Below are 69,924 nucleotides of genomic sequence, written 5' to 3' on the forward strand. Positions count from 1 at the left end.
AGGTTCAAAGATTGGAAGAAAGTACATGAAAGAATACCAAATCATGAAAATTCAGTCTCCTATAAGAAGTTTGTTGTGCAATGGAATGACTACTAAACTCCCTCAATTTAAACAAATGAATGGAATACATTCGAACAGAAAAAGAGAAGTGGAAGGAGGTTTTATCGATAATTATTGATGTGGTATTGTTTTCATCAATACGTTGCTTATCCTTCCGTCGTAGTAAGGAAGAGAACACAGAACTATATTGCTCTGACCGGTTCCATCTAGAGAATGGGAACTTTCTTAACCTCATTCTTCTTCGCTCAAAGCACAATCCTACCTTACGAGAAAAGGTAAAATCTGTTGTAAAAAGTCTAGGTGTCGTACATTTCATATCACATTCAAAATGAATTCATCGGCTTAATGCTTGTAGCTAATAGAATAAGACAAGAAATTCTTAATGAAATGCCGAAGTCTAAATACTACTCCATAATGTTTGACTTACTCCAGATGTTTCTCACACTGATCAAAAGAGTCAGGTTCTATGCTATGTCACATTTCAAGAAAGTAGAGGGAAATGTTAAAGCTTCATTGATTTTATTAAACTGCTTGGAAAAACTGGCGAAAATTTTGTGGAAAATATTGTACAAACGATAAAGAAAAATGGTCTCGATTTAGCAGAATGTAGAGTACAGTCTTACGACACTGGTGCAAATGTGGCTGGAAAATATCGTGGAGTTCAGGCAAGGATCGAATCGTTAAACAAAACTGCTCTGTTTGTGCCATACAAAGCACAGTCCTTGAATCTTGTAGGAGTATATGCATCGGAATCAGAACCAGAAGCTGAAAACTTGTTTACCATTGTTCACAAAGTGTATATTTCTTTCTTTCACCGACAATAAGGCACGATATCTTTAAGAAAAAGTGAAAATAACTCTCAAAGGTACTTTGAACACGAAGTGGAGTGCAAACTCAGTACTGAAAGCTGTGAAATCTGAACTGAAAAATGATCTCGCTACATTTCATAAAATTATAACTACCTCCTCTAATTCATAAGTCAAATCAGTTGCCAAAAACTTAATGAAATCGATCAAAGATCTGAAATTTGTAATTAATTTAGTATTTCGGGACTCAGTTTTGCATGAAATAAATCGAGGGAACAAAGAAATACAGAATAAGGATTTGATTTTGCAAAAGGTCTCTTGATTTGTTAAGACCTTGAACACAATCTCTAGGTTCAGGAACCAAGAATTCGATAGATGGTTTTCGGAAGCCATGGTTATTGTTAATTTGATAGATGTGGAAGACCAGTTCAGAGAAAAGCTTATCTCAAAGAATACGAGAATGTCAGGAGAGAAAAGAGAGGATGAAACAAGAAGATTTACTGAAGACAATTGCCTTAGACAATATTTCTTCAAAATTGTTGACCTTTTACGGAAAGAACTCTTTAGTACTGTAGAACAGGCCCAAAGAAGTAAGCAAGGGCTTCAGCTTTCTCAGAGGAAGCTCAATGTGTGAAATGTCTTCGAAGGACTTGAAAAATCGTGCGTGGATCTCACTTTGAAATACCAAGAAGACGATTTGAATGCTGTAAAATTATGTGTAGAAGTTTAGTCCTAAAGACCAGGTTGTTATATTCTTGCCTGAGCTCAAGAAGTCCAACTCGACATGGTTACCTAAAATGACATTCAAAGTGCCTATCCAAACGCCTCGGTGGTTCTTAGAGTTTTTCTTACCCTTCCGTGCAGTGTGGCATCTTGTGAAAAAAGTTTCAGCAAACTAAAACGCATTAAAACATACTTACTTTCAACTATGGGACAGTAAAGGCTCTCAGATTTGGCAACGTTAATTATAAAGAACAAGATCACTCAATCAATCTCTTCTGAAAATATTGAGGACTTTGCAGAAAAGAAAGCCAGAAAAATATTTTTGTGAGCGCACGTTACAAAACGAGAAAGGAGTTATGTAGAATATCGTTATTAATATGTACTACCTAGGTATAAATAAAAATATTTGCACTCTATATTTCTTGCTACATGAATTTATGTAAAATGTGTGTAACTATCTACCTTAAACTTAAGCATATATTACTAGAAGAATTATCTACATACAAGTGGAAGGCCGACACACAGAGTGAAGCCAATATACACATACAAGGAAAAGCCAATATATACATGAGAAAAGTCAATATCGCTCGAGAAAAGCTAGTATCACAATGAAAAATGTCAATATACACAACTATCTACATACAGGTAGAAGACCCACACATATAGTGAAGCCAAGCATACAACTGAAAAGCCAATATACACACACAGGAGGAGTCATAAAATAAGACAACGAGGAAGAATTTTCTGAGCCGACAGAAGAAGAAGAAGCTATAGATTGTCAAGTTAAGGGTTCATATTTATAGAAAAATGTTTCTAAATAGCTTGTTGTTTATTTTTTTCTTCTACAACTCTAATATTACCTTCCGTAAAAATCTGTAGGACATTTCACAGTAGGTCCCAATAGATGTATATAAAAAACTTTAATCTTCTACAGCTATGGATTTCTTACGAGGAAAATCTTAAGAATTTTGTTTTCATCATAACAGAGTATTTTATTTTCGAAATAAATGAGCTTCAACAAAAGAACGGGTTTCAGAATGTAAGCTTTAATAAATATCACAAAACGTAAACATTGCATAATGTATCAGTTGGTTTCGATTAAACGAGAAAATATTTTTTCCAGTGTATTTTTAATACTTCTCGCTTTGTAACTGTTGGATACGCTTCGTAATTGGTTTCAAGCTCATATGTGGACACAAATTTTTAGTAAATGTTATAAAAGGAGAAAGATGACAAATGATTTAAACTTTTTAAAACATATATTTTAACCTAAGGTATTGTTCCAATACCTAACATACGGTATTTAAACTTGGAAAGAAGGGGGCGCCAGAAAAACGTCTTTGCCCCGGGCGCAATATTTCGTAGATCCGGCCCTGAATACATGCTGGGCACGTTAACATTCAGCGGTCAGGTTGGTTGGAGGAATTGAACGTTTATTGTCTTCTCTTGATCTACTCACCGATTGAATGGGCTGCAAAAGCACGTAATGATTGATCTGGAAAGTGAAAGTGACACTGGATGGAGTTCAAAAGCAGAAGCTTTGAAGGCACTTTCCAATCAATTCAATGAAGTAATTGACGTGTTGGAGGAACTGCGTGACATTTCGACTGAAACGCTTGATACTAGAGGAGATGCTGGTCTTGTTCTAGCAAGCATCCAGTCATTTAACTTCATCGCTTTACTGTATTTCTAGTCTGGAGTTCTCTCATATATTAATCGGGTACAAAAATGTATTCAATCTCAGGATATGAGTTTCAATCAAACTCTTATTCAGTTACGGAGCCTGGCTGACACCATTGATACCTGGAGACTTGAGCTGGCCAAGGAAATCATATCCGCAGCTGAAGGAAGTTGCAGAGCATGGGATATAAGACTGTGCGTACACACAGTAGGAGAAGGAGATGCATGTCTGAAGAACCAAAGAATGAACCTCTGACTGCACAGGCCGAAGTGAAGCGCTCTATCAGTGAATTTCTAGATGAGATGAGACAACAAATGTATGACCATTTTACTCAGATGCATAGCCTGAACGACAGATTTGGATTCCTGTGTTCTATCGCCAACTTTGTGCAGCAGCTAGATGATGAGAGCGAGGAAAAGCTAAAAACATGTTGCTCTGATTTGCTTTTGTTCTACCCAAATGACCTGGATTGCGTAGAATTATTTCAGGATTGGAAGGAAATAATTCGTTCACTAAGATGTGCTCAGAAAGCTAAAGAACAACTTCACATTTTCCATATCTTCAATGGGGCTTGAAGTTTACTAAAGTTTGGCAATAGCTGCTCAGATTTTGATAGCACTGTCCGTATCTGTCGCATCATGTGAAAGGTCACTCAGCAAAATGAAATTAATAAAATCAAGCTTGCGCTCCATAATGAGTCAAGAAAGACTCACGAATCTGGCCATTCTTTCTATCGAAAATGAAATAGCATCTACTTTGGATTTTTATAATATAATTGAAACTTTCGTAGCTACCAAAGCATGGAAGGTTGCATTCTGAATGCGGTGGAAGACAGACTTATATAGTAGTGGAACTATTGTCGAAAGTAGTTTCATGTTTCAATTAAGATAACAAAAATACAAAAGTATCAAAAGAGTAATAGAAAAACATCAAGATCTGTCAGTTAACTGGTGATAAGTGGTAATAAAAAGTAGGACGGTATAACCCGTAGTACAATTCTGTGTTCACATATTTACTCTAAAATATACCTCCAATTATTCAATATATTCAGGATTTTTGTTATAATATATTCTAATACTAAGTATGTTAGTAAATGGTAATGGAGATTGTCATAAGTGACAGAATATAAACATGACTGAATTATTAAATACAAAATAATATAATAACAAAACAAGTGTGAAATCAGGAAACAATACTAAAAACGACAAGCAGGAAAGAAATATTCTAGTGCTTAACTATTCATTGATACTTCGACAAAAGAAGTGGGACTAAATAGATGGTGTATTATCACCAACATAGTAAAAAAATAAGTGAAGACACTCAGGAGAGAAATCTATTCTTGTCATTATTCACTGATAGTTGGGTAAAAAAAAGAGACAAAGTATCGTTTATGATCACGGGATAGAAATCGAATGTTAAAGTGAATAGAGTTGATTGTAGGAGAAAAATCTAATCAAATAAAACCAATGTAGCGTCAACTCAGACAGGTAACAAAACCAAGAATAAACTTAACCATGTGGGAAATTGCACAGGTGAAACACCAAAGTCGAAAACCGACCAAGAAAATTCTAGAAAACGTAGTAGAGCTTTAGAAATAGCATCGGTTATATTATTATTGCAAATTTTCCAGTATCAGCTCATTGTTACATTTTGTACGTCCTAGTAACATAGTAAAATTGGCCCTTGATGCAAATTGGGTCGCTATTGACCCAGAAGGTTACCTTGACCTGAAACTACCTAAAAAAATTGAGCCCCTCCCCTTAGCGAATTATCGTTACATACATGCTCAAAATTGAATATTTTTAAATTTTGGTGGGGATGATCGAAATATTTTGAAAGTTTCACAAATAGTATATACTATCTAGATGTAAACGTGCATTTTTTCAAAACCATAGATGCGTATTTTCTTTACTTTTTTGCGTATTGAAAATTTTAATGGAGGGGGAGGGGGCACGTCGCTGATTTTTTCTTTAAAAAATATTTATACCCTTAAGTACAACATATATTTTTTCCTGACCTGAAAGTGATGGCATCATTGTCAAAAAGAAACAAAACTGAAAACAAACGTGTTTTTCGCACATTTTTCCCACCGTTTTAGGGGCCTCAAAATGAGTGCTCCTTCAAACAATCCATTACCAAAGTTCACAATTTTCATTTCTCTTGCGTCCCTTCTGCTTCTGCCGTTCTTCGAATGCTTCGATTGTGTCCAATTCGGAACAGAAACACCAAATATATCCCCATAGCAGTGCTTCCACTTCAACCGACTCTGACATTACAAAGTTACACACAGCTCGCGGTAGAGAGCGCCACTGTGTGCGGCCAGTTAAGCAAGCACTGATAGATACGAGGAGCTGACGCGAGGTGTGTGTAACTTTGTTCTGCAAGAGTTGGTTGAAGTAGAAACACTATTATGGAGATATATTTGGTGTTTCTATTCCGAATTGGGCACAACCGAAGCAGCCGAAGAGCAACAGAAGCGGAAGGGACACAAGACAAAGGAAAACTGTGAACTCTGGCAAACGATTGATGAAAGGGGCCCTCACCTTGAGGGCCGTAAAATGGTGGGAAAACTGTGCGAAAAACACGTTTGTTTTCAGTTTTATTTCTTTTTGACAATGTTGTCATCACTTTCATGCTCCGAAAAAAATATATGTTGTAACTAAGGGTATAACAATTTTTTAACCAAAAATCAGGGACGTTTCCCCCTCCCAAATTTTTTTCTACATATTTTTTAAAATTTTCAACAACAACAAAAAAAAAAAATAAAGAAAATACGCATCGACGGTTTTCAAAAAAAGTTGCAAATTTACATCTAGATAGTATCTACAATTTGTGAAACTCACAATGTTTCGACCTCCCCACTAAAATTTTAAAAAAATCAATTTTGAGCATGTTTGATACAATAATTCGGTAAGGGGAGGTAGTAGGGGGTCAATTTTTTTAGGTAGTTTTAGGTCAAGGATAAACTTTTTGGTCAACAGGGACCCAGTTTGGATCAAGGACCGATTTCACTATCTTACTAGGAAAGACCCTTTGTCTCTAAATATATTATTAGGAACATTACTTCCACTATTCCGTCTAATTACATTACGCGTTGATACTAGGATAGTATACATGTAGGATTAATTCTGAATTCTTTGTTGTTACGTTTTGTTGGTACTTAAGATTATGTTATTTTTGTCGTGGGTTGTAGTTTCCATTACACTTGTATCCTTAATCCTTTTTCTATAGTGTCCTTTGTTTAACAAAGAATAAAAAATATACAATGATAGTTCTGGTTCAGTTTTAGTTTTAGATACCAACCTGAAGGCGGTTGTAAGTATTAAAAAAGTAGAAAGGGATGCTGAATATCACCTCCATTTATTTAATATATCCCAGATTGAGATAGTCTAAACACACACACTAACGAGAAAAGAGGAGGAGCAAACAAAAAAGAATGATTATGCAAATGAATGTGTCAAAAATAGAAGTATATAAATTACGATTGTTCGAAAAGGGACTCCGATCCACTTCACTGGCCCCGGGTACCAGTTTGCCTTAAGCCACCACGGTATAAATAAATCAAACGTTGTGGGTCTCTGAGACTCCCTCCTTTGTACTATTAAGGAATTTTCACCCGATACTCTGACATTCGAGTCTTCTGGCTATTTATTTCATCTTTCTTTGAAACGATTTTGGTATTACATCATGCGGGAGCAGTCTGCCTTCAAACTATTTTGATGCAGTGTTGCCAACTACACATTATAAATATTTAATATTTATACTTTTCTGATTATTTTCTTGGTATCTAAGTATTTTATTTTCTGTTAGTTTATTCTTTCAACACACCTCTTAACACCTGAATATGTCATTTTATATTATAATCACACTCACACAGATACATGTAAGCTATGTCTCGTACGTAGCTTTTTCTCTTCGTTTGAATTATACCGGATCGGAAGAATACGAAGTTATTATACGTTATCGGTTTGGTGTTGTCTAGAAACATCAGATTTCCTACCAAGTTTTCGTCTTTTAACTGCACTAATTGGGAACGGTAGAATCGAGTAGAGGTGATTGAGGACAGACGATTCCAATGGCAGAATAGAGCAGTTTGGAGATTGGTAAGTACAAACCTAGTTGTAGTTTCTAGAACCTAAACCCCTGGTAACCTTGCTTTGGTAAATTAACTAACAGTTTGACTAATACGTTTTACCTGCTAATGCAAGTAGAAGTAGTCATTAGATTATTAATTACTAGATTTAAGACTTGGTATGAAATTTGTTCGTACTTTAAATTCGAAAGAAAAGTTGCATTTAGCGTCCCATTATAGTCTTTTTGAGATTTCTATTGAGAGATTGAATTTTGACGTTGAATTAAATTTTCTTGTTTCTTGCCTTGCAAGTTTAATAGTTTTGCGTTATATTGTATTTGAATTTGTTTGGTCTAGTCGTGGTCGCTTTTCACTAAGTTTCGAAACTTTCTATTCCGGTTAAATTTTGTATTAACCAATGAAATTGTTAATAGCTTTTGAATTGTTCTTGTTTGAAGTTATTTATCTAATCAAAGTATATTTGACGACTATTTTTCAAGTAACTTTCACCTATTATTAAATTGAATTTAATCGCGTTTTCACTTTTTCATAGTAAGAAGCTCATTTACAGAATTTAAATTGTTGTTGTTAGTTTGTATTTTTTCTTAATATTTAATCGATTGTAATAAAAAGCACATTGAATATTTTCTTTTATTTAAAATAATATCCAGTTGCTAAAATATTGTAATGGTACTGTCATCACACCGTATGTAGCTCCTGTCTTTCGAAATATCTAGTATTGCGCAACGGAAAACTTCTATTTGACAGGGATCGTAAGAACACGCATCTGTAGATTATTTCATTCCGGATTCGTTGATATCGAGTGTGACACCTCGGATTGGGACTTAAAGACGACATACTGGAGCCATCATCCAGAGGACAGCATGATACGTTATTGACAAATTATTAACAAAGATCTTAATAGACAATAACCAAAATTTAGAATAGAATTGATATTATATTATCACCAAACTAATGTTAATACAAGTAACAGATACAAAAGAAAACAAATGAAATAATAAAAAATTTCAGATGTAATTGTTGGCTATGCGATAGGTATCTTCTATGATGAATCTCAATTTGTATAAAATTTCCTTAATTGTTATTTAATTTATGAATACTAGTAGGAAAAAATAAAAAAAATAGATTATGTGAGGTTAACATGATACATAACAACATCAGCAGTAGTTGAAGTAGGACGGTAGATATTAGTAACAGAGGCGCGATGAGTGATTATAAGTTTATCATTGTTTATCCAAGTGGGCTGTTAAAGTCGATAGCGAACAAAAGTACGATGGTAGAACAATAATATACACATCGTTAGTAAATCAGTTCCTATTCTCCCTAAGTTAATAAGCATGATCTCCACGAAAACACAAAATACAGTAAATATCTACTATTCATACATGATGCGATATGCCTTTACGGTCATATCCAAATAATTCATTCGTATTTCATATTTACTATGTAATGTTAAACTTCACTTTTAATGTTCATTTTAATATATTTTAAAATTCGAAGAATACGTATTTATGTTCTATTTAGACAGCCTTAAAAAATCTGGACAATAGTTACGAAAATCCTCGATATACTGTATATATATTCGCATCGATACCCATGAATCACCGCAGCACATCCAATATTTCTTGACCTGATATACATTTCAAAAGATCCAGGTAAAAGAAAGACGTATCCAGTGATAATCAGAAAACTTACCATCATTTCAAAATACATACTGCAATACTTATAGAAATACAGAAATTTTATCAACTATTACTGCATATTTAGTACTGATAATTTTGAGAAAATTATCCACATGAAGATTATATCATTTCTGAAGGCTTCGGTGGTGTTGAGGGAATAGGACCCTCAAGCCTAAAAGATTTAAGCTATCATTTTGTTTGTCATATCTTTCTATTACAAAAATAATCAATTCTTATTCAAGCAATGTTATCTAGTTCACTTCACACTGAAGATAGAATTTATTCAATAATTTGTTTCGTTGCGATTCTTTCTCTGCACAAATTTTATAAATTTCGTTGAAGTTTTATAATTCCAAACTACAATACGTATTTAATTCAATAACAGAATAATATTTTCTTTTTTTTTCACTTCCGAGAACAAGTTTCTTCAAGAGTGTTCATGGTCTATTTATAAAGATGTTTTCAAATGAACTTAAGTACAGATATATAATATGGGTACTACTGATAAAATTAATTACACAATATAAATTTCTCAACTGTTTTACAACAAACTTTCATAACATTAAAATGAACTGCGAATTGCACATCAAGCCATAGAATTAACTGTTGTAACCCACGTAGTGGAGCACTACAATATTGATAACCTTGTATTTTCGTTTCGGAGATTTGAAGCCTGCATTATTTGGGGGATTCCTTTTTTTTTATTTATGCCAGATATCTGAACCGTGTCAAAAGATAGTTTGGCTAAACTTAATCATTGTTTATTTGTCTTGAATTGAATTAAGGTAGGAGTCAGACAATCCTCGGCACAAGGTTCGTTACAGTTGCCACGATATTTTTGTGAGTACCTATCCAGTTGTGTCATATTTTTATATATATAATTCGTGTGTGTTAGTGTATTTTAATATGTTAATTAATAATAAGTAATCTTAAATTCAGAACTTTCATTCATTAAGAAAATAAGCAATTTCTATAATATCAAACATATGTAGTAACCAAACTTATTTTGGATTTTAAATACAAGCATTAAACATATTCTTCGCCTCCATCGATCAATATTGAGAAATTCGCAAAGAAGGATCGTTCTGAATTTCCGCTACATTTCACAAAATATTTTTTTTTACTGTAAAGGAATCGAAATTAAAATGCTATTTATGTGGTCACATACAGAATAAAATTACAAAGGTTTACAGTTATAACTGGAAATTAATGCTGTCACGCAGTTCGAACATTTTAGAAGCACATGCCTTGTAATGTATTGAAATTTCATTTCTTATCGATAGTATGAAATGTTGTAAATAGCTGTAAATTTCCATAACTATTCTCCAAGTGGATTTGTATACAACAAAAGGTAGTTTTGAAAAATTTCACAAAAAGTCCAAATAAGCTTCTTGAAAACAGCTGTTATTTGTAAAAGAATACATAATGATCGCTTTTGATTGTTGCAATCGTTTGTCTAAGCAGTTTGATAAAAATTCAGCGAATCGTAATAACAAAAGCTGCTTCTCTTAGAGGTTAAGAAGAAAGCTTGGTAAGATGAGTGTATGGAGCGCCGAATTCTACTTCGCCCCGGGCGTCGAAATGTCTGGCTACGGCTCTGGAGGCGTGCAAAATTGAAACAAAGACAGACAAAAGAGGCGTTTCGGTGGCAAACGCATTGGACACAGAGCGTTTGATAGAAGAGCGTATACAAGGCAACAGGCAGATTGTGGAGATTAATAAGAATTGATATTAATAAAACAGGAACAAGCCAATGACTGGTTAGTAAAAACTTTTTACTATGTATAGTATGTAAATTTGACAAATTTAAGAGTTTTTTCTATAAAGGTAACCAAGGTCGCTTTTTCATTTACCACCTTATCGATATGTCACTTAAGACGTACCTGGAAAATCAAAAACAGACCCCAGCAGCATCGACGACCTTCTTCCAACGTTCTGGAAGGCTATGGATTCCATCGCGGAAGAACTTTGTGAGCCGTGAAGCGAAGAATGTATCAAGTGCATTTTGCATCTCTACTAGGAATTTGAACCTGCGTCCTCTAAGGTGATTGTACAAGGAATGGAACAGGTGATAATTGGAGGGAGTATGGCGAATGCAATAGTGTTTCCCCATCCAAGGCGTAGAACGGTGTCCTCGATAATTTTAGCCTCGTGGGGCTTAGCGTTGTCCTGTGACAGGAGGCCGCCTTTGAGATTCAGAAATGCTGGCTCCAGAGTTATCAGTTTTCCTTTAACACAGTTCAGCTGCTAACAGTACACAGTTGCATTGATGCTCTGACCAACTGGTAGCAGTTCCTAATGCACGATGTCGCGAGCAGCCCACCAAACTCACAGGACCACCTTCTTCTGGTGCAGTACTAGTTTCGACTGTTTTGGAACCGGTTCATTGGATTCTAACCAATGATGACGGCGCTGTGGAGCTTCGTACAGAACTCACTTTTCATCACATGTCAACGGTGTTTGCTCGCGTTTCCTTCTGGTTCGGAGTCAAATCATGTGGTACCCATTGACCTAACTTATAGTGCTTCCGAATTTGATGGAGGTGCTGCGGAGTAGTTTCACCACTCACACTGAATTGTAGTCCCACTTTCTCACATGTCTAGCCACTGTTCGTCTCAATTGCTGCCTGAAGATCTTCATTTTGTACATGTGTTTTTCTTCCGGCACGTAGTGCATCTTGGAGTGTTTCGTCACCGTTCTTAAACTTGTTAAACCACCACTACATTGTCCACGTAGGCACAACACCCTCTCCAAAGGCGTGGGCACATATTCCACCCCCCTATAGAGGTGTTTGACCCCAGTTTGAACTCGTACAGCATACACTCCCTTATGACGGTTTGTGGAGGTCCCATGTTCACTCAGTCCTTACGCAAGTTCACAATGTAACTGAACTGTCACAACCAGGAAGTATGTTGGGTATATCCACAGCAACGACTGACGTTCACTTTACCATCATTCGAATTCAACTCTGGGTGTTAGGACTAAGTGAACACAGACCTCCACAAAAAGCGACAGAACTTTTTTGGTTGCCATTATAATAGTAAAATATCAAAGTGAAGTAGAATTTGTTACAAGAGTGAATATATTTTGTATCCGTATCTGCTTTGTTTGTGACTAGACCTTTCGCTTTGAAAAAAAAAAACATATTAATACAAAGGACAACAATACCTTATTTCAGTTCTGTTTTGCAGTAAGACTTTCAATTTACAGGGCTTTTCGAGTAGAGAGAACTGAAGAAATGTGTGTCTTGGGATTGGAATCAGAGTAGGCTTCTGGGGGTGTTGTTCAATAGGAGGAAAGCTACAAGGGATTAGTCTAGTCATTTCATTTCGAGGGGGCCGCGCTGGCTCCTTGGAAGAGCGTTCACTTCTGGTGCTTGGGGTCCCTGGATCGATTCAAGTTGACGTCAAGCGAATTTTGTGGTGAACAAACACCGCGTGTGTGGGTTTTCTTGGGGTTCTCCCGTTTCCTCCCACTTTCTTCATTCCACCGTTTCACTTATTATTTCATCATCACCGTCTCTTTTAGCCTAACCGGCATAATCGTGGGACGTAAAACTGAAAATTTTCAGTTTCATTTCAAGTCGCTTCCACTGTGGACTCAAGTGAAAGATTCCAAAAGTCACATTTCTGGGTTTCATACAATACTTCTACTGGGTGAAAGCATAGACCAATGTGTGTTTCACTTAATCTTCATACAAATGTGTTGCCTTTCCTATCTTATTTTTAGTCCCGTAGTTGCTTTGTCGGAAAGTTAAACTAAAATTGCAATCTTCCTTTCTTTATAATATTTGTAAGTCAAAACATTACGTAAGCATTGGATGTTACTTATGTAGCTCACAGGGCCGCAACTATGGGGAAGTAAGCGAAGCACGTGCCCCCCCCCCATAGTGTTTTTATTTAGAAGACGGGAAGTCTGAAGAGTGAAAAAAAAATCGATATTGAAAGTTCACGTATTTGGGCATCCATAAGTAGTAAACTATACAAAATTAGGTATCACAAGTATAGTGCTGGCCACTTCGCAATTTTTCTTAAGACTTGGCAATTCGTTTTATGAAGATTTGGCAATTTCAAGTTTCATTCCCCCGCAATCTTGTAATGCTCGCTACGCCGCTATGTACCGTACCATCACCGAAATGCAATTAGAAGCCGTCTTTGCTCACATGCTATACTGTGCTAAGTTGTGATTGATCTCTATGATAGTTCTTGTATTGAAACAAATAAAATAAATAGGTGATAGTTACTGACAAATAAAAAGATGGTAACTTAAACAATTACACACATATAGGTGGCAACACTTTACCTAGAAACCTAGTAATGATAGACAATAAAAATATATGGGGCCTTATGCATAGTCGTTCTGATGTGTGATTAGTGCCATACTAAAAAGTGCAACTAACATATATTTCATGCCGTAGTAAGGCTTTTAATTATACGTCAAAACCACTCTGCATAGTGTGAATTATGTCTTACACATGTCAAGTTTATAACGGACAATATAAATGTTTTCACTTTATCTAATGATTTTTAAATTATTAGAATCCCCGTTAGTGTTCCAAATGTTAAAATTACGTTTCTTAAAAGTTAAAAGGTGAAGAAAGGGCATAAATCACCCACAGTTTGCTTCTAAAAAAATTGCAGTTTGTTGAACTGACGACGAAAGAAACATTAATTTTTTTTTTGCTAGCCGAAGGCTAGCACCCTTGCGAGGGTTACGCCCTCTATCCGGGGTGAGTGGTGAAAGTATTGGGGTAGTAAGGAGATTGGAGCTGGTCTATGGGATGTAGGAGAACTGGAACATCATTTATTAAGTAGCACTTTATTATATTTCAACTTTATTTCATTTTATTATAGTATCCATTGGACATTATGATCTTGTGATCATAATCATTGGGTCATGAAGAGATGATGATGAGGTGCACTTGACAGGACAAACACAAACAAGTTGTTAAAAAGACGAATGCTGGTTATCTTCTTGTCCAGGGGCTACTCTGGACAGTGATGAAGACGAGTGAAGCCCTGTTAGTATGATGAGTTTACAGTGCAACATGTGTGGGCGAAACGTGATGGGGAAGATTGTCGGAAGAGTAGGCAGAAGCGACAAAATGATCGGGGTGGTCAGGTGGAATTGTTTTTAGATAAAGGGAGAAGAGCAAAGATAGAGGGCAAGTTACGAAATGATATCCCAGATCATAGTTGCGGTCGAGGTCCATGGTGTCCAGAAGTAAAGGATGTCTTTCCTGAAATCGGGTAGTAATGAATTTGAGCCTTAACTTTTCTATATGATGAAGTATGGTAGGAAAAGTTATGCGGTCATACAACTCCTGCGTTGGACTCGGGAGCTTGATTCGATAAGCTAAGCGGAAAGTAAGGCTTTGAAACGTACGTCAAAACCACTCTGCATAGTGTGAATTATGTCTTACACATGTCAAGTTTATAACGGACAATATAAATGTTTTCACTTTATCTAATGATTTTTAAATTATTAGAATCCCCGTTAGTGTTCCAAATGTTAAAATTACGTTTCTTAAAAGTTAAAAGGTGAAGCAAGGGCATAAATCACCCACAGTTTGCTTCTAAAAAAATTGCAGTTTGTTGAACTGACGACGAAAGAAACATTAAACGTCCTTAATCTCACCCCAATCCACCTATGAGACTTATTTACTGATGGTTATTTGGAATTTCACATTTAGCAAACCCAAATAGTTTCAAGTATGTGTAGTTTGAGTAAATTTTTTTAATACATATGTTATAGAAAATTAGACTCTTTAAAATATTCTTTAAAGTCTGTGTGCTGCTAATTTGGTTTCTACAAACAGATATTTGTAGAATGTGCTGCCATCTCTAGACTTCTTTCAAATTATACAGTTTTTTCTTTTAAAAAAATCCGATGACGCACAATCTTCTCGTAGTAAATCATTTTAAATTCTATCTGGATTTTTCTTCTTCTATTAAACTACATGCATATACAAGAAAGTGGGACTGTACGTGGAGCCGTAGAAGGTTTCCATTTTTAATGTTATGAACCAGCGCCGTAACTTATGATTATTATTATTATTATTATTATTATTTCTGGAGGGATGAGCATTAATATGCGTATTCAGTCCCCTAATTTTCAAGTTCCTATATCCTCAATGAATAATCCTTAAAAGACTGCACTTCGTGAGTCCTCGCTAAATGATGAGGCACTGTCGTATACTATATCCAAAGTTGTTTCTAATTCTTCGGCCCCCTCTTTCCGTCTTTTCCTTACTCTTTATGGGTCCCGATGAATGTGGACTCTCCCGCACGCATATTTTCGAAATACACTGAACTCTAGCCAGAAGGCATTGTGAACGGGGTTACGCTTGGCAACAATGTAGGAAAAATGAATGACGTTTATATCGCGATCACGAGTCATGACCTACATATACCACAAAGTAAACGCCAGCTGGTGTCGGTCCTGGTAGCCAAGTAGGTTAGCGCAACATACTAGTAAGGAAAATCGTTGTTGGCGTGGGTTCAAGTCCTGCTTTCGGAAAGCTTTTTTTCCTACTTTAAAATTTTTTTTATAATACTTCTTACGTTAAAATAAGATTAAAATAATATTGAAAAAGTGATTTAACGGTTATTTTTTAAAATTTTCATTAAACTTCTTTCCTTAAAATAAGTTTACCCTTGTACTTATACAGATCCATACTAAAAGTAGTAGTAGTAGTAGTAGTAGTAGTAGTAGTAGTAGTAGTAGTAGCAGTAGCAGTAGTAGTAGTAGTAGTAGTAGTAGTAATAATAATACTAATAATAATAATAATAGTAGGAACTGGTTAGAATGCAATTGAGCATTCGTTTCCGTGCGATGTTGCCAAACCTAATGCCTTCTGGCTAGGGCTGAGTGTATTTCGAAAATATGCCTCCCGCACGGGAAGATTTGCGGGGCCGTTAATTACGCCCCTGGGTCCATTCCATACATGACTTATTAATAAAGGGGACAATATTGATAAATTTCAAAGCCATTCAAATAAATGTTATTTCTAAGGACCCTAATAATTAACTAAATGCGAAAACGACTTATTTCTGTTTCATTTACGTTTTTTGGGTCGTTTTGTTTATGTAATGTTGTGAACCTGTTTGACGCTTCATTTATAATTTCATATTCGTATCGTATATGGAGTACGAAAATTCTGCCTTAAAATGGGTGGTTAGCTTCCCTGGGGGCAGTTGCCCCTTGCCACCCACAAGTTACGTCCCTCTTATGAACCCATAGCATCGTTTTTACTTATTGTACGAAATTGTCAGGAGTTCCCACAGGCAATTTTGGTAAGCTGATAATTCTATGAAAATATTTGGAACAATATAATGTCCAACGATCAACGGCGAAGTGTGTCGTGAACAATGGGATACACACTACACTACATACTCACGTTTATGTATATAGCAAATAAGATTGAAAATTCAAAACATAAAGGTATGAATGGTCAGAGATCATCAACGACGGCATTTACATAGGGTGATGTGAACAACTGCTTGGAGTACCGCACTTCAATACACTGTTCCTAAATCTTTAAAACATATATTGTCAAGTGTGTCATAAAAAAAATAAATAAATAAATAAAAAATACGAAGTTTACGAAATCTTAATCGCCCCGATCACCGTTGTATAAGTAGCCCATCTGCAGGACTTCAGACATACAGCAATATGGATAAAAATATTCCCATTATTCCCTCCATCAGAGTGTAATTTCCGATTAGACAAACTGTTTAGGGCCACTGAACTCAGAAGGATCGCAAAAAAAAATAAATAAATAAATAAATAAATAAATAAATAAATAATAATAATAATAATCAACATTTGGAACAATTTCACTAGTGGATAGTATATCAGGAGGTGGTGCAGTGACGGGCGAAGGGGCGTTCGATCATAAGTTGCCTAGGTCGCAAAATAGCATCTACGTACATATTCAGTGTATTAATGAGTCCTGTTATCCTTCAAATTATCCTGTACATCCTTGTAGGTAGATTGATATGGCTGTAAAATTGAAATTGTATTTTCTGAGCAGCCTTTCGCAACAGATAGCTTTGGGAGACGGCAAAACGACGCAAAACTAAAGCAAGAAGATTACTTTCCAATAATAGTACATCTTGCTTTGGTGTGGAGACAATTAAGAGGAATTTAATCTCGTTCCCAATCATCAAACTTCCCTGAAAAGTATTTGATCATAAGCTATTAAAATCCATTCATGGACTTGCACACAATAGCGAGAATAATTTCTTTAAATGAGGTGTTAACCAACATTTTTTCGAAACAGTTCTTCCCGCTTCCATAATAGTTAGTGCGTGGACCATTGATACGCGTAGTTCCGGGTTCGATTCCCATTCAGAGAACTTTGAAAATTGCAACGCATTACGGTGGTTCCAATTTCGTTTCAATCTCTAGCTCCACGTCTTGTTGTTACAAAGTGATACTAAATTTCACACAAGTTTTCAGAGCATTGTACGTTAGATATTTCATAACAGAGTGTAGTGTAAATAGTCATTCAGAGAGAGAGACGCCGTAATAATTCCACTTTTATTTGTCACTCTCAACAAATACACAATAGCGATAGAGTTGCGAGCTATAGAGTTGCGACCTCTGGTGCTTGGGGTCCCGGGTTCGATCCCAGCCTCCGCCAAGTGAACTTTGTGGTGGACAAACACCGTGTGCGTGGGTTATCTCGGGCTTCTCCCGTTTCCTCCCACTTTCTTCATTCCACCATTTTCATTCATTTCTCATCTTCACCGTCTCCTTTAGCCTAACCGGCATAACCGTGGGACGTAAAACTTAAAGATTGCATTTCATTTCAGAGTTGCGAATGCAACATCTGAACTCGCCCCTAGTTTTCTTTCTCAGGATATTGCACACAGAAAACAACAAAACGAGTAAAAAGAAATAGTTTTTTAACGTCACGTTACAACAATTTAATATTTTATAGAGGAAACTCGAAACACGGGCGTCGTTAAAGGGGGGAGGGTCGGGAGGACGCCTCCCCAAGATTTTAGTAAAATATATTTAAAGAAACTGTACTACTTTGTATATATAACTTTTGTCGGAAAGAGGATTTTAATTTTGAGTCATCTGACCCCACCAGATTTAAAAACTAATGACACCATTGCTCGAAAGGTGATTTAAAATAAACAAGAGGAAAGTGGAATGTTTCTGCCAGGGTTGTCAACAAAAAATTACCGTTTACTACTATAGATTGGAGGTTTGAAAATCATTAAAAATCATATATATATATATATATATATATATATATATATATATATATATATATATATAGGGGAAGTCAGTTGAATATGAGCATAGTTAATGAAAATGCTAATATATCTCAAAAATTATGTATTACAGAAAGTAGAAATTCTTACCAAAAGAAAGCCTGATCATTCGTCTACAAACGCTAAAAACTACAAGGTTATACATATTTTTGTTCGTGAGTATTAAATAGGTTAATAAGGTAGGTGCGCAGTGCTCATATTTTCCGTAGTACAAGGGTAATATGAGCACTTCGTAGGGCGAGTAGCATTTATTTTCTAATATTTTCACATGAAATACAAAGCAGATACAAAAAATGTACAAAAGAAGAAATAAAACGTAAATGATTACAATAACGAGCAAAAGATAGTTGCACGTACACGTAAAACATACTTCATTTCAAGAGTCCTGTCTATTGCTGTGACGCAAATAACTGGGCATTAAATCTGATACAATAATCACAAACAAAGAACTCAGGGCACTGAACATTCACACAAAGGATATGATACCAGTTATTGCACATATCACATTTGATCCATTTTTCCCCTTTGGAGTCTTTACTAAACTTTCCTTCATAAATATGGCAAATACTTTCATTCTCCTCACACTGTGTGGATGAGACTGTCCTCTTACTTGGTGTAACATTTCTGGTGTTTTTTTCAATAAAGTTATTATCCACTTGAGCTTTAGATTTACCTAGGTATTTATGGATGGCTGCGAGCTTTAGATTGATTTATGGATGTTTGCTTGTTCACCTTCTCCGCACACATAAACTGTACAACACAAATCCCACACAAGGCTGGAGTGATAGACTGGAAATACGCGAAATGTATCCAAGCTCATTATAAACTTGAAGATTGTAGAATTTATATCATCCATGTTATTAATAATTATGTTATTACGGAATTATCATTAACAGTCTACTTTAGTTAACATCTTCAAAAGCTCCTCATGTCCATTTTTCTCATTACTTTCAAAAAAATATGTGTGCCCATATTAAACTGAATTCAAAAGCTCATATTTCACTGACTGTTAATGATATTTTGACGTATTGTGGTTGACAACTCTTTTTATAGAAATGAAGTGAACAAAAGACTGGCGTTGTGTTCCTAGACAGATCTGACTATAAATCCAATGACAAATTGTATATAACGCATAGATACCTAGTTTCAGCTTATTATTCATTACCCTGATTTAACTATAGCTCCAAAAAGCTACACATTTTTTTATTATACGTACCTGTAAATTTGGATATTATTTCACAACAACTGCAGCGAACGAACTTGGGCTACTCTCTGCAATTTTATGAAACTCCAAACAATGCTACGAACTTCGTTGGTTTCCTCTCGCACAAGATATACGTGCGCTGTGTGAGTTTGAGCTTCGTGCTGCTCATATTTTCGGACTGCTCATATTAAACTGACTTCCCCTATATATTAGTGATGAGCGCAAGAGTCTTGGTCGTGCTGTTTTTGCAAGAGTCTTGCATGCAAGACCAAGACCAAGACCAGGAATCCCGATGCAAGACCAAGACCAAGACTCTTGCGCAAGAGTCTTGCACAAGTACAGGTCAGTGGTAGAGCGTTCACCTTTGGTGCTGTAGCCACTGGTTCGATCCCAGTTAGCACCATGTGAACTTTTTTGATGGATAGTGACCATGTGTGTAGGTTTTCTCTGGAGTTTCCCCTTTCCTCCTACTTTCTTCATTCCACCATTTCATTCATTTCTCATCATCACAATCTCCCTTAACCTCGGTGTATAATCGTGGCACGTAAAACTAGATATTATATCATTTCAAAACATATTAGTTGTGTTCTTCTTCCAAAACTAAAAAGAAATGTAGTATTGAACATCGGTAATTCCGCACACCGTAAGTGCCGACTACATGGGTATGGCCTTGGCTCCAAGGATTAAGCATCCGTTAGAAATTTTTAATGTGTGCTCAAAAACTTAATATCGAAATAATATTTTCATGCCATTGACAAAAACTTAGTGTATGTGTCCGCAAGTTTGATTTTCATGGTCGAGTGCTTATACGTTGAATAATTGTTTATCAATATAACTTTTAGCCTTCTCAGGTATATGGGACTGAGGGATATGCCATTATACAACAATTAATAAGCCATATTCACATGTGAGAGTGATTTTGTACCGTTATTTCAAATAACTTGGAGTTTGATGCTGGGTTTTTGTATTTCTAATATAGATCAAAAATATTTCTATAAATTAAGTTTGCACAAAAGACATGAACAGTTGAGTCGTTTTCAGTTTTCACTCAAATTATTCTAAAATATTAAGAGGTTGGATTATAATCATTATTTTATTTTTTCTCTCTCTTTTTGGCCAATATTGCTAACATATCATCATAATAGCTATTCTGTCATTATTGGCAGGTCATTTTAAACTCAGAAGCTTCGATGTACGGTGATCCTCTCAAGTGTCTTTGTCTTGACGTAGCAATTTTCTGTTTTAATACTTGCCTTCAACTACAGTCTCCTTTGCCCCCTCCCTCTCTTTCTCTCCACCATACCCTCTAGCATGTCCCTCATAATAAAGTTCCTCCTCAGCCAATGTCCCAACAGTTCCTTTTCCTCCTCTTAATTACATTTAAAATTCTTCTCTTCTCCCCTACTGCTACTATTTCTAACACCTTCTCATTCGTTTTCCGTTCAACCCAGCTAATTCTCTTCTTTTTTCGAAAGCCTCCAATACATTTTTCGTCACTTTTGCGTAATGTCCAGGTTTCTGTTCCATAGAGTGCATATTGGAATCAGTAAAACTAAATCTCAATATTTAATTGGAACTTTGTTCAATACAAAGATTAGCTAATCTTGGTTGAAAATAAAAATTATCTGACGCCTTTAGAGTGTAAAAATAATTTATCAATTCATGCTATTTCAGTAAACTGTGCTGTCTTGATTTTCTTTCATGCGTCTTAGGGATGGTCTCCCCAATTTTGGAAACCAGTGGAATATTGAATATGTTAAAAATATAAAAAAGATTACCAAACGTTGTAATTTATCTTATAAATATGAAGCGTGGGGACCCATTGGAAACAAATAAAGAGTGTCACCTATGCTGTACACTATCATCGTACTTACACGAAGGTAAAGTATATTAAATTTAGAAACACATTGTATTTCCGTTACTAGTGGCATATTGTAGAATTTATCCAGAGTAAAATTTACCTATGAAAAGCCTAAAATTTTTTAAAAGCAAGACTTGCAAGACCCTTGCAGCAAGACCAAGACCAAGACCAAGACCAAGACCAGCCAGGTCTTGGTCTTGGTCTTGCATTTGCTCATCATTAATATATATATATATATATATATATATATATATATATATATATATATATATATATATATATATATATATATTGTTAAATGTTTATTTACTAGTTAAAACATTCCCTTACCTACTTGGTAACTAACCTAAATCAACAGGCTTCCGCTTTTAGCTATTAGTTTACTTCACAAGCCATAATACATTTCTCCTTAGTAACAAACTTTCTTTCGAAAGATCATCGCCATTTACATCTCTTTTTTCCACTCTTTCTTTTCTTTTTTAGATGAGTGCATGTGCAATAAACCATAACTCTTTCTGCCCTCAACATCCTCCTCCTCTTCAAAAGGACGACTATTGTCCATATCCCCATCTATCAGGCGGTCTTCTTATTCTTTGTGATTTTCTGCCATATCTTTGACCAATTGCCTCTCTTTGTTGCCCTATATGTTCATTTTTTTTTTTTTTTTACTTTCATGAACAAACATAGGCTTTTGTCTCTCTGCTTCATTCTGATATTTTGTCTCCAACCTTCGATCTACTCCTCTACGAACTTTATTCTTGTACTCGTTACATATTGATTCCACCCCGAACTTATTGCCTGAGTTTTTTATTACTTCATTTTCTGCACTTGATTTCCCATCTGCAACCCTTATCTGATGTCTGTGAACCCTTCTGATAGAACCATCTACTTGAACCTCCAAAACATTATTTCCCCTGTAACGTACAAAATAAGCCTTAATAAAGTTTGGAAAGACAGACCTGTAATTTCTCACCCATATAGGTGTTCCTTTTTTCAAGCCTAGTTCTCTGCGCTCTATACAGTCTTGCTTTTTAGCATTATGGACATTTACTGCTGGAGAAACATTGTACCAAGTACGAGGCTTAAAAGAATACAAAAGGGAAACAGGCGAACACTTGATGACTTTAGTAGGAGTATGTATAGAAGAACATAATTAACCTGACCTAACCAGTTGACCACTCTTTGGCTGGAGACTATTTTTTTCAGTTCTCCGTCACATCACAGAATCGTCACTACTTGGAGTACAGAGGTAAGTATATAGCATTAGTTAGATCTGAACTTTGTTTTAATGGATATTGAAACAATAAAACGTTAATGCCAAACAATTGCTGAGTAATTACGACTTTGTTGCACTACATGGGCTTGGGGTTAGTTGGCGTATAGCATTTGGAGTTGGTTTGATAGTGCACCAAAGAACCTCGTGTGAAATTTTATTTCATTTTACTTTTATTGTTACATTGTTTGTTTTATTGTTATGTAGTTTACAGTTCTACTAATATTTTACTTTAATGTTATAGAATAGCATGCACGTATTGGATTACTGTCAAAATTTAGAAATGGAGATAAGACTGTATGCCGGACTCTGAATTTTCTTAATAGGCCTAATTCTCAGGATCAAGAATATTTTGTATGTGTTCTTTTGTTACAAAAATAGAGGCCTAGCTATTGCTTTTTCTTTCTTTGTGGAAAGTAGGAAATAAACTGCATATCTCGATAATTCAGATAAAACATATCTTAGTTTCTTTTAGCTACTTTGTGAACAGCGGGAAGTAAACTACCTTTTTTGATAGTTCAGTAATTTTAATTACATTTTCAAATAATATGAAGAATTAACCTACACCAAATCATATTTAAACAAATGTGGTTTGATAATCTTGTAGCTTTCAATGTCATGACATCCAACCTAGAATGAAAGAAAGAAGTTTTCATATTTCATAATGTTGATTCTTTTAAATGTTGTGAATAAAAGTCATTTCAAACAGCCTACTTCATTGCAATATATATATATATATATATATATATATATATATATATATATATATATATATATATATATATATATATATATATAATAGAATTTAGAAAAATAACGTTTATTTCTAATAAATCCATTTGTGTGTGTGTGTGTGTTTTGCTATATTTAAAAAGTATGATCGGTTGGCGTACTCCGTTTTAAAAGAAAGCAAAATTTATTTCTCGAAAACTGTAACACTGTTCAACAACGAAAATGTAAATTGAACAAAATCATCTAATTCTTATTGATTTTGTGGTGCTAATCACGATTTTGAAAGTTATTTTCGAATATTAGCTCTACTTTTCGTTTTACAGGCATGTCTAATAATAACGCTTTAAAAATAAATATATTCGCTTCGTTTGGGGTAAAATGTTATACTGATCTGGCAACACTGGAGAAACTATATGAACCCTTGGTTTCATTGTGTTCCTTATCTCAGTAGTGTTCTGCTATTGTTAGAAAAGACAGGTTTAGTGCAGTTATCAGCGTTTTGGGTGTGACGTTTGTGTAGTGCAGGACATAAAAATACAACTACAAGTACGCAAAAATACTGGTATTTAGAATGTATATTTTTAAATAGTTGTCGGAACTATTGCAAGTTACATTTTGAGGATTTTAATAAGCAAAAATGCCGCGAAATTGTGTAAACAGTGCGGATAGCTTCTGCTACGTGTGTGGGGAAGTGACATTTTCCTCACAAAAGCAAACTGTAACACCACTAATAAGGAAAGGCTATCAATATTACTTTGGTTGTAAAATTGGAGACCAAGATAAATCTTGGGCACCCCACATTGTATGTAACACTTGTGCCAGCAATCTAAGAAATTGGATTAATGGGAAGGGGCGCTCAATGCGTTTTGCAGTGCCCATGATTTGGAAGGAGCCAAGCGACCACATCAGAGACTGTTATTTTTGTATGGTTCCTTCCGTCAAGAAGGGAATTTTCACGAAGAAGAAGCGGGCCTTGATCTATCCTAACATTCCTTCTGCAATGCGCCCTGTTCCACATGGAGAAGGACTACCTGTTCCTGACCCACCTAAAGTATACGATCTTTTTTCTGGTGATGATCAAGAAGTTGAAGCTTCTGAATCAAGTACTTCGAAGGACCCTACGTTTGTTGTAGAAGAACCTCCATGTGAACCACATAGACTTACTCAAGAGGAACTAAGTGATCTAATCAGAGACTTGGACCTCTCGAAAAGCAAAGCCGAAATTTTACCGTCACGCTTAAAGCAATGGAATGTATTGCAGGAAAAAGTAAATATTTTAGTGTATCGGAATAGGGAGATGATGTTCACTTCATTTTTTACTATGGAAGACACACTTGTGGCATGTACAGATGTAAATGGTCTCATGAGGGCACTGAAAATTAATTACGAACCTACGGAGTGGAGGCTCTTTATAGATTCGTCCAAGGTGAGTTTAAAGGCAGTGCTTTTACATATTGGAAATGAACTTCCTTCAATTCCTGTAGGTTACGCAGTTCATATGAAGGAATCTTATGAAAACCTGAAACGTTTACTTCAAGCCATTAAATATTACGATTTTCAGTGGCTCATTTGTGGTGACCTTAAAGTAATAGCACTGTTGCTACGTATGCAGTTAGGGTATACAAAGTATTGTTGCTTTATATGTGAATGGGACAGTAGAGATCGTGGATCTCATTACCGCAAAAGTGATTGGAGTACCAGAGAAACTCTTCAGCTGGGAGTGAAAAATGTGCAGCATGAACCACTGGTAGATCGTAACCGAATTTTGCTTCCCCCTCTACATATTAAATTAGGTCTTATGAAAAGTTTTGTTAAGAGCATGAACCAAGAGGATGAGGCCTGTAAGTACCTAAGAGGACAATTCCCTCGATTAAGTGATGCCAAAGTTAAAGAGGGTGTTTTCATAGGGCCACAGATTAGGCAACTTTTCAAAGATCACAAGTTCGACGAAATTGTCCAAGGTTAGGAGAAAGCTGCGTGGGAAAACTTGAAGAGTGTCTGTTCACAGTTCTTGGGAAGACACCGAGCAACAAATTACAAACAACTGGTAGCAAAGTTGTTATTGTGCTACGAAAATCTTGGTTGCAATATGTCCCTGAAACTCCACTTTCTTCATTCACATCTAGACTTCTTTCCCGAAGATTGTGGAGCAGTAAATGACGAACATGGTGAGCGTTTCCATCAAGATATTGCAGCCATGGAGAAGAGATATGAGGGAAAGTGGAGTTCTAACATATTGGCCGACTACTGTTGAACTATTGCAAGGGATGCTCCAGATGTAACCTACAAAAGGCAAGCCAAGCGAAGACGCTCAAAATAAAATAAACATAATCCTGTACAAGGGATCACTTGAAACTTTTGTCTACATTGCAGTGTAGTTCTTGCACAAAAAGGTATTCGTACATATTTTTCATGTTTTGATGTTAATGCTGATTTTTATTACGGAATTGTTAATGTTTAACTTGACCACGGTTACTTTATTTCCTGTATCGCTGTGAAACTGGTATTTGCGCAATTTTGAAAAAGGAAGTACAAGGGTATAGAAAGCAATAGGTTAGGGTACTTCTTAACTCCCCAGTTTATCACATCGCAGTGAAATAGATAAAAAAAAGTAGTAAAATGTAGGTTTTTACATGGATTTTGCTTAAATGTTCTATAAATATTAATACATTTGTATATATACAGCTATTGTTGTACAAGGGCGTTTTTTTCACAACCTGAGCTAAGAAATTTTTTTTATTATCATTTCCTTTCATATTATGCTTAAATGAATGTAAAAATCGCAATTTCAAACAATTTACATACTTTCGATCAAAATTTGTTGAACATAGCAACGAAACAAAAACAAAAATTGAATTTATTAGAGGAAACATTGGTCTATCCGTACACATCCATTACATTGCAATACAGTGCACAATCTGCTCATAAAAAATAAAGAATGAAAAGTTCGCCAACCAGCCCCTGTCTCCCCTATATGTTTAAAAGGTTGGTTATTTTGTGAAGACAGGAGAGACATGTGATGTAAAAGTTCAATAAATCGTACCTGCTCTAACACAATGAGAGATAATTTGCTTGTAATTATGTGTTAATTTTGATGAATTTATAACTGTTAAAAGTAATTGTTCTTGTTATTTTCTGAAGTGATTGACCCCTTTCTGCACTGAGGTTATATTTTGGGGGTGCCCGATCTCTTGGACATTACCATATATACATGTTACAGTTGGCAATAATTTTTAAAATGACGCAGTTGCAAGAAATTTATAAAGCGATCATTGCTTGTTTTCGCACCTTTGACACTTGACCAACAGTTTTTGGTAGTTGTGATTACCACATATTCTCCTAATTTCACGACTTTTAGCAGTATTGCCAACTTTAACATTCATTATCATATCTCCTAAACGGTGTAAAATATCAAATTGCTGTAAACGGCATTATGATCATTACATCTTTTTTGAAAATAATCCACGTAATTAGATGTGATACTTATCTAAGCTCTTTTTCGAAATAAAGCCCTTTGTAAGAAGTCAAGTTTTGAATTCCTTGTAACTTTTTGTTCTGTTTGATAGAAATACACCATATGCTGACCATAGTATTCGACAATACGGTGCTTTCGATGTGCGATGCACCATCCATCTCACTTGCGTCATTACTGTTGTAGAGACCTCCAAAATTGGGAAGTTTCTGGATTTTTGTGATATTTTAGCATAATTAGTTTGCATCACTGAACAATAAAAGTGGTATGGTTTGTTTTCGATTTGTATGTAGACTTAAAATTTGTAATAACTTAACGTAGTGCTATTCAAGAAATACAACTTTGTGTTGAGTTGGCAACACTTTTCATCCGGTGATATTAACCAATACGTGGATAGGTGTCAGCCTTCCTACAGTTGCTTCATGCAAGGTTTCGCTTCCCTTTCTCTTTTAGTTTTTATCACGGTTGGACATTATAAGTGACACACCCTGTATATATATGTATATATACATATATATCTGCGAAATGGTGTCTAGTAGTAAACCAGAAGAAGACCCGCACGCTGAGAATTAGTCGATGGCGTATGGAACCGGCCGGGCTAGCCATTTATGTCCTACCCGTACATCCTAGTGGTGCAGACTGGTAACTTCCTGTCCACGGTGAAACTTACAGGTTTCCCTAACGGTAGGAAGGCGAACAGGGAGGGCTATCACCAACATGCCTGGCCGACACGGTAATTTTTGCCAAATACCTCCAACTTATTTAAACAATCATGATAGGACACAATAAGCCAAGATCCTCATTCTCCGGAAGCCGAACTGTGTTTGGGCAAGGCAACGTTCAGAATCACCTGCAGGCAGAGGGTGCTAAGAATTCCCGGAATTACGGACTAGGTTGCCATTTAAAACTGACCATGGTTACATACAATGCAAGATCCCTGGCTTCAGAAGCAAAATTCCAGGAGCTGGAAGAAGAGCTACAGAAAGTCAACTGGAACATCGTCGGATTGAGCGAAGTAAGAAGGAAAGGAGAAGAATTAATCGAACTGAAGAACAGACACTTATTCTACTACAGAGGATCAGAATGTAGCAAGACCGGCGGAGTGGGATTTCTTATCAACGAAAAATTGAAAAAAAAGGTCCTTTAGGTAGATAGTATATCTAGTCGAGTAGCAAGGCTTGTAGTCAAACTCTCCCAGAGATATACACTACAAGTGATTCAAGTGTATGCACCTACCACAAGCCATTCAGAAGAGGAAGTGGAAATGGAAGATAGGCTGTTGTGGAAAAGAGTTGGAAAGACTTTCATCCAGCAGTGTATTGACAATGGTTGACTATGATTATATATATATATATATATATATATCCAGTGAAACTTGTAGAAACCGGAACTTGAATAAACCGGAAATCTGTCTATAACGGAAACTCCTCACAGTCCTTATCGCTGTTATTCCTTCGAGTAAAATTCGGACCCATCACCTTCCGTTTTATACAAGTTTCACTATACATGTAAAATGCTAGTTCTTCCCACAGTATGACGAAATTTGTGAAAAATATTTGAATCATTCAACTCCCCATATAATGCTCATTTCAACGATTGATAACCCGGTTTATCTCGACTGAATCTATTCTTTGTTCATGTCATACTCACTGTGACTTTAACTCACCCTCACTTCCCATACCAGCGGGGGCTATATTTTACGGTAATGGCATTGGGAGTCACCATTCATCTCCGTGAGCCCGAAAACTAAGAATTCGACACTAATACCAGTCATTTTCGATTATTAGCATACGTCATCCCCCTGTGACCCTATTGGGGATGATAGATGTACAGATGGTGATCAGAAAAATGGAAACACCTGAAGAAAATTGCTACTTACCAGATTAATATGGTGTCGGGCAACCTTTCGCCTTCAGAGCAGCCTTGGTGCGACGTGGGATGGAGTCATAGAGGTCGTGAATGGTAGCAAGTGGAATTTTACACCATTCCTCGTGCAGAGCATCGGCCAGTTCTATGAGAGAGGATAGAGGTGGAAATCGTCGCCGGAGTCGTGTTTCCAAGACGGACCGCAGATGATCAATTATGTTGAGATCTGGGGATTGGGCGGGCCAGGGGAGGTGTTGAACTTCATCCCGATGTTCCTCAAACCACGCTGCAACGCCAGCTGTGTGAATGGGTGCATTATCATCCTGGAAGATGGCGTCATTGTCCGGGAACAACACCCGGACCATAAGATGCAAGTGGTCTCAGAAAATTGCGACATAATCGTTGGCAGTGATTCGTCCGCTAAATGTGACCACAGGACCCAATGGAAAACATGATATTACGGCCCACAGCATCACCGAGTTGCCGCTATGTTTCACAATTGGGCGGTGACACTGCAGATCATAAGCTTCTTTGGGCGTTCTCCACACATAAACACGGCGCGTGGTCGGGAATAGGGTGAAGAATGACTCATCCGACCATATCACACGTTTCCAGTCCTCAACGGTCCAAGTTGCATGGTCGCGGCACGATTTGCGGCGTGCGAAAGCGTTATGGTCCCTGATGAGCGGTTTGATCCGTGCAACACGACCCCGTAAGTTCATGCCATGGGGAAGGAGAAACAGGGTGGGGGAGGAGCTGATTGAGTTCCTCCTTCACTTGCTCCGCAGTGGCACGATGGTTCTGCGTGACAATGCGCTTTAATACCCGGCGTGACCTGTCACTCATGATTTTCTTCCGCCCACTGTTCCGCTTCCCCGATGTGGTTTTCCCGTATGTTGTATAGGTCGTCATCACCTTTGACACTGTCCCACACGACACACCTAACACAGTAGCCACTGCCGTCACACTCACTCCTCATAACCGCGCACCAACAATTTGCCCTCTTTGAAAATCTCAGAGGTCTCCCATTTTACACTACCTCCGTCTGCTGCAGCCACTGGACACTGCTGTTCCACTGCGCCTGACGTAGTATCAAGACCAACCTAACACAGCACCACCAGCGGTCCGGCGCTGCAGGCGCCACGATACCACTGCCAACCGATACATCTGACGTGTTGCCAACTACAGGTGTTTCCATTTTTCTGATCACCATCTGTATCTCACCCCTACATTTTTTCCTGGTTATAAGTAATATGTGCACCAAGTTTCGTTAAAATTGCTCCGCATGTTCCAGAGTTTGCGTGGGTCAATGAAAACTTGACCGAAAACCCACTGACCCACCACCACCTTGACCCACGACCCACCATGACCCACTGACCCACCACTCACCATGACCCCTGTGACCCACCACCCACCGCGAACCACTCTGACCCAACACCCACCATGAACCACTCTCATCCACTGTGACCTACTCTGACTCCCCAAAATCCATCGTCATCAACTCTGAACACGATCCAGGGCCCCTTCTGGACTGACTAAAGGGTTTGCACTTGTAAGAAAACAAGACTGTGAAATTGCCACTAATCGGAGTTTTAATTTCTAGTCAATCGCTCAAGCATCACTCTGTTACAATAAGGTGGATCTCACGTTTACAACATCAAATGGTAAAATATTTGTCAGTGAGGAAATTGAAGCACTTCGAGGCTGGGGGGAATTAGTGCGTGCCTAAAATATACTTGTACTAAGAGAGTATTCTTGCAAGTGCTAATTTCTGAACGCATTCCAACAGAAACTTCTATTCACAAGAAAATTCCCCTGTACTATATGGAAAGGTTATGGTTTCTCAGTTCGCAGTATTTTTCTTACAAAAGACTTGAAAAATCAGTTCTTCATAGTGTATAAAGGTGCTCGGTTACCCACTGTGAGAGCATCTCCATAAAGTATGCTCATAATTGTAATTTGTGTAATCACTAAAACACTACGTTAAATTTAAGTCACAAATATGCATAATTGCAATTATTAGTCTATGAATATATATTCAAAGTAGTTTACCTAAAGCAAAGAAGAGACTTACTAAAAATTAGGTACAAAGTTGAATAACACAAATAAGCCATTAGTAATACAAGTATACATTTTCCATAACTCGTAATTTTCCACCTTAAAACAAACCTGAAATCGGGTTTATTTCCTGTTGGTAACTTTTTCATGGTAAATCATCCGCAGTGGAATGATGTCTATCCTTCAGCCAAGAAATAACTAGCACGTCTACTTTGAGTTTGTGTAGCGGTGGGCCATTAACATTGATGAACAACAAGTTAGATTATCTTTGAGCACTTAGTCTATTTCTAGTATCAGTCATCTGTAAATTCATAAGAGGAAATCCCCGTTCCCACTCTGTCGTGGAAATTGATAATACTTCTACCCGATTTCTGCAGCTCCTCATCGACATTCTGCTTGTTAGACTTAAGTCTGATAACGATTTTTCTTGGTCAGTTTTGAAATACTCAGCAAGAAGTATCATCTTTCTATCACCATACAACATCTTTTCCATATCGACCATGTCAGCTGGCAATGTCGAATCATGGTGAACAGAAACTTCATCTACCACGCCTTCGATAGGGAATCTTGTGCATAAATTATCAATTAAAGCCAGATAAACTGATGATTTCTTATTTGTTTATAAATTTAATTTTTGTAATTACACATGAAGGTTTGATGCCATTACCAAGTTCCCTCCCCCGTCTATACAGCGAAACGGAACGAGGTTGCTGGAAAGTGTTCAGAGGTGAATGAGAATTTCCCTCCTTCTTCAACTTCAATTACCACATTGCTGTTTGCCATGTGCCAAATTACGATGAATTATCCATACTTTTCAGTGGAAAAAAGGATGAAATTTGAAACTTCCATATCAAGGTAAGTAAACCAACGTAAAAGAAAAAAGTGTAAAATTTTCCATATAATTATGTGTACAATCCAAACTTAAAATTTCCGGGTAATTAAGCTTACAATAAAAATTGTATGCCTATTTTTCTCACAACTTTATGGATTGATTTCCCTGTGCTGTAAGCGCTAAAGTGATTAAAGCGCTCCTAGTGATTAAAGGAGTATCTTTCGCCCATAATGTTTGTTTCCTCACTGTAAGGAATACGTGTGCCAAGTTTGGTTGTAGAACATTACGAGAAAACTGGAGATAAAAATGAAGGGAAAACCGACTATTTGCTAGTCGTGACCCGAACAAGCCTGCGTAACTACCGTCGTGGATCTCTTACGTTAGCCTTTGCTTTATGCAACTGGGTAGTATTGCTACGAGACGAAACGGGATATGGGGCTGTCGCATCTCGTCTCCTTACAACACTGTCGCGTGTCTCGTCTTGCAAATAATAGACAGGTCTCGTCTCGAAGTGTTTGCTCGTTATCGAGACGAGCGTGGCAACACTAACTATATATAGGTAACCCTATGGGCTATGATTTTGGAATGTTTCTTTGATGCATGGGTGCCTGCATCACACTGATGTGTTCCAATAGACCGCGATCATAGACCTGATAGTGTATCCTTACGCTCTGCGCAGGTGCAGACAATTCGTTTTAATTTCGTTTCAAAGCTATCATGTATCTACTATGGCTTGCAAAGTTTGCTTGTTCTCGGTGGAGCCGTTCCCGAGATATCATGACAAATGTCATTTTTAATGAATCGACTGGTTCTGAAGCGAATCTCAGAAACTACAGCTTTTTCGACAAATTCCTGCTAGTTACATCAGTTTTGCAAAGTGTCCTATTAATCTACCAAGTTTAATCACAATCGAGGGTTGTGGCCTAGACACCTTATTGATGTATCACAGGCCCTTTAAAAGTAGTGAAAGAAGTAATAAATAAGGACTTAAACCATATAAATATTGTTACTTTACTATTTCAACAAAAACGAAGTTACAACTGTGCTGACGACCTTTACGGGGATGGAGATTTCACAAGTTTGGTTGGACCTCGCGTAGAATTTGTGTGAAAGACCATGACATCTCCGAGCAGTCCTGTCTATGACTGACCTAATTCATTAAGCGAATGTCAGCTTCCTTTTTATATTTTCGAAATAAACCAATATATGTGTTCCTTATTATAAGTAGAAGAATGCAGTTGGTAATAATTTAATAATAAAAAGTCTTCAATAAGAAGCTATAATCTTTAACAGAAAATGGATAAGGAAAGTAAGAAGAAACGCAATTATTATAGCAATAATAACATCGTTAACAAGTAAGCAGTAGTTAGTACAATCATGACTTGTTTACAAACACGTATCTTGAGATCTTTTTTGAGTACTCTATTTAGAAAGTTTAGAATATTTAGTTTTTTTTTTCATATAGTTCACTGAGAGTCAGCTTTGTTGGGTTCTTAGATTGTAGGAACTTTGCCCATATTACAAGTAACTTTTGTCCTCTTGACCTGATTTACAGTCGTGAAATTTAGAACCGAAAGTTATAACAGAAGAAATTGTTTTACAACTATAAATTTTGGTATTTATTTTTTGTACGATCTTTACTGAGTGAGAAATTCTAATTTGTAATTGTGAAAGTTGTAATATTTGAAAGAATGTGAAGAAATATTTTTTCAAAGCCTTGTAAATAATAAATTAATTAATATTTTAAGTAAATTTGTAATTTTCTTTAAAAAGATTCTAAAGTGACGGCTTATAATTTGATGTCCCTATTCAAACTCGCCCCGAAAACAGGTTCGAATTCATTTTAACCAATTTGAAAATACTTATTGCCAAGACCTTTTAATTAACTTGATTGTTATTACCTACGATTACAACTAGCATGTTCGAAAAAGCGTATGTGTGTCACCTTACGAAAAGACAAGCAAGCTGCTAGTTCGCTACTGCCAGGACAATGAATGAAAGCTGTCACTGATTATTGGCAACGAAAGATTCAGTTGTTAGTGCAGCATACCTTTTTATAAACATGTAAACTTGTAGTCGAGCATCTCATTTTATTTGGTTCGATGTGATTTATCGATTTATACATATATAATGTGTTTGACAATGTTATTTTTAAAGGAAGAAAATCAACATTCTGCACTATATCTCATTAGCTGAGTAATGTAGTCTTAGAATTGGTGTAATAATGATCTTAATGACAGCGACGACGACTTCTGTATAACTTTGGGGAGGCATTGAAATATGTGTAGTTTCTTGTCACAAATTCGAATAAAGATATGTACATCCAGGGAGGCCAATCCCCAAGATCAGCGCGCATGGTTAATGACGATATAATTCAGTTTCACTTTTATATCAGTAAGTAGCTGTAACAAAGCATCAATTTTTATATCTACGAATAGGATATTTTACTAAATGTTCTAAAAAAGTTTACACGGGTTTTTACACGCACGTATGACATTATGTTTACCTCAATATTATCAATGGAATGATATATGTCTCGTCATTGGAAGACTGTTAGGACTACGCGTGTCATTCTGGGAAATATATGTGTCAGTGTTAAGAGAAATCAAGCAACAAAAGGTACAATCCGATTGTTAACAGTTAATATTTTTCACTTTAGGAATCTGTTATCAGGATCACAAAATTATTTTATGCACTAAGCATATAAGTTACAAAACACTAGTTACTAATGTGTATTTACTAATAGATGAAAAGTGTACTCAATTATACTAATTTTCCTTTTATATCAACTAATCTTGGATCATATTTAATCCACATTAAACGTATTAACTACATAAAGAGAAACTTGCTCTGAAACCACTGGTCAACAGTAAAAATGCTTCGGAGATAAAACTAACCAATTCTTACTAATTTTAGGGTGCTGATAACGAATATGAAATTAGTTTTTGAAGATTGGTTCTGGTTTCAAAGAAATACGTTATCACCCGATGTGCTCTGCTGGGCAAATTAAGGGTTCGTGGCAACAGGAGCTGTCTACTTATTTCAATAAACTTCCATTGTTTGACGGTTAGTTTCATTGCTATCCTCAGGGACATAAGCAGGAGGGAGTCCTGAAGGTTTTGACACCCCGACTTGTTTGTAAATTTAGTCTAATTTCAGGTGAAATTTTACAAATTTTAATATAATTTAGCTTCAAATTGTATTTGGACCCCCGAAAAGCTTAGGGCCCCTCCCGAAATAAATTCCTGCGTAGTGTCTGGCTATCCATATTACTCGCACTTCATCGCTAACAAAGAAATATCAACCACTTCACGGTTTAGCTTGTATTGAAGAGTTTGCCAGAGAAAACATGTGTAACGTTCTTTTGTAGTTACAATTTGCCATCTCGGACGTATTGGTGAGATATTGGGTGGGTGTTATTATTATTATTATTATTATTATTATTATTATTATTATTATTATTATTATTAATAATAATATTATTATTATTATTATTAATCTTTCTATGACTATATTAAGCAGAAACATGTCGCGTAAATATGTTTGCAGTGCGGAACAAATTGTTGCTTCTAACGAAGTGAAGCGAAAAGTGGAATTTCGCTTCTATCATAAAGAAAGCCTATCACTTGTACTTTGGCTGTAAAGAGGGAGATGTGGACAAGAAGTGAGCACCACGACAAATTGCTACGAGACGAAACGGGATATGGGGCTGTCGCATGTTGTAATACTTGTTCTACAAATTTGTGGGACTGGCTACACGGAAAAAAGCCATGCGTGCCATTTGCAGTTCCAATGATCTGGAGAGAACCGACAGATCACACTTCAAACGGCTATTTTTGCATAGTTCTTCCAATTAAAGGTCTATCCAGAAAAGAAAAAAGTGGACTGCTACTTATTCAAATATTCCTTGAAATATTCGTCACTGTGCCACACTCGGAAGAACTAAAGGTTCCACAACTTCCTGTAACTTACTCCGGTGTTTCACCCGATGAAGAGCAAAAGGCGAACAATGTCGACCCAGATTGTCAAATTCTGCTGCAGATTCATCGTCTTCCACCGATCCTGACCTCACAAAACCAAAATATCATTATCTATTCACCATATGATACTCAACCTGAATTAAATTACCTGGGGTTGTCAAAAAGTGGCGCAGAACTGCTGGCATCCAAACTCAAGAAATGGGGAGCTTATTCTGAAGATCTAAAATTGTTCGTGTTTTGAACACGGCAGAATCCCTAAACAGTATTTTCAGTGGAAAGTGACATATTACGTTGTAACAATGTAGGCCTAACTGGTCTTATGAGTAAACTTAACATAGACGGTGAATGGCGGCTATTCATAGAAGCATCAAAACATTCTTCAAATATATTCTGCGTAAACTTCCACAAATTGCTGAAAGTAAAATCAGGTAAGAATTCTTAATGGCACTCAAATTCGCTAACTCCTCAATGATCCTGAATTTGATGCAGTGTTAGAAAATGAGGAGAGAATTGAATGAGATTCTTTCCGAAAAGTGGTGACGAATGTTTTGGAAAACGAGCGGTCTCAGAACTATAAGGAAGTAGAGGTGCACCTAATACCTAATTCTACCAAGCAATAGGGTGTAATGTATCACTAAAAATACATATATTGCAATCCCACATATATTTCTTCCCAGAAAATTGCGGAACAGTCCTTGATGAACATGGGAAACATTTCTACCAAGTTATATCTATGATGGAGAAACTATATCAGGGCTACTGGAGCAACTCTGCTCTTGGATTGTTATTGGACGGAAAATTCCCAATTTTACCCCAATTTCCCCTTTTCTCTTACAACACACACACACACACATATTATCATGATACCATTTGAAAGCCTGTTTTATTCTGAAGAGAATGACGTATAACTCATGAACTCAAATAAATAACAGGGGCCGCTGTGGCTCAGTGGTAGAGCGTTCACCTCTGGTGCTTGGGGTCCCGGGTTTGATCCCAAACCCGCCAAGTGTACTTTGTAGTCGACAAGCACCGTGTGCGTGGGTTTCCTCGGGGTTCTCCCGTTTCCTCTCACTTTCTTCATTCCACCATTTCATTCATTACTCATCATCACCGTCTCCTTTAGCCTTACCGGCATAATCGCGGGACGTAAAACTCAAAGATTTCATTTCATTTCAAATAAATAATACTGTTCGGATTCATTTGATTTTATAGTTATCTCACTTTCTTCCTATATGAAATTTGGTATTGTCTAGCAGAACTGAGTAATATTTTTTTCGTCACAACTATTGTATTACTTATAAACTACAATAGTTTTTAAAGGTATACTATATTTGGGTGCCTTTAGTCGGGGCCGTACCAGGGGGTGCTACATTTGAAAAAAGATACTTTTGGACGGTAAATTCCCAACTTTACCTTGAATTTCCTTCTTCTTATACATCATGTACACATACACATAGAACCATTTGCAAGCTTGGTTTATTCTGAAGTGAATGGCATATGAACCAAGATAATCGGATGAACAGAATTGAAGCAATAGGTACTTAAGTGAAAGACCAAATAGAAAATTCAAGAATCTAAGTGTCAACACTACATAACACACATTTCTATCGATTACACTTAAACTCGAACCAGTTTATAATTTTAATTTTTATTTTCGTACTCAGCATCCTCATTTGCATAAGAAAATGTACTTTTCTTTTCCGAAGCATTAAAAAAGTTAAAATTTGTTGTCCAGTGAAATTATTTGTTGGCTCTCCAATAATTACAACAAACATTAGTCTTTTGGGTTTCGATTCCCAGTGAGAGGGCATTAAAATTCAAACGCGTTACGTCACGTCTCATATAACCTAAGTACAGAAATGGCATACTAAACTCCAACAACCAACATCAGTAAACATTCATTTTGAAACATAATTGCGAATTTTGAAAAGTAACACACATTAAACTTAAAATACCCTTTTCCGCTTTCTTTCATAAATAATTATTATTATGCTTTTTTGTAATACTGTGGGATGATGATTGAAGAATACATCTAAAATAAAAAGATAGTTCGGTGACTTATCCATTGGCAGATTTCTCCATTGGCAGATTTGGTAATTGGCGGATTTGTCAATTGGCTGATTTGTCCATGTTCGCAATCGGCGCATTTGGTCATTTTCGCGTTTGGCACATTTGGTAATTGGCAGATATGGTAATTGGCAGATTTGTTAATTGGCTGATTTGTCCATTTTCGCAATTGGTCATTTTCGCGTTTGGTGCATTTGGCAATTGGCAGATTTGTCCATTTTCACAATTGGCGCATTTGGTCATTTTCGCGTTTGGCGCATTTGGTAATTGGCAGATTTGTCCATTTTCACGATTGGCGCATTTGGTAATTGGCAGATTTGTCCTAGACCCGTTCATCTCCGGTGCTTGGAGTGTCTGGTTTGATCCCATCTCGCGCCGTGTGGACTTTGTGATAGACAAATACAGCGCTAGTGGGTTTTCTCGGGGTTCTCCCGTTTCCTCCCACTGCCTTTATTCCACTCATCTCTCATCGTCACCGGCATACCCAAAAGGCAACTGAGTACAGGGATTCTGATGAACACATGACTCCTTAAAGGAATTGAATACCAGAAAGGAATCAGAATTCCCATTACTAGCAAGGAGCAAGCTTATGAGTTCTTGTAATCAAAATAACGGAAGTAGTGATTACATTGTACGATTCCTTGAACTCAACGAATTCATAAGAATCAAATAACAGAAAGGAATCAGAATCCCCATCACTATTAAGAATTGAAGAAGCAAGGGCTTAAAATACCCATAGCTTGCTCCTTTCAAAAATTTTATATTTAGTGAAGTAAACAATTAAGTAAGACATTTTTTTTTTTTTTTTTTTTTTTTTTTTAGTGCTAGCCGAAGGCTAGCTCCCTTGCGAGGGTTACGCCCTCTATCCGGGGTGAGGAGTGTAGAGACTGGGGAAGGAAGGATATTGGAGGTGGTCTATGGGAAGTAAGAATAAGCGGAAGGAATCATTTATTTTATTTAGATCATAATTTCAGTTTATTGCTTTTATTGCATTTTATTCAATTTCATTGGACATTATGAACTTTGTTCATAATCATGAGGACTGGGAAAAAAAAATGACAATGAAGTGCATATGACAGGACAACACAAGGATATGTTAGTGAGACGAATGCAGATTATCTTCTTGTCCAGGGGCTGCTCTGGACAGTAATGTAGACAAGTGGAGCCCTGTTAGCACAATAGGTTACGGTGCAGCATATGTAGGTGATATATGAAATGGAAGGTGATCAGAAGAATAAGCTGAAGCGACAAAATGATCTGGATGGTCTGGTGGAATGGTTTTGAGATATAAAGCGAAGAGTAGGGATAGAGGGCAAGTAGAAAATTGATATCCTAAATCATAGTGGCGGTCGGCATCCATAGTATCTAGAAGTAATGGATGACGTTGCTGAAACCGGTTTGTGATGAACTTTAGTCGCAACTGTTCAAGATGACGGAGAATGGTAGGAAAAGAGATACGGTCGTAAAGCTCCTGTGTCGGACTGGGAAGCTTGATCCTATAAGCCAGACGAAATGCGTGCCTTTCAAGAACTTGTAATTTCTGATAGAAAAAAGGTAGTGCAGCAACCCAAGCGGGATGACCATAAGTTAGAACTGGACGTAAGAATACCTTATACGTATTAAGGATTGTAGTGGGTTGCAATCCCCATGTGGTACCAACTAGACGTTTTAGTAAATTGAGCCGAGCATACGCTTTACGAATGATTGCTTGAAGATGGGGCCGCCAAGTTAAGTGATGATCGATTATGATTCCAAGATAGGTAACCTGTTTAGTAGGTGATATTCGTGTGCCATGAACCTCTAGATTAAGTAGATTGGGGTTTTTCTGAACTCGAGAACGTTTTCGAGGTGGTATGAAGACGATAGCTTGAGTCTTAGTCGAGTTTATATGAAGGCGCCACTTAGCACACCATCGGAGAAAAGAGTCTATTGCTAGGCGGAGTGCAGAATTGATTTGTTGAATAGTTCTGGCTGTGCAAAGAAAGGCAGTGTCATCTGCATATTGAAAAGTATGAACATTGGGAGGAAGGGTTGGCATATCGGCTACAAACAGAAGGTATAGAAGAGGCGAGAGAGCGGAGCCTTGAGGTACACCAGAATGGATAAAGATCGGATGTGATGAAGAACTATTGATGGTAACATAAGATAGGCGGTTAGAAAGAAAATGGAAAATGAAACGGAGGTAGCAGAGTGGAAGCCTAAAACGGTGAAGTTTGAACATGAGGGCTAAATGCCACACTTTATCAAAAGCCTTCTCTAGGTCAAAAAGAATGAGGCATGAAGGCCGAGCAGTGTTATAATGATTTGTGATTAGGTTGAGAAGTCTGAGCAATTGATCATTGATGCTGAAATTAGGTCTGAAACCAGCTTGGTGTACAGGCAAGAGATTATATTGAGAAAGATGGTGATGTAGTCTGATGACAATGATGCGCTCAAGAATTTTGCTAAAAACGGAGGTTAATTGTATTGGACGGTAAGAAGCAACAGAATCTGGAGGTTTGTTGGGCTTAAGAAACATGAGAGTGGAAGAAGTCTTCCAGTCACAGGGGATGTAGCCGGTCCGGAGAATAAAAGAATATATATATGAAAGAAGCAGAAGAAGACAATAAGGAGCCTCTTTGATATGACGATAAGTTATGTGGTCGATACCAGGAGCTGTGTTGCGCTTGCGGTTTACGACGGTGGCGATATCAGATGTAGAAATTGGAGCTGTGAGAGGATTGTCGTCTGGAAGAATGTGTGCTGCGCTGGGTTGTAGATATGAAGATGATAAGTTCAAGCGATCAGTAGGATGTCTTTGAACAAAATCAGATGGGAATGGGGTGAAGGTAGTCTGCAGGTGGTCTGCAAAGGCGTTCGCTTTCTCTTCGTCTGTGTGTAATGGTTGGTTATTTACTAACAGCGGATATGGTGTGCGAGTAAGCTTCCCAGTCAACATACGAAATCGCTTCCAATACTTAGTAGGGTGTGAAGTTTCAGCTAAGTTGTTACACGTCTTCACCCAGTTGCGAAGCTTATGTGCCTTGACGTAGTTACGTACAGTGCGCTGAAGTTGGCGATGATGACGAAGAGCTTCTAGGTTACCAGTGCGCTGATATTCGCGAAAGAATTCGCGAGAACGATGTATGAGAGGTAGGTAGTTTGGCGGTAAACGTGGTTGGTACCTGGTTATTTCAGTTGTGGGTATATGAAGGTCAGAAGCGTGATGAATGGAATGAGTGATTTCAGAGACCCGTGCGTAGAGATCATCTTCGGTAGTAGGAGGCTCGATGGTAACCAAATCTTCAGCAATAGTAGTGCGATAGTCATTCCACTTGGCTTTATCAAATCGTGGAACACGACGAGGTTCAGGGAGCAAACGAAGAGTAGGAGCCTGCGGTTGATCGATATGAAGTTTGATAGGAAGGTGATCACTACCTATGGAATCGAGCACTTCAATTGTGCAACGCTGGAAGAGATTGCCAGAAGAAATAACTACGTCAGGTGTGGTATTCGTGATGGGTCTGGTTGCTTTAGGTATATCAAAAACATGGCCGGTGGTATGAGTAGTAATGAAGTCAAGGAAGCTTTGTTTCTGATTAGCTGGACGGCTGTGAATATTGATGTCGGCCATTATGATATAATATTTAAAGTTATTGGAGATGTAAAGAAAGAATGAGCGTGGGATGGGATGTCCAGGGCGTACATATATGGTAGCTATGGTAACGTAAAGGGAGTGGAAGTACAACGTAGTAATGAGATACTCTGGAACATTAATCAATGCTGGATGATATTGGCGGTGACTAATCGAAGGATGGAAGCCAATGGCCACTCCTCCGTTTGCTCGGCGTGCTGCAATGGTAGAATCTGAACGGAGTAGCGTATAGCGAGGTATCCTGAACGTCATAGATGGAGTAAGGAGAGTTTCGTTCAGAAGGAAAGCCTGAATAGTTTCTTCTAGAAGTAGCTGTTCGAAGAGAGTGTACTGGGAAGTAAGTGACCGAATATTAAGAAACAGTAATGAAATACCCATGATTAAGGTGCAGGAGTAGTGTTGGAAGTGTCGGAGGAGACATGTAATTCGTCAAGAGGGGTGGCATGAAAATAGACATGAGGTCCAGAGTAAGTAGCTTGGAAAGAATATTTAAAGATGATGCGGGCTGCGTGATTGACCACCTGGAGAATATGTTGACGTAGAAAAGGATGAATATTTTGCAATGCGATGGTAAAGAACGAAAGGAGTTGATGGAAAGACATTTACTCTATCTCTAACCCCAATTCAAGGAATACAATAAGTTTTCAGGTGTTATTTGTAATTTAACGTTTAATAAATTCAAATATTTTAAAGTCTGTGTATTTTGAGGAAATTGCTTAATTGCATCTTTTACACGTATTGCACTACTTGTAAATATTGTACAAAGTATGTGTACTTTTATTAAGAATTTTGCAAAATAATTATTAGTATAATGTGCTGCCATCTACAGACTTTCCTTAAACTACAAATTTTGAAGATTCTGTCCACGCAGTCTTTTATAGTATTTTTTTTTGTTTCTTTTGTTTTTACATTAACTATATATACACAGAAAAAAGGTAGAACTTTAAATAGGAATGTGGGAGGCCTCTGTTGGCAATTTTACGAACCAGAGACGTTATTCTTTTTTATTCTCCAAAATTTGTCAGGGTTTATCCAGGTTGGGATTGGGGCTCTGGGTACGTCTATGGGAATATTTGAGAATACCGTAACGTTTTCATATAAAATGGTACATATCTGTTGACAGAAACGTAGACTGCTTTCCAGAGAGTAAATTAGAATAATTGATTCGAAATACTCACTCATTCGCTTTAGATCTAGATCATTTTCCCTGCATTTTTGTCGGAGCAGGAATGGCCGGTGGCCACCCTTTTAGTCCAAAGATATTTCGTCCAAAGAACATTTCGTCCAGAGACATTTAATCCAAATGACATTTCGTCCAAAATACAATTGGTCCAAAGGACATTTCGTCCAAAGGAGAATTGGTCCAAAGGACATTTCGTCCAGGGATGTTTAGTTCAAAGCACATTTCGTCCAAAGAACATTTGGTCCGGTAACGCTTGGGGGTCAAGGGTTTGTTTCTATTAGAAGAGTAAAAGTGATTCATATAACATTATGACTCAGTAGCTTCTTATTTCTAAAGGAAATTTGAAATAGAGATTTATTCCGCAATTTTCATTTTGATAGAACAAATAATGCTGAGATATTCAGAAAAACGTAAACGCCTGAAAACAACATGGCCGAACAACAGGAGTGAGGGAAAGGTTGTAGTGTGAAGTATGTTGCTGTAATAACTGCTAACATGACATCTAAAATTTTCATGTTGTGAATGAAAATTTTCATGTGTTTTCATTTTATTAATCATATCTCCAAGCCCCTCATCCTGTAAAGATGGGGATGAATTTGGATATAATGCCATTGAGTGCCTCACTACTCATCTCAACGACCGAGAAAACAATGGATAACACTCTACAATCAGTCATTTTACACTATTTTTACATGCCACTCTTCCCAACTTCAATCCCTTGAGGTATCTGAATTCCACAATATTTTTTTCCTTAGATTGAAAGTAATATGTCTCCCATGTTAGGTAAAAGTTGCTCCAGACATTCCGGAGTTTCGCTGGAATATACACGTATACATACATCAAAACATTTAGAGCTGTGTGAGCAATGCTTTTGATATTGCTCCTGTAAATTCAAAATCCAGGAGGCATAGTCGCTCATACCAAAACGTGGCATTAAATGATATTGTGTTTGTAACAGTGTCACGAACTCAAACTATGGATTTTACACTAATCTCAATCACTTGAGACATTTTATTTTTCATCCTTTATCGCCCGCCATAATAATGGGTTTTGAACCAATTGAATTGATTTTGAGTTTAACGTCCCGTCAGCAGTGAGGCTATATGAGACGTAGACCTACTAATTAACGCGAACTACATGAGCTCTCGCTGGGGGCCGAATCTGGGTCTCCCACACCGAAAGCGTGTACGCTATACGCTTAACCACAAAGGAGCTTTACGATGAGAGTTAAATTTGGATTTTAACGCTTTCGGAGTTGTAATTATTAATTTCTGCAACAACGAGAACTATGGATTCGACACTAATATCGATCGCTTTTACTTTATATATATTGGCGGAGAGAAAGGGACCACATCCATATACAAAAGCCTTGCAGATTATTGAACTGAAATCCTTTGGAAAGAAATCCTATTCTGCCTTCTTTCTCGAGTATAAATAAGTCTCTTAGACATGACTTCGTGTTCGTAAATTTCCTGTTTACATAGTTTTGGGGATCGGGAGTTTTGTGTCTGTAACGAAGATTGGAGTTTGTATAATAATTTATGTTTATACCTGAATGGTCTCTTTACACTTCAGAAAGCGTAAATCACTTGCTGTAATGAGAAAATTCAGAAGTAACTCCCGATGACAAATAGCTCCAAATAAATACACTACATAATTTATTCATTGCAATGATATTATTTTCTTAATTTGTATTTAACATTCACATATATCATAGAATACCAACGTACTGTGATCACCTGTTATATTTTAAACATAATAATCACTTTGTTCTGCAATGATTGTATGTTATATATATACAACTGACGTATTTTAATGTAATTATTTTATATAATTTTTCATGCATTGCGGAAAATAGAATTTCATAAAAAAAACATTGACTCAGATGGGAAGCGAACCCTCGACCTTACGATTTGAAATCCAACGGCGTACCACTGAGCTAACACAAGCGCTCCACGAACAATACTTCTAGCGATATATAACGGTATTTAAGGTAATAATTACATTCATATCCACTGCAAACGCTGTTTTTGTTCTACTTTGACTCTTATTTTAGTACTCAGGAGAGAATAATGTTTTATGTCTTAACTTTCACCATTCTTTTACAAATGGAAAGATTCGTTTACGTATCCAAATATTCCATTAAGTATGGAGAGCAAAATGACAAACAAGCATGTGCTGGCATTAATACAGTTTCGAAATATTGTATCATTAAGTATTTCAATCAATGTTGCTTTTTTATATATAATTGGTAACAAGTCTTATTATATTTAAAAGAAGAAAAACACATCTGCAAGATTTTTCCCGATTGCAAAGGTTGGCTTCGAGGTTCGAACCTGGTTTACTTTTTCCCTAAGATACCCGAAGTTGGACTTAGAAAATTTTTGCCTCGAAACAGCAATAAAGAATGCGCTGAACCTTTTTGAGACAAGGTGTACAAGTTAAGCCTTGGTTGGCATGGAGGTCAGAGTGGGAGGGTGACAGGCAAAAAATAAATAAATAAAATAAAATCGAAAACATCCTATATTTGTGTCGAATATATATTTTTCGGTATTTCTGACATAAATAGTAATAATCTAGATGTGGTATATGACCAAGGTCGGCCACATTTGCATGCGGTTTCAGAGGAGAGAACCGGTGAAGATTTCAGAACAGTTTCTTTGACTTAAGTTTCAGTACACTGAGAGTGAAGAGTGGTAACACACAAATACTGGTGTCACATCCGGACCTACCAGAGATATGATTTCTGGGGAACTGTCGTTGCTCCAAGGAGGCATTACCCCCTGATCAGTCCCTAAAATTCTTACTGCTTTACAGGGGCGTAGATAGAAATTTATTTCAGTGATCGAAAGCATTTTTAGGGGTAAATTGTTCAGATGGCAATGTATACGTATACTAAATTCATTTGAAATCCGTCCAGGAGCCCATGTAGCATCTAACGTTCAACTGTACTTTTTCTGAGTCAAAACTCTCTCTCTCTCTCTCTCTCTATATATATATATATATATATATATATATATATATATATATATATATATAACAGTAACAGGGTCGGTTGTAGACATTTCGTAACTGTAACAAAATTTCTTCAGATAATTGTTACAATTACAAATTTCTTCAATATATAATAATTCAGCCTTCCTGTGAGTATTAAAGGAAAATGGCAAAATTAAACCTAATTAACTGTGGATGAATCATGACCAAAGTTCCAGTTTTAATAATTTATATATTTTTTTATTAAATAAGCACAGGAAACAACTAAAATGTATACCTAAGATGTATTTTGACAAATACAGTTGAAACATAAAAGTCGAAATAGAATAAAACTAATGAGCTTCAAGTCTAACATTATGACAGGTTTGATTTTGACAAAGAGATATGCTCTTACACTTCATTAAAAGCATATTTAAATATTGTTTTCTAGTGATACAAATATGGTAATTAGCTTAATTTCTCGTTTTCTTCGTTACTGTAAAGTTCATGTTATAAAGACACTTTTCTGCCTTTAAATTTGGCAAAATCTCTTATTATTGCATCCATATCAATTTCATTCAGAATGTCATTTTCAATGGCCATCAAAGCTAGTCCATTTAATCGTTCTTGAGATCTACTTGATTTCAAATAATTCTTTATTAATTTTAGTTAAACTAGTTCAATACACAAAAAATGACAAAAGTGTGTGTCTTAATTTATATGTAATTTGTCCCCGATCAGTGGCAGAACTTTAAAATCAGCTTTTCAATTCAAATATTCTTTTCAGGGCCCCTTATGCCTAGAGAACAATTCAATTCTTTCATGTTTCTTTCCAACATAGACGTTCGAAATCAAGCAGTAACAAAATGTAAACACAAGCAATGATGCACCCAAGATTTTTCTTTGGGGTCCGAAGATTTTTTCGAAATAGCCTACAAAATGCAAATAATTTTGTGTATTTGCCCCCTGAAATTGTGCTAATTGGGGGGTCCAGACTCTCAGACTACCTGTTCAGTGTTTCGTCCACACATATTTTAGGGGGCCACTCCCCCCCGGGAGGAGATCAAAATAATACGTCTATAATATAATAATAAATAAAAGAGTACCAGCAGTGGCCCTCTGAATACTAAGTGTGCCCCCCTGGAAGATTTTTCTGAATGGAAAACTGCACCTATTAGGGATGCCCACGATACAAGATTTGTGGCTGTCTCGTCTCGAAAATGTGCTGTAAAAGTGATGGCTCGACTCGAAAAATGTATATTTCTCTATTGAAAGAGCCATGTCTCGACTCGAAGTTTGTTTGGAAAATCCTGTATCGACTCGTCTCGTGCGCATCCGTAGCACCTATGTCGGTACCAAATTTCACAAAATTAAATCCCCACGTTAAGCGGGTTTGCATATCCAGGCTCCTAACTATGAAAACATTTACGCTCAGTCCAACCTCAATCATTTCACGAATTCAACCGGTTTTACGTATGTTATTAGGACATAATATCGATTGTGATTTATTCTAAAAACACTTTTATACATTGCAAGAGTTGTAACGTCCAAATATTTACTGAGAACTCATAGTCGTATCGGAATAAACAAAAGCGAGTATGGAACAGTAAACTGCTATAACAAAAGGCAAAAGAATAGGCATACAAAACGGTCGAGTGGTTTGGGTCGATACACTATCAATCACATGTTTGTGAGCTCAAACCCGGTAGCAAGTTGTTTCTTTTTTAAGTGTCTTCCTATTTTCATCCGGAGGCTGAAAATAGTTCTTTGAGTAACTCATTGAAAACTTCTTTTGTTTCAAATTCGATTAGAACGGAACATTATATGAATTGCGAATATTAAATCCATAGCTAAAAAAAAATGAAATATACTCACTACTCTATTATCCTCTGATTTGTAACGAAAAACTATTTATAAACAGTGGTGACTTCAGAAAATTATCCTCGGGGGAATTTCAATATGCGGGTGGAGGGCAAACATTGGTAGTCCACATTGAGCACGATCGAATATATGGTCCTGAAGGCGGAAATTTCTTAGCTCGAGAGGGGTCTCAAATTCTCCCTCAGATCACGTCCTGAAACCATCTTTGCTTAAAAGCTTTTCGTAACAAATATAATATTACACTTGTTTCTCGTTCTACATTTAGAATTGGTAAAATCATAACTTATAGAGGATTATAATAAAAGCATAAAAATTACAATACCAATCATATATAAATTATCCTGTTAGTTACCAACTTCGGGTCAGATTAAAACTCAAATATTTGTTTTGAAAGTATTGCTCTTGAAAAAATATAATAAATAAATGAAACTTAAATAAATTTTTACACAAAAAATAACACACTAGTACTTCGTGTAGTCACCTCCAGAGTCAGTAAGTTCTTGAAGTCTGGAGGGGATACTAGATACAAGTCTCGAGCAATACGACGGTGTGTCACGGAAATGTTGCCACAGTTCCATAACATGATTTTGAAGAAATGTTTGGTCTCTGTCTTCACGTCTCTCTTCCTATTCTTGCACCAGGTAGGCCTACAGATGTTCAATTGGGTTCAAATTTGGGGATAGAGGGGGCCACTCAATACAAATTAACTCTGGATGTTCACTTAGCCACTCTCGTGTTTGTCGGGAAGTGTGAACAGCACTGTTGTCATGCATAAATATATATTCTTCCTGTTCGGGGAAGTTTCTTTCTAAGGACGGTAACAACGTATTTTCGAGGATATTAATGTAAACACTGCTGTTCATTCTCTCAGGCACCGCAACCAAATCTCCAGGACCAGCAGCCGTCATGTATCCCCAAAAGTGTGCTGATATTCGTCCTGAACAAAAAGTTCTGATAATATTTTGTTCAGCATACCTGGTTCCGCGCGGTCTATACAATATAACTCTGCCTTGTTGATTAGACTTAAAAACCTTCTCGTCGGTCCAGATGACTAAGTCCCAATATGACTGAGGTTGGGTTATGTTATTCTGTGCCCATTCCATTCGTCTGGCCTTGTGAGTTTCAGTCAGGAGAGTCTTCCTAGCGGGTCTTGAACAGTGTAGACCATCCCCCAATAATCTCCTTCTTATTGTTTCGTGAGAACAATTATATTCTCTGGCTTTGTCCAAGAGGATTGACGTGTGGCGTAGAGGTCTGTTGATTACTTCTGTAACTAAAGCTTGATCTTGAGCTGCAGTTGTCACTTTTGGTCTTCCACTTCTTGACCGAGACCTGAACCATTCACCACCTTCTTCATGTTGCTGAACCCATTTCTTGACCGTTTTCTTGTCACATCCCAGATCTCTAGCAATCTGAGGCACAATTTGTCCCATTTTTGCTCGGCCTATGATTTCTCCTCTCAGAGCAACAGACAGTTCTCCACTACCTTTAGAACGAGGCATTGTGAGAACCTGTTAGAAATTTGCGTTCTGGCGTGTATGACAAATGTTGGTAAAGTGCATATTTCTGTTTCTACTGCGCATGCACCAGTCAATTTTCATGAAAAATCATAAATAATCCTGACAATTGCTGTAATACTTATGAACGAATACGTAATAGAACCTATATTAACAACATCATTCGTCAAAGTAAAGAATACAGTAAACAAAGAACAATTTCAGCAGACTATTACACCAGGCCAAAATAGGCTTAAACTTCAGAGAATACAAAATATATTTCATACTGTAACAAAAGATTGAACATGAAACACGCTTACTATATTTTCAACTTGTCACATTAGCCTAGTGGACTAAGGCGTTCGGCTAGAGATTCTGAGGCACCATTCAAGAGTAGTTCGAATTCCACCACAGTACAATTTGTTTTTACCTCTTCTTGACGTTTCTGTTTGTGATCCTGCCGGATTCTATTAAGCATAATTCCGTAATATGCTAAATATACGTAACATTTGAAGTTCTTAACCTCCCATTTTTACATTTTTCAAGCTCAATTGAGAAGAAAGAGGGAAAATAAAAGTACAAAGATTTACAATAATTACTTAGCATTTACTGTCATTGTAATTGTGGATATTTTATTTATGAAAATGTATAATGAACTAAAAATATATTTAGTACGTCACATGTCTCCATTTTTCGATTCTAACTTGAAAGTTACAGTTTAGGCGGTGACATATCGAAGACCCAGGGGGTTGAGGGGGTTGTATACCCTCCCATTGAAACTTTTATATTCTATTGAAATAAAAAGTGTTTCAGTTTATAATCTTGGAAAAGAAACAATCACTGTGTGTGGAGGACGGTTTATTTATACTACGATTTATCACTTCCAAATGTGTAGAAGATGTGACTGGATATTGTGTATAATGATTCAAGAAATATAAGACAACGATGGGACTTCGTAAACCCTTCACGCCACCCCAGGAGGACGAAGTGCGTCCCGCCGTCCCTCGGTTGGGAACTACTGCTTGCGAGGGAAACATTCTAACAGTGTGTTAGCGTTTTCTTCCTCGCCTTCCAACTGAACTGTCTGTGTACTGCGCATGCGCCAGTCAATTTCCATGAAAGATCATAAATAACCCTGATACTTTCTATAATATTTACGAAAGAACGTGTAATAGAATCTATATCAACAACATACACCATTCATCAAAGTAACGAAAACGTTCATGAAACAAATTAATAGATATATTATATCAAAGTAAATTAGGTTTAAATTTTAGGCAATAGAAAATGTTATTCTGTAATAAGAAGTACTACTCGAAGCCTTTGCTACAATCACTAGTTGTTACCATAGCCGAGTGGTCTAAGGCGTTCGGCTTGTAAAGCACCATTTGAACTTACTTCGAGTCCCCGCCGGGTACAACGCCTTTTTCTCTATCTTTTCTCACATGTTCTCGATATTTCTGTCTGTGTTCTTGTCGGATTCGATTAAATAGAATTTCGAATAGAGACCAATATATATGATAAATAATCACTTATTTGCGAGTCTGCACTCGTGCAATATACATTTTCGAAATTTTGATTTTGGAAATGAAGTGTATTTAATATTGAATAGTAAAAATAGTAAAATAAAAAAATATTTGTATAAATATTGATTAATTAATTAGAGTTTTACATGGCTTTCCAATCAGGATTATACAGAGAGGACTTACTTCTAAGTGCAATCCGAAAACAAGTATTTGAGTTTTAATCTGACCCGAAGTTGGTAACTAACATGATAATTTATACATGATTGGTATTGTAATTTTTATGCTTTTATTATAATCCTCTATAAGTTATGATTTTATCAATTCTAAATGTAGAACGAAAAACAAGTGTAATATTATATTTGTTACGAAAAGCTTTTAAGCAACGATGCTTTCAGGACGTGATCTGAGGGAGAATTTGAGACCCCTCTCGAGCTAAGAAATTTCCGCCTTCAGGACCATATATTCGATCGTGCTCAATGTGGACTACCAATGTTTGCCCTCCACCCGCATATTGAAATTCCCCCGAGGATAATTTTCTGAAGTCACCACTGTTTATAAATAGTTTTTCGTTACAAATCAGAGGATAATAGAGTAGTGAGTATATTTCATTTTTTTTAGCTATGGATTTAATATTCGCAATTCATATAATGTTCCGTTCTAATCGAATTTGAAACAAAAGAAGTTTTCAATGAGTTACTCAAAGAACTATTTTCAGCCTCCGGATGAAAATAGGAAGACACTTAAAAAAGAAACAACTTGTTACCGGGTTTGAGCTCACAAACATGTGATTGATAGTGTATCGACCCAAACCACTCGACCGTTTTTTTTAAAGTCAACTGACTCACCGAACGTGTTCCAGTAACTTACTTAAACTACTTATATCTAATTTTACTTGCTTACTCATTTTTAACTTGCTTTCTCCAATTACCTAGAGCGACAGGGACACGAACACAGAAATATCGAGGACAGTTAAAATCACAAAGGCTCTCCCACCGCTTTTGCCTTTTGTTATATCAGTTTACTGTTCCACACTCGCTTTTGTTTATTCCGATACGACTATGAGTTCTCAGTAAATATTTGGACGTTACAGCTCTTGCAATGTATAAAAGTGTTTTTAGAATAAATCACAATCGATATTATGTCCTAATAACATAGTAAAACAGGTTGAATTCGTGAAATGATTGAGGTTGAACTGAGCGTAAATGTTTTCATAGTTAGGAGCCTGGATATGCAAACCCGCTTAACGTGGGGATTTAATTTTGTGAAATTTGGTACATCCCTGAACACAAGTAACTGATAATCAAAACTCTACTTTGCATTAGAATTATTAGTAATTTAAAATATCGCTCCATCTAAATTTATTAGCAGAGAATGGATTAATAATTATTTTATCTGTCATAATAAAACGAGCATCTGTATACGCTGCTGTGATTGAAACTGAGAGTACAGAAAAAAATATTTGTCATCCAAATGAGCTTTCGTCGCTTTCGACTATATCCTTTCAAGTTATATACTTATATGCCGCGTGAAAACTAATTGTATTGAAACAAATTTTGAAATACATGAAACTTAATTCAGACCCGTAACCGAAATGACCGCATCGTTCCATTTTAATTCAACAATTAAATTACTGCAATCAGGTAAAATAAATTTACAGCTTCAAAAGAATGTCGACCGGCAAATGCTTCGTTAACCGTGACTGATATTGACAACTCCCCACCTCAACATTTGTATGATTTTGTCCAGCACTCGAAAGAACCTTTTTAGAGCCTTCGGTTGCCTCTTATCTTCTTTCACGTTTTGTAGATTTGTTTTCCGATAAAATGCTCACTTGGTTTTATATCGTTGGTCATTATTATTACATGAAAAACAAAGTACTATTAAAAAGTGAAAGCCCACATCATTATAAATTAAAATATAAACAAAAACGAAACGAGTTAGGATAGAAATGAAAATGTTGACGAATGACAAATGGACTAATAGATATTAACAAAGTGAGCATTAAGCACTGGACAGCGATTATGAGTCATTAGGAACTTAAATTAAAATTTCCCTCAGAAATGATTTTTAAAAAATCCATTTGTACCGTCCGTCTTTTCTTAGTATTCGCTCTACTCCCTGGACGAATGGACAAGAAAGCCTACTTGCTTGCATGGGGGCCCGAAAAATGTTTTTAGGGTGGTCATCTTCCTCGTTGCTATATTACTTTTGGTATTTTTATTTGTATTAAGAAAATCTTAAGAAATTATACATATACATTATACTTGTCGTAAGCCAGGTGGGGCCTGGCCCTTTCGTGCCCTTTTGGGTGCCCATGCTTGCTTCAACTTTGATAATGTGAATTTCATTTACGGTGATCTTTCTCAACCCTTAACTGTTGAGAAAGGAATGAGGAGTCTGTTATATTTGTATTTTGTGCATATGGTGGGATTGTGGAAAGAATACCACTGTCTTTAGCTCTACGGTCATAGTGCTTAATACAACATCTATTGGAAAGCTAAATTTACATTCATTTTATCTCATATTCGTAAAATATCCCTTTCCCTCTTTAAAAGATCTATCCTTTGCCATGGAAATTTTCCTCAAACTAGCATCTCTTGTGAGTGTTGCATTGGCATCATTTGTAAAGGGGTGTTTTACAGCCAACCAAACGAAGATTCGACTTTATTGTCCTTTTGATGTATTTTATCTGTATCTCAGTCTGTACAATATTTATTTGAAGCTATATGAGGAAAATTTTTCATCTTAACATTTTTAAAATAAATATTTACATTTAAAACAAAATTCATTTTTCTAATTTGGCGCCCTGTTCCCCTGGCGCCTCCTGCGAACGCGTAGTTCGCAGGATTCAAGATCCGGCCCTGCAGTAACAATGGAATAATATATTACCGCCCGACTATCGTTATTGTGAAAATATTCATCATGATATGACGTAGGAAAATGGGTTACATTAAGGTCTAAGATCTAATATCAAACTTGAAACATCGCAAGTTAAACAAAAACATAATAGCAAAAAGTTTTGAAAATAATTTCAGTTTAAACTAGCTGCGACTACATTTAATTCAAAATTGAACTTCTGGAGCGCAACATATGAGCGTAGCTAAAAGAAAAAATCAATAAGAACAGTCGGGATATGAACCTAAGTCATACAAATAGAAGTCCCTTATATTAACCATTCATCTACTATATTTTGTTTACTAAAAATATTTTCCATGCAGCAAAATGCCATTTCACAGCGAAACATTAACAACATAAGAACAAAGTTTTCAAGAAAATTTGCCAAAGCTTATGTATTAAAAGTATCCCGTTTTTCGCGCAGTGGTACTGCAAAATCACTAGTCAGGATGCCTCGTATCGAAATTTGAACCTGGAGACTCCCAATTACAAAGCGTCAACGCTAACCAGTAACCTACGTTCGCTCAGTAAATGTCATGAAATTACTTTTCTGTAATTATTTTTGGAAAATGTTTATTATTTTCATGAAGCAAAGAGTGAGAACTCTACTTGGGTTCTTCTACTTGGGTTGAGAACTATATACTATACTTCTAAGAATAAACTAATAGTTGATGTTCATTATTTCCGTCGATTTTCTACGCCTACTAAGTTATTTCAATTTTTTTTAAGTTTTCCCTTCCGGTTATGACAATGATTAGAAATGAAGGCTCCTCTTCTTATACAATTCTTGATCATTGTAACATTTTTTAGTCTAAATTCTGAATTATTGAAAATATTTAAATTAGTTAGAGTGAAGAGGATAATACTAAGAAACATGATTAGAAAAAAAAGAAACATTGTTGTTTAACGAATTGATAGAATCAAGCTTTTTCAAAACATAAAAAAATACTGTATGGTATGGGATGATCATGGAAAAAGTAAAAATAGCCATCGAGGACACACTAACCAACCACTGTACGCAGATAAGTCAAGGTTCGTCAACTTGAGAATGAAATGAAAGGAAACCTTTGAGTTTTACGTCCCGCGTTTATGCCAGTTAGGCTAAAGGAGACGGTGATGATGAGTAATGAATGAAATGGTGGAATGAAGAAAGTGGGAGGAAACGGGAGAACCCCGAGAAAACCCACGCACACGGTGTTTGTGGACCACAAAGTTCACTTGATGGGGGCTGGGATCGAACCCGGGACCCCAAGCAGCAGAGGTGAACGCTCTACCACTGAGCCCCCGCGGCGCTTAAGGAAAAGGAAAGAAAAGCGCAGCACAGACAATACCTCTAGAGTTGTGGGGAAACTTGTCCAAATAGACTTTTCTTTTTATTTACATTTAAAAAGAAATAAAATATATTTCCATGACGGAATAAAATTCCACTAATATAATAGACATCTAAATTAGAAATAGCAAAGCCAGCTGAAAGTAAGGAGAAAACAGTAATTTCACATCAGGTTCCAAAGAGAATACACAGCAGCAAGCGAGTAAGCAGACAACAGCGTTACTTCTCCTGTGGTTCTGTCCCGGGCGTGTGTCAAAGGTGACGTCATTGCACGAGTAGGACAGAAACGCGTTCAGTGATGAAATTACCAAGCCAGTAACTACTGTATTTACGCCACGGAGTCCGACACTCTATAAAGTGCCTTTTATCTATACAAGATTATGCGCGATCAACATTATAACAGTTACATTTTTCATTCTCTGTTGCAAGAAAATAATTGACATAAGGATAGGACCTGTACTTAAACGCAAAATTACATAAACGGTCTGGTAGTTTTAGATAGAACGATCCGTCAACTGGAGGTGGGGTAAGTTCTCAAACATTTAAATATACGACGTCTTATGTAGGTGCACTACGCAACCAGTTACTAGAGAACAAGCCCCGAAGTAGGACTGGTATCAAAACGAGACAATACGAGACTACTTACAGTATTAGTCTTCTTTCAATGGACAAATAGCGGTCTCAGTCTCGTCTCGATAGTTCCGAAATAAATTGTGTGAAATTATTCCACACTAAATTCGACAGTAGATAAATAAAATATACCTCCAATAGTTCTCCCTATTACTCCAGAATATATCCTGGATGCACCATTTTCTACTAGATAAAGTACGAATTAGCAATTCATATACAACATTCAAAAATGCATATGTCTATTTACATTAAATATACTCATTGATTCTTAAATTATTTATTTATTAATTGAAATACCCGGTGTTGCACGGAAAGAATAGGTTTATATTTCAAAGATATATTTGAGATTAGTTTTCCCAGTAGAATACGTATTTGAATCGGAATGAAATAGTACGAATCCATTTCCAGCAGGAGCAACTGAATAAACTTGCCGCTAACGAAGAATAAAGCCTTGGGCTTTTATGGTATCGGAAGTGTCATTATTCACTTCAGCGACCCCGAAAACTATTGAATAGACACTCATATCATTCACTTAGGAATTTTTAGGACGTCGACAGCTTTGGATTTAACATTAATATCGTTCATTTTCGATTATTTTTACATGTTCCTGTGTCTCCCGTGATAGAACTAGAGGTGATACGGGTTTCGATTCCCGTCAGCAGTCGTGTGGTTCTGGTTCCACGTTAAGTCGTAGATGCACGTCTTGTATAGAGTAGTAGCTGAAAGACACGCTGAACTCTTTATCACCTCACCTTTTGAGATATTCTACGTTTGTATAATTTCTAAACCACTTTTCTTTCTTTCAATCTCTTCCTTCCTCTTAGGACACGCATAGGTTCAAACCGAAACATTCTTCACGGTTGGAGGACGCAAGGCTACTGTACCTCTTCTTATGGGACTAGGTAGTGAGTTGCGCAGTTTGAGTAGCACGCACGAACAAACCACGCTTACATTTATTATATATAAATAATAAAATCTCACATTAGGACTTACTCTGCACGTCAAACTTTTAACATATGCGACTTTTTAAATTCTGTTCTTCTTCTTCTTCTTCTGCTTTATTATTATTATTATTATTATTATTATTATTATTATTATTATTATTATTATTATTATTGCAATAGCTATATGAAGCAATTATCTCGGCAAACTTGGTTAATACACACCATTCTACAACCGGTAGTTGTAGAAATCAGGCTTTTCCAACAGAAGTTGTTAGCTCAATCGGTAGAGCGCTGAGCCATGGATTCAAGGGTTGCGAGTTCGAGTCTAGTCTAAATCAAGCGATTTTTTTCCTGATATAATTCTTGAAATGGAAATGTTTCTCTCTTCACCTTTATCTCATAATTCTGAATAGAGATGTTTGGATGTGAAAGAAAAAGTATACTAGAATATAAGAAAAGAAAGGTAAATTACATGATACCCTTTGCAATTTTTAACTATATTTTCACCTATCTAGGACGTCTCTAAAAAGTTCAGACTTCTAGACCTCCTTTTCGCTCTCTTATGTGTCCTTTAACTAATTTCTACAGTTACTTAGTGAATCACATATACATATATTACAGATGACGTATCTCTTTCTCTTCTCTCTACATCATGTCTGGAGATGAATGTTTTGACAATAGGTTACAAACACGATTTTAAAAATTAATACGATCTGCGATATCAGTGATACATATTGTGGTGTTTAACTTAACATATAAAACAATAAACAGAAAAACTGAGAATACGAATCTTTTCGTGCACTGTTGCTTCAATAACAGTGAACTGATGCTTCAAATCTGTATCTTTACTCCCTTCACCTACGTTAATTCCCTAGTCAAAATAAAAACTCTTCAAAATTAATCAGAAATTCTTATACAACCATCCCTTCCTTGGTGTACTGCGCGGTCACATACCCGTCACTGCGATGTAAAGGCACTTATGGCGACGAGGATACAATGCAACTCAAATAGAACAGTCGAACTTAAAAAGTTCGTTACTGAATTCTCAGGGACGCTAAACTAAAATCAAAATCAAATCTATATCTGTGTGTCTGTCCGTCTGTCTGTCTGTCTGTTATTTACGATTTTTTCAATTTTGAACGCTGCATTCGGTAGAGCATCAAAAACTATCAGAGAAAGTGATTAAATTTTTCGCGTCACTCTTACCATTGGCGAGATGTTGGCCAAAAAATGGCCGACTTACAGAGATTTAAGGAGCCATATCTCGGAAACCGTAAGTCATAGAGGGATGATATTGGTTTTGATCAATATTTGAAAGAATGGTCAATGGTTTGATATCAAACAGTAATTGGTGGCCACTGTCCAACTGGCAACTGATTTGCCCAGTGGCCAGTTGGCCAGTGGGCTCCAATTAATATCGGTACTGAAATGTTTACCATCCTCTCAAGTATTGACTAACACCAATATCATCTCTCTATGACTTACCGTTTCTGTGATATTTGCCAAGAAATGGCCAATTTCTAGAGACTTAAGGAGCCGTAGCGCGGGAACCATAAGTTGTAGAGAGATAATGTTGATGTTGATCAATATCTAAGAGGATGGTAAATATTTTGGTTTCAAATATTAACTGGTGGTCATTGCCTAACTGGCCATTGGTTTGGCCCATGTCTAGTTGGATAGTGGCCACCAGTTAATATCGGTACGAGAATGTTTAGCATTCTATTAGGGATTGATTGACACCAATATAATCTCTCTATGACTTACCGTTCCCGTGATATCATCTTTCTAAGATTGGCCAAAAAATAGTTCCGATTTCAGGAGATTTAAGGAGCCAAATCTTGCGAATCGTAAGTCACACAGAGACCATAGTGGAGTTGATCAATATCTAAGAGAATGGTGAACATTTTGGCACCAAATAACAACCGGTGACCACTGATTAACTGTCTATTGGCCAACTGGTCACCGTTCCCCAGATATTAGCCAAACTTTTCGAAGTTTCTAGATATTTAAGCAACAATATCTCGAGAACTGTAAGTCATAGATAGATGATATTTTGTTAATTTTTGCGAGAAAAAGAAGGTGAGGATAAAAAGATAAATACTTCTATATCGAGGGACAATGACAGTTATCCTTCCAGCTTCATCTCTCCATTTTTTAAAGTTCGTTCTGGCAATGCTCTTGGAGCACTCTCAACTGGTTTAATTATGGATTTATTATGAGTTGAATTATTAATCAATCACTTAAAAATTACTAACAAATTGGTGGTATCTTTAGCTGTATGACAGAGATTATTTCCTCAATGCAAGTAGTTCGTAAGTAGGTCTATTATTTATTTATTTATTTATTTATTTCCAATAACCGCTACGGGTAAAGGATATCAAAAGAGCACGAGATCTGAGTTGGTCTCGAGAGCCAATGAATGAAGCTGTGAAGGAAGTTAAGACTAGCGCTACTGTATATACAACTCCAGAAAAGTAGTCATCCACTGCGGCGCTATACCAAAAAATGCACAAAAGAGTTAAGGAAACAATCTTGTGGCTGCTTAATTTAAATGATAATCCTCTATAGGGAATATATTGTTTTGGAAGTTTTTTCTTTCAATAAATTTTGATAGGCTTAATGCATGACACTGCCCATTCAAGAAAATAGGTCTACTATCATCCCATTCAATAAGAAACACAAGAATGTAATCATTTTAATTAGGCTGCTAGGCAACCTTGGAATAGGCTAAACGTGAAACCTTAAGTTCAGGGCAGAAAAGGGACTTCGTGTTTTATGAAAATAATTTAGGCAGAATCTTTTGAGCTCAAATAGATGAAGAAACGTGTGAATGGTGAAGACTATGTAATGTTGAACTTCACAAACTTTATTCCTCTTCAGAAATAATTTGAATAACTTCAGTGGCGCCAAATGCCGAGAAACCTTGGGTAGTGTCTTCATTGAACTTGTGATTCCACTCTTCCTCACTCGTAAATCCAATGAATTCAATCAAAAATTGTTGTTCTATGAAACAATCTTAGTGGCCATGATGTTTTAACTAATATTTCCAATTACTAGTCCGCTCTCAGATTACCTTGAAACCAAGACTCTTCATTATATCCAAGCTTGGAGGTTCATTTCCACTCCACAGGATAGTCAAAATAAAGCAAGGAATAAAATTGATAAAGCGAGACTCGGAGAAAAAAAGTTTAGTAAGGGTAGTGTCAGGAAATATTATTGATTAGAGTCGAAAATTGTCCTTGCTTTGAAAATCTTTGGATTGAAACAGAGCTCAAAAAATAAGAGTAACTAGGATAAAGGAAATGAGTGGCGAATCGGCAAGTAATAAACCCATAGGGAATACAGAAGAGGAAAGTTTCAGCTTGTTCGTTTCCAATGTTGTCCTTGACAAAGTCAATGGAAGAATGATCAACTGGTCTTCGGAAGACAAAAACCTTTATCTAGACTTGGCGTGTTTGATCCAATGCATTTTTTTTTCTGATTTGAAAGACGAAATTCCCTCATATACATAAACAAAATCTATGAGTTAATTCCCAGCATAGATAAAAAGAAACTTACCGAAGAACTAAAATCATTTGCAGAGGTTTGGTCCAAGATATCACAAGGAGATATTCAGAGTGAGTATGATAGTGAAGAATTAAGTAGTGAGTATGAAGATGAAACAGACTGGAACGATAGTGAACCAGCGATGCAGGAAATCATCACGTATGCATTCAAAATTACATATGAATATCGCATGTATTGCTTATGTTATACAGAACTCTCTAAGTGTACAGATTCCTCCTTACAAGTCCTCTTACATAAGAAAGTTTTGAATGAGCGTTTTTCAAACTCAAGATTATTAAATCTAGACTAAGGGCCAACCTTGAATCGTTTCTGTTAATGCAGTGTGAAAGGGATATACTAAAGTAAAGTGAATAATCATGCCATAATTAACAAACTCTGTCATGATAGCTCAGAATGGAAAAGATTAATGATGTAAGATAAGAATGTCCTTGTTTCTTGTCATATAAACAGATCAAAGCGATAAAAGTTGAATGCTATGTATATGTATAGTATGGCATTTCATCAATAGTAATTAACCTGTCTAAAACCAAAATGAACTACCGAACTACAGTTTCGAGCTGTCAACAACTACTTGTAAAACTTAAAAAAAAAAAAATCATGTCAGATGATACAAAGAATGTAGATTACCACATTTTTACATCACCTTTTCATGTGATTTTATCTACCACTGTTTCCAAATTTACTCATTTATCACAAATCATGAAAAACTAGTGGTTGCTGATAGCCTGAAAATGCATTGAGTTCACTGATTTTGGGTAGTTTAATTGAGGGCCGCAGAATACCAGGGAACATTGTACATGACCTCCCCAATAAGGTTTATTTATGTTCAGAGAAGGACTCTCACCAGCACAATATGCAAACTAGAATGTGAACCACATCGCAGTCCACTCAAGCGTCTACAGATGAGTGGATTACGTTGTAGTTCACTTTCCCAGTTTATATATTTCACTGCGCAGAGTCCATTTCCTGGGAGTAAATAAACTTTATTTCAAAAGTAAGTTAGACCCGTTGACCTCCAAGGTCATCACTTTATGTTTGCTCTAGATGTTTTATTGAGTATAACGGAATAAAACTATGTGGTTTTGAGACTTGAGCTTTTAAGTGGTCTTCGAGGATATTTTTTTTATTAGGACTTTATATATCATTGTTGATCAGCCAGTTAATCTACATAGAATGCCCTTATATAATAAATGTCATTATGTTAGAGTCACTGCACCCTCCTAATAATTTAAGGCGTGCGCCCCCGACAACTTCTCAGTCCGACCCTGAATTATTATTTGTAAATAAATCCAATCATGCATAATAATAATTTATGGACATGTAGTAAAATGTATTATGACACATAACAACAATGGATTGAGGAGAATTTCGAGAGAACAGAAGCTTTTCGAGAATTAGGACGAGACAAAACTAAAAAAAAAAAAACAATATAAAGTTATTTCTGTTGCGACTCATCTCGTGAGCAACATTAATTGCAATTACTGATTAACATTTGATCGGTTGGGTGGGTCTGTAAAAATAGCAACGTTGAAGGGCAAATGTAAACTCGAACCCGGTTAATCAATAGGTTGGAGACTTATTAAGTTTCCGTGATGGTTTTTAAATGTATAAACGTGCAGGAGCTTTAATGCCAAGGAGGGATGATCACCCCTGTATTGTCTTGTAGATTTTACAGAGAAAGGGGGACAGAACAATTATAACTGAACCATTCTGGGGTAGGTTTTGGTTGATTTGTTGGAAATTTAACGTCGTGATCAACATCGAGGCTACATCATTGTGTCCCTACAGCTTCATAAGGCATTCAAACTACTTGAGCTCTCATTGCGAATCTAATCCTGTTTCTTTCTATCCAGGCTCGCATTTATTTATATGTATGTATTTTGGAAAAAAAAAAAGTGAAATCGACATAAGCTCTTAGGGAAATCTGGAGCCACTACTACAGGTAGTATGAACCCATCATTAAGTACGCTCAAAGCTATATCTGTAACCAGGAGGCTACTCCACCATATATATGGCCGCAGTGGTAGATCTTTCATACCTGATGCATGGTGTCCCGGGTTGAACCCCAGCTCCGGCCAAGTGAAGTTTGTGTTGGACAAACACCACATGCGTGGGTTTCCTCGGGTTTTCCCGTCTGCTCCCAGTTTTTTCATTTCACCCTTTCATTCATTTATCATCTTCACTGTCTCCTTTAGCCTAGTCGGCATAACTTGTGAGACGTAAAACTCAACGATTTCATTTTCCAACATACATGATTTAATATATTTCATACCGAAAACTTCGATATAATTTATGTAAATCCTTGTACAGTTTCCTTCAAGTTTGGATATCTTCACGGTAATTATACTACCAAGTTCAATTTAAACAATGAAGCAAGGGCATAAATAACCCATAATTTGCTTCTCTAAAAATAGCGTGAACCATTCGTTTGTGCAACAATCTAGCAAGATACAGCTTCCCCCACTTCAAATCCAATTCACCTATTACACTATTTTAACCGCGTTTATTTAGAATATCATTGTTAAGAGATGCAAATATTTTAAAATATGTGTAGTTAGACTAAATTTTTTAAACACAACTTTTGCTGGCAATAATTTCTGGAAATAGTGTTCATTATCTGCATACTTTTTTATCCGGCTTCGCAAACACACTTATTACTATAATGTGCTACCATCTACTGAGTAAATTTAAACTATAAGAATTTTAAAAAATACGATCTCTCAATCAATCTGATAAGGTACTTTACAGATGGTATTTTTTATTTCTTTTTTATTTAACTATATACGTGTACAATATAGGTGGGACTATGCGTACAAATATGGAAACTTTCCTTTTTTTCTTCAGTATTACAAACGAAAACATTTTTTTTTTATTTATTCTACAAAGATGTCACTTGCCCCTCAGGCGAATTTTGGGACGCTGGGAACGTCTAAAATATTTGAGAAGATAGTGCTTTTATTTAGAATGATACAGTCCAAAGCAAAATTCCTGCAACATGAGCATGTAAGTTTATTCTGAAACTACACCTAACAGCGCAGGGAATCAATATAACGTCTAAGTGGCACGAATCACTCCAGCAGAAACTTCGGCGTCCTTTCCTACACACTTATTTTGGAGAAAAAGACTTCGTCGTTTCCAGGCCCGTAGCCAGCCTGATTGCTTAGGGCGGGCAATGATGAATACTGAGGGGGCAATGGCAGGGACCTCAAGGAACACAAAAACTCTATATAATATAGTTTTCGTTCTTTGGGGCGCTTGTCGTTTTCAATGTCTATGTTCATTTATATATTTATTTATTATTTATGGAATCTATAAGAAAGTTGAAACACTTTATTATGCTGATGAATATTACAGTACCAAATCCATGACTATCAAATATCATCATTAACATTTTTTGTTAAAATGATGGTATATAATTCAATATATATTTTAATACACTAAGTAGTACTAAAAGTAAAAAATAATAATTTATTTTAGGAACATTTATTAACTGTTATCTAAATTATAGTATTTTGGCACTACAATACTTTTATTACAAGTAGATTACGGAATATTTTTATGTATAAAAATTAAGAAACAACCCTGACATAAGTAAAATAAATATTTTTTACAGTCCTTATGGAAGTAATTACATCAAAAGAGTTTACGTGAGCACTTCGCAAATTCAATTACAAGCTGGTCTAGCTCTAGCACACCCAGAATATCTTTGTTGTAAGCCAGGAGAACGAGGTCCGATTTTCTTTCATGTCCCATAGACAGACGTTGAGGTCGAAGGAGAGCTGTCAGATGTGAGAAACAGTTTTCGACCGTGGACGTAGAAGACAGAATAATTAGAGCAGCTTCTGTAAGCATCTTTAGACCCGGGAAAGCCTCGCCATATTTTCCAATTTGTCTTCTGAGCTCTTACAGAGATGATGTCTTGTTGATCAGTCAATTTGCAAGATCTATTTCCTGCTTCAAATTCTGAAGCACTTTGCAATGCAGGTCTTTGTACTTTACAACATCACACAGAGGTTTCAAATTTTCTTCACTTCTTTTCTCGCTCAGTAAGTGGTGAATGGAACCAATCACATCTGTCCCTGTCTCACTGAATCTGCTCCGAATAATTATCTTCGACGGAGATATCGAGAACTTCGCAGAATAATCTTTTCAGCTCCTTCTCGTCTTCCTTTCCCTTGTCCAAATTTATGCCTTCCAAATCAATAACCGAATCAGCTAAGCGACTGGGGAGTGTGCATTTGCGTTTCAATGGTTGCTGAAACGAAGTGTTTAAGGCATATGCCTTCATTGCATCGTGAAGGATATTTTCAAATATTCCTTCGTCTTGCCGGCAAGACCTGAGCTGTTCCCTTACCGATTTGTACCATATTGGACGAAATCGTCGAATTGAACCAGAAATGCTGGAACCTGGAAAATTTGCAAGATGCGGCTGAGCGGGTTTTGTATCGCCAAAGTTTGATGCATGGTGGAAATCAAAACCAACATGGTGGAAATCAGATATTTGACGTTTAGTTTATTCTTGACCTTCTACACATGTTGATACAGATGACCCTGCTTCTGAATTAGTTTCATTTTCGATAACTTTTGCACCAAAAATGACTTGATGGATGCCTGCTTCATATTTATGGCGTTATAATAGTCAGTAGAATAATTGGAAACGTCTGACGAAATACATTTGCCTGTAGTTCATTTTCTACTGTTTTGTTTCCTTCTGGAAATTCGCTAAGCACTCTGCTAAGTTACTTATTATTGCGCGCAATTATAATGGTGTGTGACAAAATCTTTTTAAAATAATAGGTTCGGTGTTCTGCTGCCGTCTTGATTTATTTTTCTCTGAGTGCATATGAGGAATTAACGTTCTTTTCAGTCCATATATTTGTAAACAAATCGTGAAACAAATGGTTCGGGGCCACTCAGAAAACACAAAGTGAGCCGATGCAAACTGCTATTTAGATACATTTTACAAGCATTGATTCATTTTCGTGGGTGCTCCCCGCAAAGACTCAAATCACGTGAAAAACATCATTGTTACCGCTTTTACAATAAACAAACCTTCCGAATTCCCCACTGATTTTTTTTTTTGTATCTGACTATTCTAGAGGCGCATGTACGTTTTCTCCAGACATCACAGTTTCGGTACCATTTTCATATATGAGATATGCATTTTCCTTGCACTGTAAGGAACATGGACATGTTGCATTTTTAACACGTTAATTACAGGCACACGTGGGACATTTATTGTCAAGTCGGCAAAACAAATGTTTTAACCTGCAATGTTACACATGCACAAGCCAGGCACTCACATTCATGTAACATAGCCTGTTTTCGGGTCAATTTTCATATGGGTATTCCTTGGAAGGGCATCCTGTCCAATGCCTTGAATGCTTGTCGTGGTTGTGATTCTTCAAACTCTTGGAATGAGGAAAAGTAAAACATGGGAGATTATTGAGTATATCTAGCAATAAGAATAACTGTTGTTTTTCGTAGAAATATACGCAACGTTCAATTTCATTTGTTAGTAGTAGTAAATTTTCGCTAAGTTGAATTTTATTTAGTAAATAAAATCACAAGATTTTCCTATTTGGGATTTGCTGAAACAGTTTGAAACTTCTGGACAACGTCCTTTTAGAGCGGAAAAAATATTTTAGAGCGGGCAAAAAATATTTTAGAGCGGGCATTGCCCGCTCTAGCCCCTCCCTGGCTACGGGCCTGGTCGTTTCACAATAAACTTACATGCTCACGTTGCAGGTTTTTTGCTGCGGACTGTACAATCAAACTGGTCAAGAGTAATTTTAAGAGCGACTAGTAAATTTAGGGGGAAATATTGTATATTTCGAGAACAGAATTGTATTTTTGGGGAATGATAAATTTGGTAGCTGAATAACAGTCTCGTAGCGAGAAACTCATCAAAGGGGGGCTCACACACAAGTAATATATATATATATATATATATATTTACATCAGCTAATGCTTCTGGCAACAAATACTATTCGAAGCTTTCTTGCACCCACTGGAAAACGTGAAGTATATTAATATTTATTTGCATATATTGTTATTGTAGACTGTTCCCATAATGCCCACCGACTTCGATTTTACAAAATTTGAGAAATAAATTTCACTTTTTATTTAGTGGTCAATTTGAAGGCATTTTGTTATACTACCATTAAGAAACCCATATACATCATATTATGAATCAATCATTATGGAACAATCTCATGTGTGACACGCAGCAGTGCTACCAATCTTTGAAAGTTTCATTTACAACTTTTTTCTTTTTTCTTTTTTAACTGATTTTGTAAGTAATGGTGCATTCAGTATAAAGGTACAACAAGATATTCTCTTTCTCTCTCTCTCTCCCTGTGTGTGTGTGTGTGTGTGTGTGTGTGTGTGTTTGTTTCTAGTTTCCGGCGTAAGCGTGTGGATACTACTAGGTATACTTTCGTGTGTACAAATGCTAGTGTGTGTGTGTGTGTGGCGCGGGTATACGAACTATTAATTGGGATCGCGTAGTGGAACTTATCAATATTAGTACGTACATACAAACGGCTGTTACTTCACACGAAAACTTTGGACGAATGCGAATTTTTAAATTCTGCTTTTTGCAATAAATAAGTAGAGTGATTCCTCTCGAGGGAGTTTCCCTAAATGGTAGCCCCTACCATGTCCAATTAAATCACAAATTGCCGCAATCGTTTGTACATTGTTTATACAGAAATGTACAGGCCAAATTTTCGTTTGTACACTATTAGGGGCGCCGCCAGAACGAAAACAAATTGGGGCTGTTTAACTGGTAGCCCCCGCCCACCAACATGTTCTATTCAATCACTAATTATCGCAATCGTTTGTACTTCGTTTGTACAGAAATGTGCAGGCGAAATTTTCGTTTGAACACAATTAGGGGCGCCGCCAGAACAGAAAAAAATGGGGGCTGTCTAAGTGGTAGCACCCCACCATGTCCAATTGAATCACAAATTGCCGCAATTGTTTGTACTTCGTTTGTACAGAAATGTGCAGGCGAAATGTATGTTCGCACGCAATTAGGGGCGCCGCCAGAACGAAAAAAATTGGGGGCTGTCTAAGTGGTAGCCCCCGACCATGTCCTATTCAATCACAAATTGTCGCAATCGTTTGTACTTCTTTTGTACAGAAATGTGCACCCGAAATTTTCGTTTGAACATAATTAAGGGCGCCGCCAGAACAGAAAAAAATGGGGGCTGTCTAAGTTGTAGCCCCCCCACCATGTCCAATTCAATCACAAGTTGTCGCATTCGTTTGTGCATCATTTGTACAGAAATGTGCAGGCGAAATGTTTGTTTGAACAAACTTAGGGGCGCCACCAGAACGAAAAAAATTGGGGGCTGTCTAAGTGGTAGCACCCGACCATGTCCTATTCAATCACAAATTGTCGCAATCGTTTGTACTTCTTTTGTACAGAAATGTGCACCCAAAATTTTCGTTTGAACATAATTAAGGGCGCCGCCAGAACAGAAAAAAATGGGGGCTGTCTAAGTTGTAGCCCCCCCCACCATGTCCAATTCAATCACAAGTTGTCGCATTCGTTTGTGCATCGTTTGTACAGAAATGTGCAGGCGAAATGTTTGTTTGAACAAACTTAGGGGCGCCGCCAGAACGAAAAAAAAGTGGGGAGCTGTCTGAGTGGTAGCTCCCCCCACGATGTCCAATTGAATCACAAAGTATCGCAATCGTTTGTACATTGTTTGTACAGAAATGTGCAGGCCAAATTTTCGTTTGTACACTATTAGGGGCGACGCCAGAACGAAAACAAATCGGGGGCTGTCTAGCTGGTAGCCCCCCCACCAGCATGTCCTATTCAATCACAAATTATAGCAATCGTTTGTACTTCGTTTGTACAGAAATGTGCAGGCGAAATTTTTGTTTGTACACAATTAGGGGCGCCGCCAGAACAGAAAAAAATGGGGGCTGTCTAAGTGGTAGCCCCCCCACCATGTCCAATTGAATCACAAATTGTCGCAATTGTTTGTACTTCATTTGTACAGAAATGTGCAGGCGAAATGTATGTTCGCACGCAATTAGGGGCGCCGCCAGAACGAAAAAAATTGGGGCTGTCTAAGTGGTAGCCCCCGACCATGTCCTATTCAATCACAAATTGTCGCAATCGTTTGTACTTCGTTTGTACAGAAATGTGCACGCGAAATTTTCGTTTGTACATAATTAAGGGCGCCGCCAGAACAGAAAAAAAGGGGGCTGTCTAAGTGGTAGCCCCCCCACCATGTCTAATTCAATCACAAGTTGTCGCATTCGTTTGTGCATCGTTTGTACAGAAATGTGCAGGCGAAATGTTTGTTTGAACAAACTTAGGGGCGCCGCCAGAACGAAAACAAAGTGGGGGCTGTCTAAGTGGTAGCCCCCCCCCATCATGTCCAATTGAATCACAAATTGTCACAATCGTTTGTACTTCGTTTGTACAGAAATGTGCAGGCAAAATGTATGTTCGTACACAATTAGGGGCGCCGCTAGAACGAAAACAATGTGGGGGACTGTCTAACTGGTAGCCCCCCACCAACATGTTCTATTCTATCACAAATTATCGCAATCGTTTCTACTTCGTGTGTACAGAAATGTGCAGGCAAAAGTTTCGTTTGTACACAATTAGGGGCGCCGCCAGAACAGAAAAAAGGAGGCTGTCTAAGTGGTACCCCCCCACCATGTCCAATTCAATCACAAATTATCGCAATCGTTTGTACAGAAACGGGCAGGCGAAATGTTTGTTTGTACACAATTAGGGACGCCGCCAGAACGAAAACAAAGTAGGGTGCTTTCTAAGTAATACCTCCCCACCATGTCCAATTTAATCACAAATTGTCGGAATCGTTTGTACTTCGTTTGTGCAGAAACGAGCAGGCGAAATGTTTGTTTGTACACAATTAGGGGCGCCGCCAGAACGAAAACTAAGTGGGGCTGTCTAAGTGGTAGCCCTCGACCATGTCCAATTCAATCACAAATTGTCGCAATCGTTTGTACGTCGTTTTTACAGAAATGTTCAGGCAAAATTTTCGTTTGTACACAATTAGGGGCGCCGCCAGAACGAAAACAAACTGGGGGCTCTCTAAGTGGTAGCTTCCCACCAACATGTCCAATTAAATCACAAGTTTTCGTAATCGTTTGTACATCGTTTGTACAGAAATATGCATGCGTAATTTTCGTTTGTACACAATTAATGGCGCCGCCAGAACGAAAACAAAGTGGGGCTGTCTAAATTTTAGCCCCCACCATATCCAATTCAATCACAAATTATATCAATCGCTTGTACATCATTTGCACAGAAATGTGCAGGCGAAATTTTCGTTTGTACTCTATTAGGGGCGCCGCCAGAACGAAAACAATGTGAGGGATTGTATAAATGGTAGAAGCATTAAAAAAATGTGTCACATTTATGGAGTATTTTTCTAACAGGACTTTGTTCACACTATTGTGTGGTTTGGTTTGTTCACACTATCGTGTGATTCACTATATTGATCTTATCCTAACGATGATGGAATTAATTTTTTTTGTTTTTTTATATTTATATTTATACTTACAATCATTATTGCTGAGTTAGTTTTTTCACTCCTCGGCTCTTATTATTAAACTTATTCATTATTTCTTACGTGAACTGAATCCTTATGAGAAAAATGTATTTTTTTCTTTCTATCTTGCGCAGAAACCGTTATTCTCATCTCGTACAGGAAATTGATAAGTGGAAGATATAACAAATTCACAAAGTAGACTGTTAAAGGGAAAATTATAACACAGTATTTTGTTTTATTTGATCATCTTCATTAAACTCATTTTGCAGAAACTATAGAATGCATGGTGAAGTATTTTGGTGCATTCAGCATTAGAGTTGCTAACTGGCCGGTATTTCTGTAATTTTGATTAAGGCCGGTGACCGGTACAAACTTCTTATTAGACCCCTTCTGACCGGTATTTTGGAATCTGCAATCCAGAATATAACATTGAACATCGAAATTTTTCAACAGTGCCTTTACAAACACAAATTTCCGTTGTATTATACATTATCGATATTTTTTTAACGTATGGCAGTTTTTTTTGTATTTATTTAACATAACAAATTTGATAACACTTATATTTTATTGTAAAAGAATTTTATTCATTTATTGAGAGTAGAAAATGACTTTTTAAAGCAATTTCCTTTGTTTGAAG

The 69,924-nt window shown here is 36.7% G+C and overlaps 2 protein-coding genes across 2 annotated transcripts; one reads left to right on the top strand and one right to left on the bottom strand.

Moving 5' to 3' along the window:
* The first annotated feature begins 27,649 nt into the window (after window positions 1-27,649).
* On the top strand, window positions 27,650-28,024 carry LOC145676483 (uncharacterized). Its single transcript, XM_081747288.1, has one exon. It carries the CDS (start codon window positions 27,650-27,652, stop codon window positions 28,022-28,024), a length of 375 nt encoding a protein of 124 aa, XP_081603414.1.
* An 8,472-nt stretch (window positions 28,025-36,496) lies between these two features.
* On the bottom strand, window positions 36,497-41,692 carry LOC145676484 (uncharacterized). The gene is made up of 2 exons (XM_081747289.1): window positions 40,330-41,692; window positions 36,497-36,501 (listed from the first exon to the last, which is right to left on the bottom strand). Exons 1-2 carry the CDS (start codon window positions 41,690-41,692, stop codon window positions 36,497-36,499), a joined length of 1,368 nt encoding a protein of 455 aa, XP_081603415.1.
* Between the last annotated feature and the right edge of the window lie 28,232 nt (window positions 41,693-69,924).

This window comes from Thermobia domestica, unplaced genomic scaffold, assembly GCF_964235325.1.
Source record: "Thermobia domestica unplaced genomic scaffold, izTheDome1.hap1.1 HAP1_SCAFFOLD_165, whole genome shotgun sequence".
NCBI lineage: Eukaryota > Metazoa > Arthropoda > Insecta > Zygentoma > Lepismatidae > Thermobia > Thermobia domestica.

Bases quoted from the DNA above. Each gene is read 5' to 3' on its own strand.
- LOC145676483 (XM_081747288.1), top strand. From the start codon at position 27,650: ATGATAGGACACAATAAGCCAAGATCCTCATTCTCCGGAAGCCGAACT.
- LOC145676484 (XM_081747289.1), bottom strand. From the start codon at position 41,692: ATGGGTATTTCATTACTGTTTCTTAATATTCGGTCACTTACTTCCCAG.